This window comes from Miscanthus floridulus, chromosome 15 (assembly GCF_019320115.1).
Source record: "Miscanthus floridulus cultivar M001 chromosome 15, ASM1932011v1, whole genome shotgun sequence".
NCBI lineage: Eukaryota > Viridiplantae > Streptophyta > Magnoliopsida > Poales > Poaceae > Miscanthus > Miscanthus floridulus.
The window spans coordinates 21,750,129-21,820,801 of NC_089594.1; the positions used below are offsets into that span (position 1 = coordinate 21,750,129).

The following is a 70,673-nucleotide window of genomic DNA, read 5'->3' on the forward strand; positions in this document are numbered from 1 at the left end:
GCATGCTGGTATATGTGGGGGACATGCCGAAAACGCGACCTTAGTCCATCAATCTGTAAAACATGAATTGCACCAAATTGTTTGTCTTCTAGGTCGAGTTTCCCTGCAAGCACCGGCATCTATATATGTACGACGACATTGTGTATTATAACATCTTAAGCCCTAGCGTATATGATCCTAGCTTGCATTTTCTTTCCTCTTTCCTTCACTTCCATTTTGTTTTGTACGCTTTCTAGTGCGCACTATGGAAAACACGTTTTTTTTGTGCAGCGACGACACGGACTCGGTTACGATGCAACAACGAAGCCTTTAAATCCCAAACAAGTTGGACATGATGACGGACAATTAATTAATAATAAAGTGAGCTGCACTGAACCTAATCAGCCAAATTACCTGCTAGACGACTCGTTCAAGCCTTTTAAACCTACCGGAGTATTCAGCTCCCTTCTAGTAGTACCAGTATTCGCTAACCCTCATGCGCACGAGCACAGTGAATTAAAATACTTCACTCCGTCCCTGAAGTCAAACCTTTTTATATTTGATTGAATTTATAGAAAAAATATAAATATTTATGATATTAAATAAGCATATTGTTGAAATATAGTTTATAAAATATCTAATGATGCAAATTTGGTGTCATAAACCTTGACTTTTTTCCATTAAGTTTAGTCAAACTTTAAAAGGTTGGACTTTATCACACAACTATATGAATTGATTTATTTAGGGACAAAGAAAGTACTACTAATAGTAATAATATATAATCTACGAGGGCCTAGGTGAAACATGCTATTCAAATAGTACTTCCTCCGTCATCCACAAAAGATGTAATTCTTGAATCAAACATTTAAAGTTTAACAATAGTTATATAAAAAATACCAACATTCGCAACCAGAATCTGAAAATTCTCCCACTGAAGTGTGGTTCTCCGAGCACTTAATATTCATGCAGCTTTTAGCATTTATTCCCAACCAATTCATTGCCTCCGACGACGGACCATTTCCATGTGCCTCACACCAACCTGGTAGTGTTCTTTACTGCTCCAGGACAACTACACCAACCTGGTAGTGATTTACGATACAAAATAAATATCATTAAATGAATTATGAAATATATTTTTATGATAAATCTAGTTAAAAGTATAAATGTTAACACTATTTATTATAAATTTTATTAAAGTTAAACTTGTTTAACTTGTACAAATTCTATAGCTGTATCCTTTTATTGACGGGTGTGATCGAGAAATAATTAGGGGTTGTTTTAGTTTGCTTTGCTTGATTTCTTCGCTTCGCCTTGTCTAGCAAGATTAACTAATTTGTCAGAGCTTAGATAAGCCAAATTGGATCTCTCATGCTAACAAGAGAAATCTTGCTTGCGCGGAAACGAGCGAGACAAGCACACAAAGGCATGTTCTAGATTCTTGCTCAGCCGCGTCGGAAAAAAAAAAGCTCAGTGGCTGGGGCGAGTGCGACTCATCACTCTCTTTTTTACCTAGTCGTCCAACGCTTTTTTTTACGCTCTTTTTTTTTACCCTGCAGAGGCGGAGAGGACCTGGCTGGTTTTGCTCGTGAGTAGTGAACCTTCGCAGCTCGCACCACCGCGCGCATGAGCGGCTGTGGGCCCGGTTGTCCAACGTGGCGGGCCCGGAGTGGCCGAGTGCGTGGGCGAGGGGTCAGGCTCAGCAGCTCTGGGTGGACGTCGCGGGGCCCACACATGAATATATCTATGGTCCCGGGCGAGGGGTCCCGTGCGCTGAAACGAAGACGACAGTAGCTATAGCCACTGTGAACCTACTACCGCCGTGTCGATGACGACGGGAAGAAGTAGATCTGTTGTTGCTGTCAATGGTGTGGACTCCCTATGTCGGCAAAAGAATGTAGTTATGAAACCCGTGCTGGTCAATTTTGCTCGAGTTTGACCAAGTTTATAGTAAATATTATTCATATTTATGTCTCTAAAGAAATTTATTATGAAAATATATTCTATAACTAATCTAATAATACTAATTTTATATTATCAATGTTAATATTTTTTATATAATTTTAATTAAAGTATAAACTGTTTGATTTCTCGAAAAACGAAAACCGTATTCTTTCGTGGACGGAGGGAAATGGACGACGTATGGAATGGATGGAGCTATATCTAGCAGCAGATGGTGGGGCCGGCCGGGCAGTCTCAAGTAGTGCATGCACTGCACACGCACGTCGTCTTTTTTAGAGAAAAAAAAATCGCACGCGTGAGGCTCAGTTTTCGGCTTTCTCGCTCTTCCGGATCGGGACGACGGTCCATGTGTCCATATCACACCTACGCAAAACTCGTTCTACGTGTACGTGGATCCAAATCACTACTGCGCGTGCCCTCCTGCTTGCTCCAAATAATGAACTCTCATCGGTCGCATGCATACTCGCTCTCCGTTCATTCGTTGGTAGTAGGTAGATCATCTTCTTCAGTACGTCCCGAAACAACGGTCTGGTAGTATATAAGACGATGGCGATGTGTGTACTTAATTAGACGCGTACGACACTGCACCTAGCTGCAAGTTGCAGCGGGCGGAGCGTACGTGAGGTGGCGAAACTAACCTTTTAAGGCCAAATATAGGAGATCACACCGGTGCCGGTCCTAGGAGGGCCCTCTGACGATCTTGTCGCAATGGCTCCTCTGGACCATATATAAAATCTTATAATATATAGACGCTAATTTTACTTACAAAATGAAAAGCAAATTCAATAACATATTTTTAATTTAACATGTCTAATAATTATATCAAGGAACAATATAGATTAAGCAATATATTTGTAGATATATGATAATTATCGAGGAACAATGTAGATTAGAAAAACAATATATTCATTTTCTTTTCTCACCCATGACAAATGTTTCTTAGATAACATTCTAAAATTCTAACACCTAAATTAGAAGAAAAATATAACTACATGGGTACAAAGTACTAGAAGTCTAGAATACTATAAAATAATTAATTTGGATTAAAAATAAAAAGGAAAAAATACCTTGGGCCTAAACAACTGATCGGTGATCGCAATTCGTAAGAAGCCAAGAATCAAAATGTCGTCGTTATGGAGCTCTACCTGGTCGCCGTCCTCGTGCGTCGTGTCCGTGTCTCCGGTAGTCTAGCTCTCCGTGGCGGCGTGGCTCGTCAGCTCCGCGTGTGTAAGGCGCACGCCGCGAACTCACGATGCAGCGTGACTCCTTGCCTCCTCTCTACCTGAGGGCCGTGGGGAAAGGAAACTAGCAAAAAAATGCCAATGTTGTCTTTTTGGGTCGCCTGGCCAGTTCTATGTCTCTCTTCTCATTAGTTTGCTAATGCCTAATGAACTGTAGGACCTGGGGGTTTGTATACCTGGGCTTGGGCCCCTCCTCCACTTGGGCCCTCGGCCGTCGCACCTCGTGCCCTACCCTTAGGGCCGGCACTGATCACACCATTTATAGAGATGGTAAAAACGATTAAAACGATTTATCGAGACAAAAAATTATAAGTTCAATTTCAAAATCTGAAAACTTAACATATATTTTTAGACCCTAAACAGTTTCAAAGAAAAGATTGTCAACCATGGAGTTACACAGTTTGCCTTCATCTGAATTCATCTAGAAAAACTGTTAATTGTTTGTACTAGTACTAGATTATAATATATATTTCAACAAGTGGAACTATAATCCGGCCAGCTCCAATCTACTAATTGGATATTATATATACAGTTCATTACTATAATCCTAATATCATTGTTAGTATAAGACTATAATAATCCTATATATAATAAGTGATTCAAACGGACCTAAATCTCAAGGAAGATGGTAATTAAATAAATAAATAGGAAATCTAGTAAAGGAGAAAGAGCCTCTTCGCCTGCTCACCACATGGACCAAGCCTTTCAGTTTGGGCCGTGCGAAAGTAGGCGGGCCTGTAGATTAGTGGCTGTGCGTTGCATATTGCATGGAGATGGTAAAGTACTGGAATTTTGAGCCCACAGATTTTTCGGCTAGAGCCGAATTTCTGCATTTTTCATGCTGTATATATTCTTCCTGTTTGGAAGTCACGAGGAAGGCATAGAATGCTCCCTAATTCGGGCACGTATGAATTTATTCTAAATTAGCTATTGTTAGCTTGGCTAAAAAAATTAGACCACCAATTATTAGTTCTCCTATTTCGATACAATAGAGCCAATTTTAACTAATTTGTAAGTAGCTAGTAGCAATTTGTTCTTGTATCAAACATGCCCTGAACCTTGGAGCCTGAGGCAGTTTCCCACCGCAACGGCGGGTTGACCGGCCGGCCAGGCCAGCCTAGATGCAGGGAACTAAGGCCATGTTTAGATCCATGGAGTTAAACATTAATCCAGAGCTAAAGATTAGCCATTAGAATAAAGGGGCTAAAGTTTAGCCTATAGTGTTGTTGGGATCTAGGGGCTAAAGATTAGTTATATACCCTAACATGACCCATTTACTCCTAATTAATACCCATTCACATGACTAAATGGGGTGGGTGGGGGTAATATTTGTCTTTTGCCTCACGTGACTATTTTTAGCCGTCTTTAGCCAAGGGGCTAATTGAAAGGGGTGGGCTAAAGTTTAGCCCCCCACTTTTAGCCCTCCTGCTTAGATCCACGAGGGGTAAAAGGTGACCAAAAGAGGTGGGCTAAACTTTTGCCCCATGGATAAAACAAGGCCTAAACTACTATAGTAGTTAGTACGGAGTCCCCTCGGGAAAAAAAAAGTTAGTACAGAGTAATAGTAAATCGTAGCTAGCCAGCTAGGTGTAGTTAGGCCCTCTTCAATGTGTCGCTAGAGTAATGCCTAAATAGGAGAGAGAGGATATAAGCACCACTCTCCACGCTGCAGCATGCGGTGCCAGCTCCTAAAAAACTTAGAGCGGCGCAACTACTTGCGCCGATGCCGGCTCCTGAAAAGCTGGTAAAAGTACTGACATGCACCGCTGCTTGCTCCTGAAAAGTTGCTGCTGCCTCTGGGGAGAGAAGAAAAGAGTAAGCAAGTTAATTTTTTTATTCCTATATTGTGGGTCCAGCTACAGGAGGAAGTGATGCCTCACGCTGCGGTTTTACCAGCAAAGCTAGGATTCCTTATGACATGACGTTCCAAGCAGTACTAGTGAAGCTTCACGCTGTGGAAGGCCTTAGGCCGTCCACAATGCGGGAGTGAGGCCAGAAAATTTGTGGACCCAGCTATAGCAAATTAAGCACCAGCCAAGTAAAGCTGCAATGGGTAAGGTAGGTGGAACCGATGCTACGTATTTAAGTGGGACCCACAGCTTCAATAAAATATCATCGTCTTCCACACCATCCGTTTCAGTCGCGTTTTAGAAATTTCCCTAGTCCTCCCGTTCCTCCTGAAGTGGATGAACTTCTACCGTCTATTTATAATTTTTTAAGTTGGAACTGGCGCAAGAACTTTCACCGCTCTCTCTTTTCCTGGCGTCCCTCAGAGTTGGCAGCACCTCTCACAGTGTTAGGAGCGGTGTTCTACTTTTCTCTGTCCTTTCTAGGCAGCACTTAAGCAACACATTGTGGAGGACCTTAATGATGCAATATAATGGCTTGCTAATAAAACAGTTGCGTTATTGGTGAAAGGGTCCATGGATGGAGATGGACTGCTGTATGCCCAAGCTCTCACTTTCAGTTTCAGGTAGACAGGTACTACTAGTTTTTCACCATATTCACTTGGTTTCAGCCAGACTTATTCAACCAGCCAACAGTATTTTTCTCTCACAACAAACCAGTACCAGCCAGCCTAAATCAACCAGCGAACACGCCGTTTCTACCCAACGTACTCATTTTCAGGTGGTTGTGTGCACGCACTTCACAGCGGATTTATTTAGTATTTATTGCTGTCATGTGACAGAATCCGATGGACTATAGGAGTACCTGTCAATTGAGTGCTTTAGCGAAACCTTTCTTTTGTTCGATTTGATTTCTCTTCGCCGTCTAACCAACCAATCAATCCCAATTATCTTGTGGTCTGTACACGGCTCACAATCTGAAAATTTCTTTACAAGCAGCGTGCACTCCAATCCTGTGAGTGTCAATCAAACTCGCAGCAAATCAAAACAAGCAAGCCAGGATAAAAACAAAAGCAACCAAAATTTGTCAACCCAAACATCAATCAGCCTAATCGGCTAGGCTTATTGCCTCGTAAACGATCATAAATTTTTAATCGAAATAGTATTTTTCTATCACACCAAACCAACCAACAATACTTCTTCACGATCCAGCAACGAACCAGCCAGCCAAACGAACACGCTGAAATTCTACGGATTTGATTGAACAGGATCACGGATGTACACAGCTCAACTACAGCTAAAGCGCGGGCGCAGCCAAACCGAAAGCCACACCACAACTACTACCCCTGCCTCTGCCTGCACGCGCGCGCTACAACGGCCCAGATCTCGCCACGCGTCCGTCATCCTCCATCTGGGCCGCCCACTCCGCCGCCCGCCGCCCCGACGCGAGCCGCCGCGCGCCTCCCAGCCCCGGCGCCGCAACCGTCACCTCCTCCTCCGCCTCCTTCCGCCTCGCCCCCGCGTCCGCCAGGGGCGGGAACGGCGGCGGCGGCGGGGACTGGTCGACGCACTCGACGGCGCCGCTGTGCCTGGACCGGCTGCGCCGCATCAGGAGGCCGAGCCCGCCGCAGCACCCGGGGGCCCTGGACCCCCCGCCGCGCGGCGGGCGGCCGAGGCGCGCGCGCTCGCGGTCCGAGAGCACCTTACCGATGCAGGACACCTTGGGAGACCCGGGCTCCGGGACGGCCGCCTTGGGTGCGCGCCCGCCGCCGCCGGTCTTGGCCTTCTTGGGGAACATGGCCGGCGGGTGCTGGTGCCGCCGCACGGACCCGCCCAGCTTGCCCGACAGCCCGATGATGGGCGCCGCCGTCGGCTTCAGGTTGCCCGAGAACCTCTGCGAGGACCCGGAGCCGGCGGCGGCGCCGGGGTGGTTCTTGACGACGGACTTTGGGTTGGTGTTCTCCTTGAGGGAGTCGTCGCGGTCGTACACGCCGTTGATCTCCGACCACGCGATGTCGTCGCCCAGGCGCAGCTGCGTCGACTCCGGCGGGTCGCCGCCGAGGTGGTCCCGCGAGGCGGCCATGGCGGGGACGGGGAGAGGCCGAGAGCGAGGCGCGCACGCGATGGAGGAGCTTGGAGTTTTGCAGCTTGTGCTTGGCTCGGTTTTCCGTTTTCCGACGCGTGGCGTGGTTTTTAAGGAGTTTTTGCATTCTGCACAACTTTTTTTAAAATTCTTTTTCTTGGTTTATTTTATTCGTTCAGTTGGAATATGTTGTGCGTTGACCTGGCGTGTAGCGCGTGCACTTGGACTACCGAGTACCGACATTTTTTTATGCAAAATTGTGGAAAGTGAATAGCCAAGACCAAGTGGATTCTGTTAAAGTTAAAGTCACCGGTAAAACATGTTCTGCAACGTTTTCAGTTTTCAGTGAACGAATAATATTTTTATCTCACAACAAATCAACCTAAGTCAAATTTTAGCGAAATGAACCGGGCGTCTACCTTTGTTGCGATGACAAGACTGATTGGCGTCTACCTTTGTAAGCATGTAACGAAAGTGCTTTTGGCTTCGTAATGACAAAGGTCGAGTCCGGTGTACATGATTTTTGTGGGACGATTTAGAATTGAGTTTTTTTTTTGTGATGTGGGATCTTGAAATCGCCCTCCGGGGAGTAATTATTGCCTCATTTGACTTCTCATGGGTTTTGCGATCGGTGCATACATTTGACAGCTACTCCTAACTTCTTCTAAATTATGTCTCAGAATCCTTCATATATATGATATTTATTTAATATGTATTTTTTACACATTTCACACACATATAAGTTATAATTCTTCCAATTAAAATAATTCAAATGGAGGTAAAAATTCACTAGCAATCCTTAACCTTGCACGTCCCTAATCCTCGCTTTTCTATATTGGAGTCCTTGAACTTGTACAGTGGTGTCACTCGGCTCGGGTCCTCAACTCTCAAATTTTAATATTTGGGTCTCCAAACTTATATGATGGTGTCATCTAGGTCTTTGAACTACACGCCAACATGCAGAAGGCGCTGATGCGACATTGCAAATCGTGAACTGACTGGGACCTAGATGACACTATTATACAAGTTCTGGGATCCTAATATCAAAATTCAAGAGTAGGGGACCCGAGTGATACCACAACATAAGTTCATGGACTCAAATAGCAAAAACCGTGTGCTGTGGAGCCAAATGACACCACCGTGTTGGTTTAGGAACCGCTCGTGAATTATACATTCATTCAAAAGGTTACGCTGTTTAGAGTTTTTAATATTTTGGTTAATCTTACACTAGCGACATGTTTTTTTTAGAAAAAAAAAACTACAATAGAGGTAGTGGTATAAATTAAGCCAATAGCATACCATTTGAGGTTCGTTTTCAGCTGGTTTTGTTCCACTAGCTTAGCTTTCAATGTTGAGCAAAGGATTGGCGTAACAAATCTATGTGAACCGCGATGAATAACACGTGGTCCAACCACCAAAAGTTTGCGAGCATACACATATAGATGAATTTTCTCCGCTAAGGAAAATGGGTGAAGATTGATGACCACGTGTTGATGACAAGAGAGTAGAGACTAGTAGACTACTGGAGAGCCTAGGAGGAGAAGACAAAACATGTGAAGAGAAAACACACACTAGCGCTGTACCAGTGGTCCATGGACTAAGCCTAGGCAAACATGAGTGGAGTAGGATTGTGATCGCTGAAGACGACGAGAGGGACCGTGCACCGTGTTCAGACGGACAGTCGGTCAGTGCAGTGCGAGTTGGTCTTAGCGCTGAACAACCTTGAGATTAACGAAAGGTTGGTTTTTAGAAAAAAAGAAAGAAAGAAAGGAGCTAGTCGAGGACAAGCAAATGGTGAAGCTGCTGCTGTCTGGGTGACTGGATTTTCGTTTGACACTCTACTTATTTGCTTGCACACAGCACGCATGATGCATAAGCTAGTTTATCCTCTAACTTAAGGTTCCTACGCTACTTGACCTACTTCGGCACGGCAGCGAGTAGCCGAGTACCTTTCGCCCCTTTTGAAGATTTTGATTTTGAACAACCACTTTTCAAAGATTTATTTATGTTTACTAAACATTTTGTACTGTACATGCTAGTACTCGTTGGAAAATCATAGCGTAAAATCTTGCATGTTCTGTCAAGGGGAATTATTGGGCATGCATCTTTGCTTTGGACTCGGAACCGGAAAGTTTCTACACTCGATGCTGATACTGATATACACGCCGGCAGCGATGACTGACTCACCCACAGTCATTTTGACGAACGATGCATGCATGACATCCAAAGGTAATTGTGGCGGGCAGATAGAGCATCGGCAAAAGAGACACCACGTGCGCATGCGTTTAAACTGCAAAAAAAAACGCAATTCCACTGCCTTCGGAATAATGGAAAGCAAATGTCGTACGTATGCTTTATCACTACTCCTGTGGCCCCGCAAACATACAATTTTAAGGCCCTATTCGGTATTTTTTAGCTTTTTTTAAACCAGAATAGTGTTTTTCTCTCACAACAAATCAATCGAAACATTTTTTTTGCTTGTTTTTTCAGCGAAGCGAACGGGCCTAAGTTTGATCCCAGTTAAACTGTATTAACTTTGACTAAGTTTATATAAATAGTATCAACATTTATAACTAGGTTGTGTAGCGCTCTATGTGGAGTAGTCAACTGCACGACACTATTTTCATTTTTGACAAATCTCACCCATCTCTCTTATTATTAGTAGTAATAATACTAGTTGCATCGTGACAGTACACCACTATAAGTCCACTACTAATCAGATTTATGTGACTTTTTCTTTAAAAAAAGGAGAGATTTTTGTGACTTGTTATACAAAAAAAACTGACCTACTTTTTGACTTGACTAGTTGACTTGTCACACTCTGTGTCACATCCAGCTTAGCGTTACTCACCTCTCCGCGTGTCGGATCCCCACTCTCATGATTTGAACATTCGGCGACACTGATTTCAGAGAATTTTAAAGAAAAATCGAATGGTTACAAAAAAAAATATCACGTACTACTACTGCCTCCGTGTACGGTAATATCCGGTCGGATCGTCTCACACGTTCTCGGTAGGAACCAAAAGATACAACAATGCCTAGTGCAGTGCCTACTCACGCTATAGTTCCCGTCCTGGCAGTAGTACGTTCGTCTTATGTAATAAAAGCAAAAAATAAATAAATGTTGGAACCGGTGGAGTACAAGTTAAACATGGTTAATGCCGAGGTGGTTTGGTGGCGAGTTTGATTTGATTGAACCAATAATTAAAGGATTAGCTTCTACAGTACGTACGTGCTAGCCTTCTACGAGTAGAGATTGTCCGGAAACTGTAAGCTGCTTCTAGACACTAGACTAGATGTGCATAGCGTAGGCGAGCAACTCCAATAAACTCTCTATATCGTTTCTAAATATTAGGAACAGAGATTTTAATGAAAATTATCCTTCGACAACTTATCTAAATGTTTATCCAAATATAAATATTTTCTATTCCGAATTTTTTGTTAGTCAAAAATAGAAGACAAAAATAGTTCTCTAGAGTGCGGACGAGATATAGAAAGACTGTTGGAAGGTGAAAAGATATAGAAAGCCATTTATATGTAAATGACTCTACAAATGATGATTTAGAGAGTGAAATTTAGAAAACCCAATGCTCTTAGATGCTCTAAGTAAGGCACGTTATAGCCGTATTTGTATTTGGCCATGCATGTTTTATTTATCGATCATTTTTGAGAGGCACGCACGTACTCAGTCACCAATGACGTAGCTTATATTAGCTAGTACTCCGTACTCTTACTGTAGTAATATATCTGAATAAGACACTCTGGCCTTTTTGCATTGACCTCGAGCAAAAATTAAAGCAGAGAGCACTAATACGTGTTGTGAGAGGAAACGCATGCATGTTGACATGCATGCACAAATATCCGACGGCGACTCAAAGAGGAATATAGGCCCTGTTTGGCATGGCTTCAACTTTGGATGAAGCTGCTCCACTCCAGAACTTCAGGTGGAGCCAACTCTAGATGGAGTCGGAGCTCTAGGTGGAGCCAGCTCTAGGTGGAGTCGGAGCTGCAAAAGAGGTGCTCCAAAACTCCACCTCCATTTGCACTACAGCTCCATGGAGTTGGCAGCTCCATGGAGTTTTAGAGTTGGGGTATTTGGCTGAAAAATTGGCTGGAGTTGCTGGAGTTCAGCTCCAGAGCCATGCCAAACACCCCCATAATCTGACGTGAACGATCGTCGACCCGACCCTGTAGTGCTGGGTACGGCGTATGGTTCGATGAGCTCCTGTAGTACTGGGTACGGCGTATGGTTCGATGAGCTTCCACTAGTTTGTATGGTTGATTTGTTGTGAGAGAAAAATACGATATCATGATTAATAAGTTCTGATTAAAACCAACGAACGAACAGGCTGAATACTTCTTACGGACTTTTAGTTGTACTGGATTATTAATTAATTCTTTTTTCAGTTGTATGACACTTGTCATCATTAACTAACTCATCATCCAGAGAATAAATAAGTAAAGAACACGGAGTAGTATGCTACACCGTCTCGCAAAGGGTGGTGTCTGTCACACAATCTTAAATTTAACTAAAAAACTTAAATATCATTAGTTTTATTATTAAATATATTTTTATATTATAAATCTATTTGTTGTTGCACTCTTACAGCCACCACAGCTGCAGCGCCCGGCTATAATAATCTGTCTCACTCTCACGTGATACTGTGTATATAGGCACATCCCGCTACACTTTAGTTGAAACGTACACTCCTTAAATATAAGATATTTTGATTTCAGACAAAACTAAAACATCACCCTTTGTAGGACAGACTTTATTACTTACTCCCTTTGTCCCTAAAATAAATGGATAATGATTATATGGATGAGCAGCTACCCAAAATCCATGTTTTAAAAAAAATATTTAGTTGCTGAAATTGTGTCAAATTTTGCAGTTAAGTGTGAAATCAAAACAATTTGCTTTGTCTAAAAGTAAACTCTCTACTAATAGAAGTATTTCTTGTAAACTCGTCACCGATATTTCGTTTTACTCATCCAAACATTCAAATCTAATTCCGTGCAAATCCTCGCAAAAAAAAAAAAGCATGTGCAAAGGTATTTTTTCCAGTTAAAGTAAAAACAACAAGACTTCTAGGAACAATGTTTGTCCAAAAAAAAAAAACTAAAAACTGAAGAGACTATCCAGTGCTGATGATACCATTGCTAGTTTATACTTTGTTTAAATAAGCCATCCTCGTCACCTCCGCTCATGTGTTGGAGACGAAGCATGGTAATTGGTAGGCCCCCATCAACGACACCATTGACCTGTATCACAATTCAACAGTTGTCTCGTTTGTTTGGGCTTGTTCGACTTATAAGCCATGAATGAAAGTCCTGTTGGCTGATTTAGTGTGAAAGAAAAATATTATTCGTTGGCTGATAAATCATAACTTATAAGCCAAATACAGCCGAGCGAACAAACAAGTGTCGTCAGTAAAAGCTGACGGTACTAACTCAAACGAAGACGAAGGTCGATTCACGTGCAGGTGCAGCTTTTGGCCCATTATTAACAAAAAGGCCAAAAAACAACTTTGTTTTCCCCCTGGGTTGAGACAGCATCACATGCCAGGCCGTATTTGGGCTACCTCATTACTCCCTGCATGGGCTAAGGGCCAGAAAACCTGTGCCTAGGCTGGCATTTTCCAAAGGCTGCCATGCCCAGGCGGCCCGCTAGAGCGACGCATATAGGTTGCTGCCCTTTACCCAAACATTTTGCGGGCCAACACGATAAAAAAATAAATGTAACTTATTTTGGTCCAGTAGCGCGTCGTCGGGTGGGCCTGGACACCCACTAATTTTTAGCATAAAATAATTAAAATTAATATTATCGGATCGAGGAAAACAATTGGGTTGGCATTTTGCGATCACAAGCCATATACAGTAAGGCCTAGCCCGGAGTGCTCGAGCCAGGCCCACCTCAATTATTCACAAAAGGTCGATTTTCTTCCTCATGTACAAAACCAGATTTAAGTCGTCTCTTAATTTGTAAAACTATATATGTTTTTTATACAATGAATGGTTTAGCAGCAGTTTTTTGCCGATGTAACGACATGTCAGCCGCGATGGGTACATCAGACTTGAGACTACGTTGATAGTTCAGAGGTAAATCGGGCTACAAATAAACTATGCTAAAAAATTTATCCAAATATTGTTTTGGAAAATTGAAACAAATAAAAACCATAAATTTTGGTTTAATATTAGAAAATTCGTAGAGATTTTGTTTTAGCTAAAAAAACGAAACTAGTTTTAGTTGTTCTAAAACCATGGTTGATCTTATAATGCATAGCTTGGAGTAATTTGAATATTCTAATGGTTTGTTTTTGTGATTATTTGCTAGTATATACTCTCGTTATCTATTATAATTAACCAACATTAAAGACTCGCACTGTGTTATGTTGAATCCCAAGTGATGATTTCAATGACAACACAAATTTCATTAATATCATGTAACCACTCATACTTGATCATATTTATGCATGCAGAGGGTGCTATATCTTTCTAAGATAGCTCGTGCAGAGGGTATGTTATCTTTCTAAGATAGCTCATTCTTCTGCTTTATCCCTTGTGTTCAATACAACTTGGAATACTCTTAGGCCTTGTTTGGACGCGCATATATTCATCTCAATTCACATGTGTTAAAGTTGATTGAAGTGGAATTAAACTAGGTTCATTCCAATCCACTCTAAGAGAAAATGTGCTACCACGTTACTGTGTTTGTAGTATAAGTAGGTTCATATAATTGATCCCAACACTTAGCTCCACACTATAAGGTAAGATGTGTACATGAGAAAATTATGAATTATTGTAGCATAATATTGTGCATGACCAATTAATAAGTATACAAATCATGTACACCTAGTAAAATTAAAATTGACAAAAAAGTAATTTATTCCTAAATAAAAACATAAAGTGTTTTAATCTTTGGTGGATATGTGATGATGCAACTTGTTTCTTGCGATCCAACTAGCTTAAATTTCCTATTCCTATATTTGGAATAACGTAGTTTTTCAGTTTTCACTCCTTCCCATTCTTATATTTTTTTTTCGTACTCCTCTATTTTGCAATCCTCTATTTCAAATAGACCCTCAAGGTTCGTTAGCTTTGCACAATTTTCTATGTTTTGCTTACATCACATGGTGTGTTGGAAAGAAGGAATGTGGTTTTCTTCATGAAATGGAGGAAATAAAACATCCACTTCAAGCTCTTAGAAAATTTTCCTACATATGAATAGATGGATGAGCAAGTCCATATTCACTAGAATGGAGAAATAAACATGTTCTTACGTTTCTGTGTTCCAAACATTTGTTCGTCCCAAATTTCCATGTTTTCCAATTCTCTATTATGTACCTACATTCATTTTCTATTTTTGTTTTCTTTCTTTCTTCTGTTTTGCATTCCTCCGTTTCATATAGGAACTTTAGCTGCTATCACCATAAAACCTGCTAGCCTGAGACTAATAGAGCATGCTTGCTTGCATGTGGAGAGCCATGTGGTAGAAAGAGATAGAGATCCATGATATTATTTTCTATATTCTCTCCTAGAAAATTCCTATGCTTTATTCTACTTGTCTGCTTTCGATTTCTTTGTTTCAAATCGACGCTTAATTAATCTATCACTCTTCGTCATTCAAGAATGATATATTTTCCTACCTATATTCTCTCCTGGAGCCATAAAAGACGCCGCTCATTTCGCATTGGGAACGAGAACGACTTGCGTCGGTGCCACGAGCGCTAGCGCTTAGCGCTGTATCGGCAGGCGCCAGTTCCTCTCCTCTCGTCTCTGTCGCTGCCACCCATCTTCACCGTTGGAGATGCTCTTATCACCCAACGGCCCTGGACAGGCAGCCAGCCTTCACCCCTGCTCGCTCTGCCTTCTCCCCTTCGCCCCCGCGTACGCTCTCAGTCTCATTCTCTCTCTCCCTCTCGCTGGCTCTTGTTGACGACTGGGCGACCGTCGCCGCCGCCGCCGCTCCACGGCAGGTGCGTGCGTGTGCAGGCCTTCGTCGGGCGGTTCGCCAGCGACGAGCACCCACCACTACCAGGTACGCCCGCCGCCCCTTCTCTTCTCTTCCTGCTGCGCGAATCCGAGCACCCAAACCCTAATCTAAAGCTTTTCGGCAATCTGTAACCGGATCTGAACTGACTGCGAGTGTACACATTGATTGTGTTTTCTAACTTTGCCTTTTTTTGTTTTTGCAAAAATTACCCCTTGTAGGTGCCAAAGAAAAAGGAAGGGGAACAGCAAATCGGTGCGCTGCTGTTCAAATGCTGGGGAGGAAATCAACAGATCAGGGGCCGGCCTGGTAAAATGCTGCGCAGCGAGGGTGACTGACTGACTGACTCCGCCCGCCCGCCAACCCCCGCGTTTCGTGCTTACTGGCATGCTCGCAGCATAAAGGTTCTCCCTTTTTGACTCTTGTTTTTTTTTACCTATAATAAGACTCACACTCACCTGATTCCTGTTGGTTCTGAGGCAGTTTTTTTTAGTTTTTAGTATAATCCGATGCCTGTTGGTGCTAAGAAAAGCTACAAATACATGCAGGAATCTTCTCGGCATTAGCCCCCGTGGCCGTGGCCGGCAGCCCCAGGTTTCAAGACATGGACCATGTGCCGGCTCGAGTTCTTGCCGTGTGCCTCATGGCCTTGCTGCCTGGCTGGGCCAGTGCCCTTGGCTCCATGTCGTCCATTGCGGTATCCTATGGGGAGGACGGCCCGGTGTTCTGTGGCCTTAACTCCGACGGCTCCCACCTCGTTGCCTGCTTCGGCGCGGACGCCTCGGTCCTGTATGGCACCCCGCCCAACATCCCTTTCCTTGGCCTCATGGCGGGGGACGGGTTCATGTGCGGCCTCCTGCTCGACACCAGGCAGCCGTATTGCTGGGGGAGCAACTCCTATGTCAAGAGCGGGGTGCCGCAGCCGATGGTCGAGGGCGCGAGGGGAACTCTGAGCTCAGCGCGGGGGACAGCCACCTCTGCGCGCTGCGAGCTGCGGCTGAAGATGGGGGCCGTGGTTCGAGCGCTGCTGCTACATCGTCGTTGATCGACTGCTGGGGATACAATATGACTGCCACACATGTCGTCGATGAAGCTGTGTCGACAGTTTCAGCCGGTTCGGTGTTCAATTGCGGCTTGTTTGCTCGGAACAGGACGGTGTTCTGCTGGGGCGACGAGGCGGTGAGTGGTGTCGTTGGGCTGGCGGCGAGGGATGTGCGCTTCCAGTCTATAGGCGCAGGTGGTTACCATGTCTGTGGGGTGTTGGAGAATGCACAGGTGTTCTGCTGGGGCAGGAGCTTGGAAATGCAGAAGGTGGCACCATCCAGTGCTATCGGCGATGGTGATGTGAACATAGTGCCGATGGATGCGATGGTCGCTTCCATGCTTATTGTGGCATCAGGAGCCTTGACCACCAGGTGGCTTGCTGGGGCTTCACTCTTCATAACAGCACATCACCACCGAAGGGGCTGAAGATGTATGCGCTTGTGGCTGGGGACTACTTGCCTGCCGAGACTTCGCTGATGCTAAGGTGCTGGGGCAACAGTGGGCCATTGGCATTACCGATGGCCGTACCTCCTGGGATTTGTGTACCTACCGCATGCAGCCAAGGGTACTATGAGTATGTGAACCATGGTGAGGTTGGCAGCATCAAGGTGTGTAAGCCTGCTAACTCTAGACTCTGCTTGCCCTGTAGTACAGATTGCCCAGAAGACTCGTATGAGTCATCTCCTTGCAATGCAAAAGCTGACCTTGTTTGCCAGTTTGACTGCTCGAGGTGTGCCACAGATGAGTGCCTGTCATTCTGCTTATCACAGAAGCAGACCAAGAGCCGCAAGTTGATGGCTTTTCAGATGCGCATCTTTGTAGCAGAGATTGTGTTTGCCGTCATCTTGGTACTCAGCGTGTCAGTAATCTCTTGCCTGTATGTCCGGCACAAGCTTCGACATTGCCAATGCTCGAATAGGGAGCTGAGACTGGCTAAGAGCACAGCCTACTCTTTCCGGAAGGATAACATGAGGATCCAGCCTGATGTGGAGGATTTGAAGATCAGGAGAGCTCAGGAATTCTCCTATGAAGAGTTCGAGCAGGCAACTGGCGACTTCTCAGAGGATTCACAAGTTGGCAAAGGCAGCTTTTCATGTGTATTCAAGGGCATACTGAGAGATGGGACGGTGGTTGCTGTGAAGCGTGCAATAAAAGCATCAGATGTGAAGAAGAGCTCAAAGGAGTTTCACAATGAACTTGACCTCCTATCCAGGCTCAACCATGCACATTTGCTGAACCTGCTTGGTTATTGCGAGGATGGCAGTGAGAGGCTCTTGGTTTATGAGTTCATGGCTCATGGATCCCTGTACCAGCATCTGCATGGCAAGGATCCAAACTTGAAAAAGGGACTGAACTGGGCAAGGCGGGTCACCATTGCTGTCCAGGCTGCTAGGGGAATTGAGTACTTGCATGGCTATGCTTGCCCTCCTGTAATTCATCGGGACATCAAGTCGTCAAACATATTGATTGATGAGGATCACAATGCGCGTGTTGCTGACTTTGGTCTATCTATATTGGGTCCTGCAGATAGCGGTACCCCACTGTCCGAGCTGCCAGCAGGGACTCTTGGCTACCTTGATCCTGAGTACTACCGTCTCCATTACTTGACTACAAAATCTGATGTCTACAGCTTTGGGGTTGTTCTCCTGGAGATACTAAGTGGCAGAAAAGCGATCGACATGCAGTTCGAGGAAGGGAACATTGTTGAATGGGCAGTACCACTGATTAAAGCAGGGGACATTTTTGCCATCCTTGATCCAGCCTTATCACCTCCCTCAGACCTTGAGGCCCTCAAGAAGATTGCTTCTGTGGCATGTAAGTGTGTCAGAATGCGGGGGAAAGACCGGCCTTCCATGGATAAGGTGACAACAGCTCTAGAGCATGCCCTTGCACTGCTGATGGGCAGTCCCTGCATTGAGCAGCCCATTCTGCCGACTGAGGTTGTTCTTGGAAGCAGCCGCATGCATAAGGTATCACAGATGTCCTCTAACCACTCTTGCTCAGAGAACGAGCTTGCTGACGGGGAGGACCAGCGGATTGAGTACAGGGCACCTTCCTGGATAACTTTTCCTAGCGTGACCTCATCACAGAGGAGGAAATCATCTGCATCCGAAGCTGACATCGTTGGCCGAAGGACCACAGATGGTAGGAATGTCGGGAGCAGCATAGGTGATGGACTGCGGTCACTGGAGGAAGAAATCGCTCCGGCTTCACCACAAGAAAACCTGTACTTGCAGCACAACTTCTGAGGAAATTTCAGGAGATGCAGAAACCAGAGCAGTGACTCATTGCTGAGCAGCATTTTAAGTTCGGACTTCATGCCCTGTTGCTAAATCCAAATGCATTACAGTGTTTATACGTCCTATCTAGCAGGCCGTCTAAAAACAGAGAGAGCTAATTAGTACTGGAAGAATTTTTTTAGCATCCAGAAGCATTTCTTTGTAGATTCATATGGTCCCTTTCTTTTCCTGGTACAATTTATCTTCTGATGGCTGCAGTTGATGGATGATCTTGTATCCTTAGCTTGCAAAACTGTGTAGTTTCCTTAATCCTTCAGATCATCTCTTTGGTTCGCGATGCTGTTTCTGCATGCTAAATGGCAATAGCTTTGGGAACCAACTGCACGTCTGTGTCACCATGTTCAACATTCTTTCACTTATGTTCCTGTGGAAGGTTTCTTCTGTTGCTTTATTTGTGATTCGCAGTAACAGGTTGGCTGCCCATTCTTCTCTTCAGAGACAGGTAGAAGTGATTCTCAGAGGTCTACCTCAGCAATGGCTACTTTCATGTTCCATGACCTCTTTAGGATGCTGTTTTCAACACAATGGAAGACAGGTTGTTGCTAACCAATTAATGTTGCTTGGACCTAACAATATTGCCATTATATCTGATGTCTGATGCCAATGCTTCTTTCAGAAGTCATCTTTGTAAGACCGTACGTACTGAGGCCTTGTTTAGATGATGGTTGGGAATCAGTATTTGGTACTGTAGCATTTTCGTTTGTATTTGACAATTATTGTTCAATCATGGTCTAACTAGGCTCAAAAGATTCGTCTCGTAATTTACAATTAAATTGTGTAATTAGTTATTTTTTTATCTACATTTAATACTCTATGCATGTGTCTAAAGATTTGATGTGATGGAGAGAGAGTAAAAAAACTTGGAATCTAAACAAGGCCTGAATGAATTTATTTGCTCCTGGGACAGAAAAGATACCATCAATAATGTCTCAGGCTTTCATCTTTCCATATTTAATCCCTCGCGATCAGTATTGGCCTTCGCCTGGGACAAGAGCGGTGTTGCAAATGTCATAATGCTAGCTCTACTAACTCAATAATGTCTATTTTGTGACTGTATATGGCATTTTTCTTTTGTAAAAAAAAATGTTTCCCCTTTAAAAACTATATATGATGCAGGTTACACGTGGGCAACCCACAACATGAATGTATAAGAACTAGCAGTTGCCTTTTATTGTTGAACATAGGCGAGTTCGGATCTATTAACTCAAGTACTACTGACAAAAGAGCTGGCTAACTATTAGCTAAGGGATGTTCGGATCCAAATATATAGTTAATAGGTGATTGTATTGGTGGATTGTTCATAATGCCCTTTTATCGTGGAATGGCAAAATAGTTTTTTGCCCATCTATTAGCTATTATCTGGATTTAGACATCTGATGAGACAACCATTAGCTGGGCTATTAGAAGTCCTGTTTGAATCCATTACATATAGTTTTAGTAACAAACTATTAGAGCTACTGCATAGCACTATGAGATCTCCCTCATCCCAATTCTCGGCCCAATTCTTTGTGCGTGACTATGTTCTTGCATATGCATATACATAGTTCTAGTCAGGATTATCAATCCCATTTTGGTACTGGCGGGGATGACAATTATATCTTTGTTCTACCAGACAAAACAGAATGTAATATCGACCAAAATACCGGCTATTCCAATGATTCCAGTAAGTAGTTCTGGCTATGCCGGTACAAGACTCTTAGGGCCTGATTGGTTGTTTTTATGTCCTAGCCTGGATCATATCAGCTCAACCAAGCTCTATTGAGCTAGGCTAGGCGCATGAAATGGCTCACTGTTTGGTTGCCTGTATCTTATTAGCTTGGCTGAGAGGTGATGATAGATATGTGCGGTTTGCCTTAGTGCGGTCTTCAACGATGACTTTGACTGTTAGTTTATCATGTATTATATCTTTTATGGAAAAACATGATCGTTATTAATTACTACTATTTCTAAATACAAATCCAATGTAACCAAACTTTGTAGTACGACTTTTCATATGACTAGTTTGAATTTTAAAATACTTGCACGCCTTATATTTTGGTATAGAGTGAGTACATGGTTACAACTTACTAGGTACTCTAACTTGACATCAAATTTGTCCTTGATGAAAAATTCACAATGTGATTATTTAACATAATTATGATGTCTGCTACCACCCATTTTTTTTTAACTTAATACCCAGTTTTATGTGGAGAAAAAAAATCTTATTAAGTGGTGGATTGGACCAACTAAAATAATTTAGGGAGTAAATTGAACAAAAAATAGTTTTGGGTTATTTGTACACATGGCAAATTTGAGGAGTAATCAAAAAAATTTCCAAACCAAAAAGCAATCTTATTTAGGGATGGATTTGACCAACTGGTATAGTTGGAGGGAGTAAGTTGAACTAAAATTAGTTTAGAGCCATTTGTGTTGCACACACCAAAGTTTTTCCCCTAAAAGCTACAACCCCTCCTAGGGTCTCCTCCCCACTGCCACCTTGGTCCCTCTCCTCTCTCCCTCCTGGCGACCTTGCTAGCGGACAGAGGAGTGGGGACCTACTCATTCGTAGTTGTAGTTTCTTGTAGGATCTTGTTGGTGGCATCGACGAGGCATTGAAATAAGATCTCTCCAATGTCGGTGCAGGTCAGTGAGAGTATGTCCGGTCTGTTGATTTTGTATGATCTTAGCTTGTATGTTCATCAAGGGAAATAGTTGGTTGGCTTTTGATGTAATGATTTTGACCTCTTCTTTCAATTTGTTCTGTGCAAGGTCTAGTTCCTACAGCACAATGTTCTGATGGTGAAGTAAGCCTGCATTATGTGGGTAATAGATCTCATTACTAGCGGTGAGTAGCTTTTCAGTCTTTAAAACCTTGTATGGAGAGAGTATTTCAGCCTGTTCGGCAGGCCGTAAACGATCGTGGATTATTTACTGCTGACTGGTTTGGTGTGAGAGAAAAATACTACTCCAGCTTATAATCCACGATCGTATACGAGCAAGCGAACATGCTGAATTTGTAGGTGAGCTCCGGTGGGTGTCGAACACCGGAAAGAAAAAACAATCAGTTTGATCTTAAATGAACACTTATTTTTCAGATGTGGTTTTGGCCAAATTGTTATTCTTTAGTACTGACTATTATTTTCCATGATAAATATCTGATATGGTGCATTTTTTTAGTGTCTTTATTCATAAAATAAACAAAAAAAATTTGAGCCTTATTTATGCAGAAATTTGGACTTTTCTTACCGTAGTTACCATTTTTTTAAACCACTGTAGTTACCATTTAAAAGTGCATTCCCACGCCTTACCTGATTAAACGAGATAGGATCCGTGGCCTACGAAATAAACAGACAAGCAAAGCTCTGCCGTCCAGACTCGGGTGCGTCTGATGTCCTTGATAGGCGCAGGCGCAGTAGATTTACATGGACCAGGTCCGTATACCCAGAAACTTCCCCAACTCCCGCAATTGGATGCCACTATTTCGAAAGTTTAGATGATTTTTGTAAAAAGCTTCCATTTTGTGGCTGTTGATTTCTTGGTAAATAAGAAGAAAAAAACGGCAACCGATTATTCAAGTTGAACGTCACACCCATCTTCATAAAAAAACGCAGAACAATCCTATAAAGATTACACCTGGTTCAGCGCAAACAATATAGGAAGAACTAGATAGAAGAATTAGAATAGGGGGTAGAAATTTTATGGAAAACTTTTTACTATCTTACTCCTGGCGCTGATCATGTCATTTTGAATGTCGAGATTCCAAAAGAGTTTTTACATGTTGCAAATGACCTATATGTAAACTTCAGTTTCTACTAGCAAACTAACCACCTTTTATACATGCAAAAATTATGTACACATCGAACCTTATATCTATTGTTTAAATTAAAAGGATTAAAACCAAAATCTTGGCTAAAAGAACTGAATATGAAATTTAGGTTAAGTTTTCTTCTCCATGCTCCAGGGAAAGAAAAAAAGGAAGCGCAACATACCAGAACTGTCCTATGGACCCAGAGTACCCACCTCACCCTCACTTTGGTTGGGTTGTTTGTCATAGCCAGTATCCTCACCTCACCCAGAACCCACCAATCACAGCCCACCTTTGTATTCTCTCCCAGACGTACCCCCTACAAAACCACCACCAAAATCTCTCACAACCCTTGAGGCCTTGACACAAGACACGCACAAAGGTGGGCCATCACAAGAACACACACACACAAGGCAACACGGTCTCAATTCTCCACACCACACGACCACCAGCTCAGCTCTCACTAAACCCCATCCACTCTTTTATCATCGTCTCCTTCCCTCCCTCCCTCCCTCTCCATTCTCAGCTCAGCTGCGTCCTCCCGCCATCCATGGCAAATGCTTCTCTGCAATCCTTTCTTCTCCCGCAGCACCATTCTTTCGCCAGCACCGGTGGCAGCCATGACGGCTCCCCTTCTGCCCTGCTCAAGCTCTCCACCAACACCGGAGGCAGCATTTCCTTCAGGCTCCACCCCAACACCTCCCGCTCGGTGACCACAACCTCGACCACCAACTCGTCAGCTCCAACTCCGGTGGCCCCGGCAGCATCAGCAGCAGAAGAAGACTCGTCACCAGCCCCCTCCCTCGACCTCCTCGGCCGCCATCTCGTGGCGGGGGACTACCGCCAGGCTGACGAGACCACCCGGGCGCTCATCATCGACCTTGCCGGAGAGTCTGCGAGGCGCCGAGGGTACGTCTTCTTCTCCGAGGTCCAGTTCATCTCCACCGAGGACCTTCGCGCCATTGACGAGCTCTGGAAAGAGCACAGCAATGGCAAGTTCGGCTACAGCGTGCAGCGGCGGCTCTGGGAGAAATCGCAGCGCGACTTCACCCGCTTCTTCATCAGGGTCGGCTGGATGAAGAAGCTGGACACAGAGGTAGAGCAGTACAACTACAGGGCCTTCCCTGATGAGTTCATCTGGGAGATGAAGGATGACACACCTGAGGGTCACCTGCCGCTCACCAATGCCCTCAGGGGCACACAGCTCCTGGGGAACATCTTTACCCACCCGGCCTTCCAGGAGGACAACCAGGAAGACGAAGCTGCAGCAGAGGAGAGTGCCACCACTGGTCAAAGCAAAGATGATAACAAAGGGAGGGAGAGACCAAAGTTCATGAAAGATTTCAAGCCTAATTATTCCTTTTGATTGAGGCTGGCAAAAAAGGCATCGGAGTTTGTGATGCAGAGATGCTGGCATGGTGTAATTGATTTAAAAGATCATGTATCTGTAGTTATGTTTGGGCTACTTTGTCTTAAAACATGCATGAAAGATTGTGCAATATATTACAAATATATAATTGGTTCAGGTTTTTGGTCTGCACATGATGCTTGAGAAAAGGAGAAATAGGCTGCTGACGACAGCCACAAATATTAATTATGAGGAAAGCATGGATGCAATGCATCTCTAATCTCTTAACACATTCTGATGGTATCTATATAGACCAACGCACTGCTGAATCGGTTGCATGCATTTTCATTCAGCATGCAACATCCTACCAAGTACCAAGCAAAGATTTCCAGGTACTCCATTTCCTCTGCATCCATGACGCTTCTCAAAAATAGGAGCAGATCTTTTTGCAGGTACTCCATTTCATTTTGCATCCATGATCCTTCCCAAAAATAGGAGCAGAGTTCTTTTTGAGGCAACCCACAACCAGTACATAAAAAGGTTGTTCATCATGGGAGTGATGGAGAACCATCGGTTTTCAGCTTATCACCTCCACTTGTTTCCTGTCAAGTGAACACGACTGACGTGAGCAAACCTACTTTGTCCACATCTTGGCACTAGGCAATTAAATGAGCCTAGAGCATGATAGAAAGTTTTTCCGAGAAAACTACCCCTCTTCTGTCTTATGAGTGTCACATTCCCTTTCCCTTCTCAAGCGCATGGACAGAGCCTTCGAGTATGCTGATGTGAACCATCACATGTGAGCCGCTCATCCATCTGCATGTATAAGCATGCTCCTGGATTCTGAAATAGAAACCAGAAGAAAGGCAGTCAGTTCCACTTCCACATTTTAAATGTGACCATTTTATGTTTACTAGCAAAACATCAAAGTAGAAAGCACAAACATATAACTGAAAAAAATCTAGTCAATAGACTCTACCAGCATCCCTCGTGTAGCATTGAGCTTAACTTTGGCAATTCCTAATGTTGCTAAATCAGGCATTTAACTGGGGACCAATGCATCGATACCATAAGCAACAAATACGGTTTTCATTATTTAAATTAAAATAGATGAGGCATAAAAGTTAAATTCTTGAATCTAATTTTGCACATACTCTGAGTCTTTGATTGTGGGAAAAAACCAATAAATGACAACAAAACATAAGATTCCTTTCGAAAGGTATCTAACAAAAAGATGAAGAAAGAGGAGAACACAGTTTAGGTGGCTTTAAGGATTGGTGTTGCTGCTATAGTTTTTTTTTCTTCTTTTTTTTTCCAAAAGTAGCCTGATAAATTTCTCCTCAATCCACCGAATCCTCTCATTTATCACCACCCACTGTTTTTTTTGAGCGAAAAATACAGCAGGGGAGGCCCCCACTGTGAGATTTTATTGAAGGAACTGTAACACAGAAATCTTCTTGTTTTTGGCAAAAGAGAAAAGTCTTGGAAACTCGGGGATGGATCTACTGTTCTCTTCTGGTCAGACCTATGGAATGATCACCACCCACTGTCATGTGTGTGAAGTTCTAGATCTTGCATCCAAATCCCATTTGGTATGACACCAGCTAGATATTTGTGGTGCTGTCTCAACTTTGTTAGTGCCAAAGCAGCGACATCATAATATCTAAGATAATAAGTTTGATCATTTAAAGTATGTTAAAATCAAAGCTAAAGTTGAGTAGCCGTCTCAAATTTGTTAGTGCCATAGCAGAGACATCATAATATCTAAGATAATAAATTTGATCATTTAAAGTATGTTAAAATCAAAGCTGATCCAATGAGGCAGAGAAAACCATGGGTTTGTGGGATCATTCGTGTTTGTTTCGGATTAAAATCCGACTGTCGGTTGGCCTGCCACAGGGAGTTTGGCGGATGGTGGGCAAAATCACGCTGCAGGAGATCAGAGCACAGTTCATTTTCTGCAGTGGGCGAACCGATGATCAGCGACCGCGGCTGTGTAAATGCAGCTCGGTTCTCGAGAGAACAGAAACAAACAAGCACAAAGTAGCAATTGTGGCTTGGATAGCTGGCCAAACAATGAATTTTGTCAGGCCCAAAACGTATATGTAATGATACTCTTCAGATGGGCTTAGGTCGCAAGGATCACGTTGTGAAGTTAAATAGTTTGGAAGCCAAGTTCTCTCTTTAATTAAGAATATGTCTATTGCAATTTAGGAAGGTAGGATCGTATCAAAAAGACCCCCTCAATAGTTGACTTAAGGGCCAAGTTATCTTTATACATATAAAATGAAGGGGGTATATCATGGCTCAAGTTCATTAAGGAGAAGCAAAGGACTACCCCCTTCACCTCTTAGCTCTCCAGATCCCTTGTGCTGCCTGTGTGCCAGCTTCCCATGGCCACTGCACACTCCCCTTATCCCTCCTAAATTACTAGCCATAAGCTGATAAGCACATTTTGTTGGTCAAGTGTTGAGTATTTTCAGAAATTGGACTAAGCGCAGCACAGTGAATGTCAGTTTCAAGTAGTTCATAAACCACATAACCAGAAGAGACACAAGATATCCATCCAATATGACCTGAGTATGGAAACATCCATTTTCTAGATATAAAACCTATAACAGTCTGCATGTGGTCAAACAGCTAAATGTGAAAAATGAGATAGACAGTACTCCAAGATTGTTTTATTTTAAAGTAAGTAAAATTATCATTCATACCAAGCTGGTTGGAGCTTCATCAACAACTTCAGCAGGTTGATCTGGTCCAAGGCTGGGAAAGCAGCCAGTCTTGCATCTCATATATTTCTGCAAACTGGTTCGAATAATTCAGCTCAAGTAAGTGTTATCCTGAATGGATGGATGAACAGAAGAACACATACAGAGAAACAAAAACATTGCTCCAGTTTGTATTATCCAATCTCAAGAAAGTTTCCTTGGGAATTTAGATGATGATCTAACATGGACGAATTTTTTGGCCATCAAGTGAGAATTTGATGATGAATCTATTTTCACATCAAAAACAAAATCTAGATCTAGCAAGCTCCCAAACTAACATGAACACTAATTAACATGCACAAATTCCTATCATGAAAGACCTACTAACAAAATGATCACGGGTACATAGGATCCAGATCAGGTCCACTCCACAACAATTTTCCCAACAATTTATAGCAATAATATTACTGACAGCGCTCATGATGTCATGCAGGTTTAATAGAAGTTACATTTGCTTTACATTTGAGCATGGTATATATACCCTTCAGTTTTCAGCTTGGGTCTTATAAACTATATGAATTATCTCATGCTAGCAACTATGGAATAATCTACACAGACTGTACAGAAAACAGGCAAACCATACTAACACAGCGGTGATTTCTTAGCATTCATCACTTTGTGGACTACAGGCACAAGAAACCCATCTCTTCCCAGCAATTTTTTTGAGGGGGGTAAAATTTTCCTCACATTTTCTTTGTTTAAACAAGTAACTGATAATAGTTGATGACTTGATATCAAACTTGGCTCTGGCATGATTATCTATACATTTCCAATAGGGCTGGCTGATTGTGACATCACATCCAAATGGAGGATAGCTGGAAATGAAAATTAGTTGTTTTTTCTAGGATAAGAAAACCTCACGGGTACCCAAAATGACTATGTACTCAGACTCAGACATTCTGTCAGGGAACCGAAAATTCTGCACCCATGCAATGGAGCACCCAAAAAATACTTCATGGTGTTGGGACTACAGCAAACACAACTGATGTGCCAAAGATCCGAATTTGAAATTGTTATGTGCTTGTGATGAGGTTGAATTCAGATGGCATCACCTCTGGGACAGTATCTTGTGTAATTCTCTAGTCTTACCCTACCCTTTCAGGTATAAAGCTTAAGTGGACCCTAGTAAAAATGATACTCAACAATAAATATACACCCAGCCTAACTATTGTTAGGGCAGAGCTACACTAAGCACACCCCTTGCCTCCCCATTTTGCTCCAGATTCCAATTCAGTCTATATGGGGTGTTCCTTTTCCAGAGACCTAAAAATCTGTCTTACTCTCACCCAATAGCATAGCCAAAACCTAGGACAAGTAACATATGCACCTGCAGCAGAATCCATGCACGAGGACATAAAAAAAATAGGATATCAATGCAAATTGTGTGTTGGTGCTGACAGATTGATAGCAGTTGAAAATTGAAAAAAAAAAGAGATGTAAATAGCAAAAGACATTTATCAAGTTTGTAGGTAACAGCTTCCATTATACTACTGATGGTCCCATCCAGATGCAATCTACTTGGCTATTCAATTGATAAGTTAGGTTCTGCGAAGTAATCTCTCAGTGAACATTTACTTCAAGCTCACCCCTGATGGAACTTTGCTACATGACTGGTCGTCTAAACAGAATTGCTATAGCGTGGCATGTCATTTGTAATTTGAGGATAATCAAATGAACTGTAAAGATGGATGTAATTTGAAGATACACAATTGGACTTACATCTCACATTTGTTCAGCACAGAGAGCCTGCTTGGAACACATGATTGTCCTCTTACTTTGCAAACCAAGCTGCAGGATTCCCCGGGCCTAAATTCCATTTGGGATTTCATAAAGCAGTTCCTAGGTGCACATTCACTTTAGAGAAATAAGGTGCTTAAAGTGGAAAGGCCTTACCTTCCTACTACAACGTTAATGCCCAACAACTTTGATACAGAACTAGATTCAGTTGATCCTGCAGAATGTTTACATTCCATGATCATTTCCAACCAGACGATTCAAAAAAAATGCATCATAAGCATTAGGAATAGACAGAAGGTAGAGCTGCTACCATTGACTCTGTCCAGATTTCAGTCAAGACAAGATAATAGGGCAATATCTTTTGGCTATCAAAATTCTCAAATAAGTCAATAGATAAATCATAAATGCCATCGCGTGCCCCAGCCACAATTCCAGGCCATAGCATATGCTACATATCTCTAGTAATTCTAATGCTGCTAGCAGTGAATATTTGAAAACATGATAATTCCAGTCTACAAGTAATGACCTGAGAACATGTTACAATTGATAAGTTGTAATATAGCCAAGAAATATGGTTCATAGTTTGTCATACCTGATAAATTTTGGTGCACTGAAAAACAGTGATGGAAGTCACTGGCATAGGCATTTTCATGAACCTGGTAAATTGAAAGAGCAACTTAGTTAGTTTGAACTTCTTTGGACAAGCAATTGTTGCAACTAACGTTAAAAGATACGAGACTGAAAAAACTCTGTTTTAGTTTAAACAAGAAAGATATGCCATGGATTCAAAAAAAAAAGATATGCCATAAAGTAGAAAAATTATTGTACTGGCACTCTAAGGGGGGAAGGAAAGGCAGTACCACACTTGCAGAGCTATGGCGGCATCTTCCCATGCAGAAATCGAAAACATTTGTGTATGTTCCTGGAGAAAATTAACGGTAGACTTCATTTGCCATATTCCAAATTCACCTTAGCAATTAATAACTTCAAGCATCTTACCAGCAGTAACTGGCTTAGCTACCTTCAGCTTCAGCACATCTTCTTTCTTGATCTGTCAAAAAGGTCGAGTAAAATATTTATGAAACAATTCGTTTTTGTCTTCCAGAGCTGGTACAACTTATTAGGATTTACCTTAGAAGGATTCAAACAGCAAGAAACACAATATTCATATGAACTGCAGCACTGTAAATCAAGTTTGCAGCCCCTGGATTATGTCACGAAGACTTATGTCAGGCTTTGCAGGGTAACCAGTTTTGTTGGAGTTTTGCATATAATATGGTAAAATGAAAATAGTTAACTCACTGGCAGGAAAAGCGGTCCCCTGTTGTTGGGCAGCAGTGAGACCATGGATTGATTGAAAGTGCAGAGCATACATAACCTGCGAAGGGTAGTGTTTTATCAGTGAGAGATAGTTGTCAGATAGTGCAGCATTTGTTGGAAAAATTATCTTAGCATGCAAGACAAAGGCGCAGGAGTATTACCATTATCATCAGAGATCAGATGCCGCCCCTGAACAGTGCTTCTGCACACAATTGGTTCAATAAAGCCAATGTCCTTCCTGCACAATATTTAAAGTTCTTTCCTTAGCTTTACTGAAATATAAACTTTAAAATTGCTCTCATATTCAGAATGACAAGAATATCCAAATACTAGACTGAAGCAATTCACTGATAACCATGCTGCCTTACGCAATGAAAACTTTGTCCAGGTCATAGAAACAAGGTTAAAGCGCAGTTTGATTCAATGATTCCAGAACTAGTAACTTGTAGCTAGCTAACTGCTCACCACCTTTACATTGAAACATTTCTATTCGTCCCTACCCTTTTCATGTACCTCTCTTTCTTCTTTACTTGCCTAATGATCCACACTGCTTCCTTCCACAATTCCATCTCTCCTAAGCTCCCTCACCCTTCCCTCATCTAATCCTACATTCCTTCTGCTAGCGATTTGTGACAGTGAACTCAAAATCAAACAGCCCATTGATAAAACTGAACATTGTCAAAGATTGGGCTATTTTCATGATAATCAAAGAGGTAAATGCCACTGATATTTCACAATATATTGCCTTTTCCCCAATCAGTAATCGAATTTAACAGAGGAAACAAAAATAAAGGAATGGTAGGAAACAGAGGAAAGGGATAGGAATAGAGTGTGAAAACAGAGGATTGGAAAAACGCTGAGGTGTTTGGAACGCAGGAATCCATAACATAGGAATAAAAACATGAGAGTGATAAACTAATATCAGCATCTCTAGTAATAGTGGATCAACTTATTGTATTTTATAATTAACTGGTGTCATTTAATAGCGTGCAGCTGTTACCTATGTGCCTCCAAGGCTCCAACCCCGTATGCATTGTTGTAAAAAAAACCATATGCATTTAATTCTCTCTATCCATTCACCGTACATATGCAGCTCGTCTATTCATCAATAGTTAACAAGCAGCGAGAGGCATTGAACAGCCGTAGGAAAGTTTCCAATGAGCTCAGAGCTCATTTTCTGATTCCTCCAAAAGTACAGGTGCAGCTGCTGTTCCTTTGGAAAATTTCCTACGGTTTCCCTTGTTCCAAACGATGAGAGAGAAGATATTTCCTCTGGAATGAGTTTCCTGTACCATTCCTACACTTTTCCTACAATCCAAACGAGGCCTAATGTTCAAAATTAGCTTGGCATTCACCTTCCCCCCTCACAGTATTCATCAATACTAGAATTAAGCATTGGGTCCCAGCCCGTGACCAAGTGGATCCTGACTGGTGCAACTACTCGCCTTTATCTACAAGGAACTTCCAACTGCTGAGAGTTACATCGACTGCGTGCGACGAGCACGGGCAAAGATTCGGGGCCCTGACAACGGCAGGAAGGAGGGTGTGGATCTCACCGGATACCGGAGACGGGGGTAGGGAAGCAGGCGCAGGCCGCGACGGCGACGGCGGCGAGGCGGAGGATCCGGCCGAGGGGAGGGCGCGGACTGGCCATCCCGGCAGCGAAATCGGTGAGACGCAGAAGCAACAAATTGGGCCTTTTTTTTAACAAAACTTTCTCAGCCGCTCTGCTTTCTTGCCACGGTGGCAGAGCCGTTTCGCTTCTCTCTCTCTCTCTCTCTCTCTCTCTCTTGGGTGAACGGTGATGAGCTAGACACTCCCCACCAATTTAGGGGTGTTTGATCTCACTTCCTAAAATTTAATGGACTAAAATGTTTTAGTTATTTTTTAGCATCTTATGACTAGTGGGGTTAAAGTGTTTTAGTCATTTTTTAGTTAGTTTGTTTGAAACTGTAGTCTCTAATAAAGTGACTAAAGTTTAGTCACTAGACTTGAGGTGAGATCAAACAACCCGCCATTGATTCTCGACAAAATAAAAGTGTATTTAGTTTCATATGGAATGCAAAATACAAAATACAAAATGTCAACTTTTTTGGAATGATGAAATGCAAAATGCCACAATTTTTAATGGTGTGTTTAGTTCCATCCAAAATGCAGAATGCCAACACTCTCAACCCAAAATTTTGCCTGTTTTTTAGCCTCCAGGTTACCAAATCCAAAATACCAAAACACTTTTTGGGTACAATTTCACTATGGTGTTTAGTTTCATTTTATAAAATGATGAGCCAAAACATCAATTTTTTTTAGTAAAAAGGGGAACTAAACAGGCCCTTATAATGGAAACGTGTAAAACTAAAGTATAAGTCAAGCTTATCTTAAAGTATTAATGATCTTTGAGAATGGCTTATACTTTGACATATCTAAAGTATTTTTTAATAAGACGCGTGTTCAACGTTTTGTCCAATGTCGACGGCCAAACAAATAAAATAATAAATACGGGGAAGTACGTAGAAACTGTTAAGGTTTATATTTATCGACTAGACTAGATGGCTGAGGCTTTATTAAGTTTTTCTTGAGCTTTCTTAAATGGATAGAGCATATTTTTCAACTTTTAAATTACATGTCAGTCGGATTTCAACCCTAAACTACGAAGTCAAGTAATAGACACCCTTCTCATCGGTTTAAATCGAACCAATTCGGTTCAAGTTAATCTCATAGGTTAAACTAGAAAAATATGAATCTAGTATCTTCTTTTAAATATTCGAGTACTAGAACTTTGGTTTAGATCATTCTTCATCCAAGATAATTCTAAAATACATAAAAAAAAATCTGAGTTTTTGAAATCATTAATCGTAAACCCGCATTTCTAAGTCCCAAATGATTTCAAATAAAAAAAAGTCTTCAAAACTAATGTTGGCATTCAATTAACAAGATCCAAATAGGGGCCTAGATGCTTTTGATCTCTCGCTTTTTTGGGTAATTGGTGACAACATATACCAAGGAGTTAAAAGAATATGGGTTTCAAGCCAATTCCATACACAAGGTATATTGTGGACATGAACATGAGTTTTGTAGCACTTATCCATAGCATGAGACACATGAATTAGAGAGGATAAGTGCTTCAAAACTAAACTTGTAGACTCTCCCTATATATGTGCTAAAGGTTTTGGGTATAACTCTTGCACATATGTATGGATATGGGTTTGGGAGAGCTTTTACTAGTAAATCAGACATGGTATGCAGACATGTCTTTGAAGCGCGCATATAGTGTAAAACATCCTTAGTACCCACCATCCTATAGATACCACTTGAAATACTTAGAACAAGATATTAGAGCCAAAGGAATTTAAACTTCTATCTTAGTTCTCATCACATCAAGCAAGCATATTCTAGCAAAGCATCACACAAGTAACATTTTATCGTGTACTACATATGTGCATCACACTCAGAATTTAGCATTGAACATTAACCATTCATACACTACTTTCAAACTTTCAGTAGTATACAAAGTCGTGTATTACATAACACATACTATAAAGATTTTAAATATGCCCCTACCAACAGCCTTCGCAAAATTGACACTCCCAAGTCCCAACATGAACCTCGCATTATTGTCACTCTCAACATTGTATCCTTGATTTCCTTGCTATCTCATCCATTTGAATTCCTTCTATATGTTTTAGCCATCTGAAAAGACAATTGTACCCCTGGTTTCAGTTGAGCACAAATAAATGAAGCAAAGAGGCAGGTACCTGCCCACAGCTCAGCAAAACTTACTAGAACACTGGTAAAACACTAGTTCTGTATATGCTGAATACACTCAAGAAAAGTCCAGTGTAAGTAGGAGAGATGAATATGCTTTCTGCAAATCAGTACTCATGCAAAACAAAGACAGTCTGCAGACATCTCAAGTAAAGACAGCGGTGGATCCATATACTGATAAAGAGCACATAATCTAAATGGAAGAATGGCAATAGATACTTCCAGATCCCAAAGCTAGAATATTGGATATAAAAGTAGATATTAGCACATTGCTGCAGTTTATTGGACCTTCAAAAAAAATCAACCAACCAAAGATGGAGTGTTGCAGTCGAACTAAATAAATAGCACCAACTATATGCATTCCTGATGTACAAATGTCCTTATATCCATTTAGCATCTAATTAAAAAGGTTGGTCATAATCAACTTTCTGTACAGACTTGTATGACTGAAGAAGTTTACATGACAGTGCCAAATGGTATAGGATTACTAGCTTTCTTAGAATACTACTGATAGGCAGAAACCTGTGCTGAAACAAACTTGCCTGCTGTGATCCAATGAGGTACCTAAACATATGACACCATTTCCGAACCCCAACAAAAAAAGGTGAAGTGTCAACACAGACACTACAGTGCACTGGACTTTCAAAGAACCACACAAAGATTGAATAAGCGCAGCTGCAAAAACAGCCTAATTCTATATGTTGCTGAAATTACAAGAATTAAAATCTTAAAAAAAATTGCTACTTCGCATGTTGATTGATAGAAAATAAGCCCAACATAGGCCATGAAAAGATCATTTTGGGTGAGGATGTAATAAATATCAGAAAGAATGCCCTTCTCAGAGAATGTAATAAATAAAATGATTTGTAAAAGATTAATGGTATTTATTACAGGATTAATGGCGTTTTTCCAAGTAAGAGAAAAGGAAAGCTCTGTAAAACTGTGACCCATCGCTTCGCATTGGTCTGAAGCACACATAATGTTCACTAAGTATCTGCACAAATAATGATTTTCAGGTATGCACAAAGCTCTTAATAATGGCAGTGCTTCTAGAGTCAAATTTACAGTGTACAAAAACCTTTGTACTGCTGCTGAATGGTAGGTATTCCAGCAGCTGCACCAACCAAATACGACAGTGCCCCCTACAATTGTAAAAGTTAGCATCACACTATGCATAATAGTTAATTCAGAAGATTACAAAACTTAGAATTACCCAGATAAGTTATGCTGAGGAAATGCTTGGAGCACAAGAGTTCACTTCTTTTACAGGAAATGCTTGAGAACCATATGACAAAATGCCTTTGCACATAAAGGCTAGCTAGCTATTGCTTGCAGCAAAATCATGAATCTGTAAGATCTCTAGTAGCTAACTAGCCAAGCTTTCAACATCGTTTTAAACACACTGAATTGCTCTCATATTCAGAATGACAAGAATATCCAAATACTAGACTGAAGCAATTCACTGATAGCCATGCTGCCTTACGCAATGAAAACTTTGTCCAGGTCATAGAAACAAGGTTAAAGCGCAGTTTGATTCAATGATTCCAGAACTAGTAACTTGTAGCTAGCTAACTGCTCACCACCTTTACATTGAAACATTTCTATTCGTCCCTACCCTTTTCATGTACCTCTCTTTCTTCTTTACTTGCCTAATGATCCACACTGCTTCCTTCCACAATTCCATCTCTCCTAAGCTCCCTCACCCTTCCCTCATCTAATCCTACATTCCTTCTGCTAGCGATTTGTGACAGTGAACTCAAAATCAAACAGCCCATTGATAAAACTGAACATTGTCAAAGATTATTGGGCTATTTTCATGATAATCAAAGAGGTAAATGCCACTGATATTTCACAATATATTGCCTTTTCCCCAATCAGTAATCGAATTTAACAGAGGAATAAAAAATAAAGGAATGGTAGGAAACAGAGGAAAGGGATAGGAATAGAGTGTGAAAATAGAGGATTAGAAAAACGCAGGAAAGAAGTAGAAAGAGGTGTTTGGAACGCAGGAATAAAAACATGAGAGTGATAAACTAATATCAGCATCTCTAGTAATAGTGGATCAACTTATTGTATTTTATAATTAACTGGTGTCATTTAATAGCGTGCAGCTGTTACCTATGTGCCTCCAAGGCTCCAACCCCGTATGCATTGTTGTAAAAAAAACCATATGCATTTAAGTCTCTCTATCCATTCACCGTACATATGCAGCTCGTCTATTCATCAATAGTTAACAAGCAGCGAGAGGCATTGAACAGCCGTAGGAAAGTTTCCAATGAGCTCAGAGCTCATTTTCTGATTCCTCCAAAAGTACAGGTGCAGCTGCTGTTCCTTTGGAAAATTTCCTACGGTTTCCCTTGTTCCAAACGATGAGAGAGAAGATATTTCCTCTGGAATGAGTTTCCTGTGCCATTCCTACACTTTTCCTACAATCCAAACGAGGCCTTAATGTTCAAAATTAGCTTGGCATTCACCTTCCCCCCTCACAGTATTCATCAATACTAGAATTAAGCATTGGGTCCCAGCCCGTGACCAAGTGGATCCTGACTGGTGCAACTACTCGCCTTTATCTACAAGGAACTTCCAACTGCTGAGAGTTACATCGACTGCGTGCGACGAGCACGGGCAAAGATTCGGGGCCCTGACAACGGCAGGAAGGAGGGTGTGGATCTCACCGGATACCGGAGACGGGGGTAGGGAAGCAGGCGCAGGCCGCGACGGCGACGGCGGCGAGGCCGAGGATCCGGCCGAGGGGAGGGCGTGGACTGGCCATCCCGGCAGCGAAATCGGTGTGACGCAGAAGCAACAAATTGGGCCTTTTTTTTAACAAAACTTTCTCAGCCGCTCTGCTTTCTTGCCACGGTGGCAGAGCCGTTTCGCTTCTCTCTCTCTCTTTTGGGTGAACGGTGATGAGCTAGACACTCCCCACCAATTTAGGGGTGTTTGATCTCACTTCCTAAAATTTAATGGACTAAAATGTTTTAGTTATTTTTTAGCATCTTATGACTAGTGGGGTTAAAGTGTTTTAGTCATTTTTTAGTTAGTTTGTTTGAAACTGTAGTCTCTAATAAAGTGACTAAAGTTTAGTCACTAGACTTGAGGTGAGATCAAACAACCCGCCATTGATTCTCGACAAAATAAAAGTGTATTTAGTTTCATATGGAATGCAAAATACAAAATGTCAACTTTTTTGGAATGATGAAATGCAAAATGCCACAATTTTTAATGGTGTGTTTAGTTCCATCCAAAATGCAGAATGCCAACACTCTCAACCCAAAATTTTGCCTGTTTTTTAGCCTCCAGGTTACCAAATCCAAAATACCAAAACACTTTTTGGGTACAATTTCACTATGGTGTTTAGTTTCATTTTATAAAATGATGAGCCAAAACATCAATTTTTTTTAGTAAAAAGGGGAACTAAACAGGCCCTTATAATGGAAACGTGTAAAACTAAAGTATAAGTCAAGCTTATCTTAAAGTATTAATGATCTTTGAGAATGGCTTATACTTTGACATATCTAAAGTATTTTTTAATAAGACGCGTGTTCAACGTTTTGTCCAATGTCGACGGCCAAACAAATAAAATAATAAATACGGGGAAGTACGTAGAAACTGTTAAGGTTTATATTTATCGACTAGACTAGATGGCTGAGGCTTTATTAAGTTTTTCGTGAGCTTTCTTAAATGGATAGAGCATATTTTTCAACTTTTAAATTACATGTCAGTCGGATTTCAACCCTAAACTACGAAGTCAAGTAATAGACACCCTTCTCATCGGTTTAAATCGAACCAATTCGGTTCAAGTTAATCTCATAGGTTAAACTAGAAAAATATGAATCTAGTATCTTCTTTTAAATATTCGAGTACCAGAACTTTGGTTTAGATCATTCTTCATCCAAGATAATTCTAAAATACATAAAAAAATATGAGTTTTTGAAATCATTAATCGTAAACCCGCATTTCTAAGTCCCAAATGATTTCAAATAAAAAAAGTCTTCAAAACTAATGTTGGCATTCAATTAACAAGATCCAAATAGGGGCCTAGATGCTTTTGATCTCTCGCTTTTTTGGGTAATTGGTGACAACATATACCAAGGAGTTAAAAGAATATGGGTTTCAAGCCAATTCCATACACAAGGTATATTGTGGACATGAACATGAGTTTTGTAGCACTTATCCATAGCATGAGACACATGAATTAGAGAGGATAAGTGCTTCAAAACTAAACTTGTAGACTCTCCCACTCTCCCTATATATGTGCTAAAGGTTTTGGGTATAACTCTTGCACATATGTATGGATATGGGTTTGGGAGAGCTTTTACTAGTAAATCAGACATGGTATGCAGACATGTCTTTGAAGCGCGCATATAGTGTAAAACATCCTTAGTACCAAATACTTAGAACAAGATATTAGAGCCAAAGGAATTTAAACTTCTATCTTAGTTCTCATCACATCAAGCAAGCATATTCTAGCAAAGCATCACACAAGTAACATTTTATCGTGTACTACATATGTGCATCACACTCAGAATTTAGCATTGAACATTAACCATTCATACACTACTTTCAAACTTTCAGTAGTATACAAAGTCGTGTATTACATAACACATACTATAAAGATTTTAAATATGCCCCTACCAACAGCCTTCGCAAAATTGACACTCCCAAGTCCCAACATGAACCTCGCATTATTGTCACTCTCAACATTGTATCCTTGATTTCCTTGCTATCTCATCCATTTGAATTCCTTCTATATGTTTTAGCCATCTGAAAAGACAATTGTACCCCTGGTTTCAGTTGAGCACAAATAAATGAAGCAAAGAGGCAGGTACCTGCCCACAGCTCAGCAAAACTTACTAGAACACTGGTAAAACACTAGTTCTGTATATGCTGAATACACTCAAGAAAAGTCCAGTGTAAGTAGGAGAGATGAATATGCTTTCTGCAAATCAGTACTCATGCAAAACAAAGACAGTCTGCAGACATCTCAAGTAAAGACAGTGGTGGATCCATATACTGATAAAGAGAAGAATCCAGAACACTAGTTTGAGCATTCAGTACGTACAGGCTGACAGGGGAAAGAAATATGATGCCCCCAATGCACAGCGCTGCAGGAATTGGTTACCAAGTATGATCTGCAAGCCAACCTTCCTTTTGGCCCTCCACTTCCATGCTGATCCACAAGTTCAGGCTGACCCTGTGGCTATGGTGAGGTGGTGATGAGGAGGGCAACAGAGACACATAATCTAAATGGACGAATGGAGTTCTCAGCAAACTTGGTTGAAAAGATAATGCATCAGATAATGTGTTGTTTACACATAATCTAAATGGAAGAATGGCAATAGATACTTCCAGATCCCAAAGCTAGAATATTGGATATAAAAGTAGATATTAGCACATTGCTGCAGTTTATTGGACCTTAAAAAAAAATCAACCAACCAAAGATGGAGTGTTGCAGTCGAACTAAATAAATAGCACCAACTATATGCATTCCTGATGTACAAATGTCCTTATATCCATTTAGCATCTAATTAAAAAGGTTGGTCATAATCAACTTTCTGTACAGACTTGTATGACTGAAGAAGTTTACATGACAGTGCCAAATGGTATAGGATTACTAGCTTTCTTAGAATACTACTGATAGGCAGAAACCTGTGCTGAAACAAACTTGCCTGCTGTGATCCAATGAGGTACCTAAACATATGACACCATTTCCGAACCCCAACAAAAAAAGGTGAAGTGTCAACACAGACACTACAGTGCACTGGACTTTCAAAGAACCACACAAAGATTGAATAAGCGCAGCTGCAAAAACAGCCTAATTCTATATGTTGCTGAAATTACAAGAATTACAATCTTAAAAAAAATTGCTACTTCGTATGTTGATTGATAGAAAATAAGCCCAACATAGGCCATGAAAAGATCATTTTGGGTGAGGATGTAATAAATATCAGAAAGAATGCCCTTCTCAGAGAATGTAATAAATAAAATGATTTGTAAAAGATTAATGGTATTTATTACAGGATTAATGGCGTTTTTCCAAGTAAGAGAAAAGGAAAGCTCTGTAAAACTGTGACCCATCGCTTCGCATTGGTCTGAAGCACACATAATGTTCACTAAGTATCTGCACAAATAATGATTTTCAGGTATGCACAAAGCTCTTAATAATGGCAGTGCTTCTAGAGTCAAATTTACAGTGTACAAAAACCTTTGTACTGCTGCTGAATGGTAGGTATTCCAGCAGCTGCACCAACCAAATACGACAGTGCCCCCTACAATTGTAAAAGTTAGCATCACACTATGCAAAGATTATGTTATCACCAATGTGAAGTTGTAATCCTTCCCACGGCTCAACTTCGAACCGATTTACGATGCGATATGGCTCCCGACCCCTCCTCTCCCTCCCCCACCGTCTCGCCTCCCACCAGCCCCGCGCCGGAGTTCATCCCGAATCCGGCGGCCACCAAAACGGCCCCCGCGCCTCCTATCCATCCCAAGACGGTGGGTTCTTCCTCCCCTGTTCCCTCCCAGGAGGAGCTGCTGGTTCTGGGCGGACGCTCCAAGCAGGAGCGTTGGTGCTCTGTTTCGCCGAGCTCCTCCGCCAGTCCTAGCGGCTCGCCGCCATCCTTCCGTGACGTCGTGGTCTCTTCCTCGCGGGCTTCTTGTGCGGCGTCTTCGGCAGCGGGCGGTGGAAAGGCTGCCGTGGTGGTGGCAGGCGCTCCTCTCTCGACGACTTCTGCGGCGGCCATGGTTCCTGCGACCTCCTGAGTTCCTAGGATAACGCTTCTCCGGCGGGATCACCCTGGGCAGTGGGGTGCGGTCTTCTCGACCGGCGCTACGCGTCCAAACTCGCAGGGATGGCAGAAGGCGCTGTCACGTGGCGCACGGCGGCGGATTAGGCGTGTAGCCCGTCCTCCGCGCCGTTCAATCCCGGCGGACCTGGTTGGCCGTTGCTTCAACTGCTTCTCGACTTCGCATACGGCGTCTCATTGTCGCCAGAGGACTCGCTGTTTCCGTTGCCAATCCCAGGGCCACCGTTCCTATGTGTGTCCTGCGGTGATCCGCGGCGGGAACGCTTCTGCTCGTCCTGCTTCTGCCCGCATCTCTGTTTGGCGACGGATATCTCCGGCCAATGAGGCTACCGGCGCTGTTCCCCTACAACGGCCTTCTACGACGGGGGCTGCTGGTGGCGCTGGTATATTGCAGAACGCTTCTAGTCCACCTACTCCTGCCCGCATCCCCGTGTGGCGACGGATTTCTCCGGCCCATGAAGCCACCAGTACTGCCACCCCGCAACGGTCTTCTCCGGCGGGCGCTGCTGGTGGTGATGGTTCAACGCAGGGCCCTTTGGAGGAGCAGGCCCAAGATCAAGGTACGCGGGCAGGGCAGCAGCGTCGTCGTCGACGCCCGCGGTTCCGGCGTCGCCCTGTGCAGGAGTCCGACCGCGACCAGGCTGATGATCCATTGCCGGACATGGCTTCATCGCAGACGGCCTGTGAAGCTTTAAAGCCTCCTCCGTGCATCATTGATTGGACCGAGCAGGTGGCAAGGGCTGAGGAGGACCTGGCAAATGCAGTTACGGTGTCTGTGATCGGCAATGAACCATTGGCTGTAGTGGAGGAGGTTGCTGCGGTGATCGCGGAAAGAAATGATGTTGTTGCCAGCTCCTTGGTGCTTCGTCAAGCTTCCTCCTCAAGTTACTTACTGATCCTTCCTGACATAGCTTTGGTCGAGCGTCTGGTTGGGCTGCGGCAACCGATCAGTTCTTCCGGCTTCAATTTTCGCCTTCTGTGCAAGCGATGGAGCCGTCTGGCTGGTGCCCAAGGTCGAGTTCTACCGTTTCTGCTTCATATTGAGCTGTGTGGCATTCCAAATCATGTTTGGGAAACATCTACGGTGGATCGTTTCTTGAGTCCCCACGCTTGGGTTCAGCAGTTGCATCCTGACACCCTAGGGCTCGTGGATCTTTCGTGTTTTCGGTGTTTGGCCTGGTGTTCAGACCCGTCTGCTCTTCCCTTGTCAAAGGAATTATGGGTGGTTGAGCCTCCAATGGCTGTCATCGAGGATCCTCCGGTCAAGAGGGTTTTATCTTACCCTGTCAACATACGGTATTCAGTCGCTCTCCAACCTGAGGCGCCGAATCCTCCTCCTTCTGATGGGGGGGATGATGATGATGGTGACTGTGCTAGACGGCGACGTCGTGTTCGTTCCCCATCGCAACCGCCCTCAGGACCGGCTGGTGGGGAGCTTTCCAGTCATGGCGGCGGTTCTCAGCGGCGATCGGTCCAGGGGCAGGGGATGCAATCGGTTCTTGGGAAGTCGCACGCATCTCATCCTCTGACGGCGTGCTCTCTGCTGTTGGCCGAGGCCTTAGGGTCCGTGGCGGCCTTGTAGGAGCGGAACGTTGGCCGCCCGGGTCTCGTGGTGGCGATGCGGGGTCCCGAGGACGTCCCAGCATCCGATGAGGTGGCGCAGCTAATGCCGCGGGTTCAGATACCGATGCTATCGAGCGTGTTCTTGGGGAGCCCTTGATCTCCTCAAGGGCCTCTCCTACTTGTATGCTGTGTGAAGAGAACTCTAGGTCATCGGTTGTTTCTGGCCCAGCAGAAGTGGCACCCACGGGGATGGAAATGGGCCCCCGTTGTGTGTTTCTGGATTCCCCGGTCCTGGGCTGTAACTCTATTATGGATCACATTGGTCTTGGTGAGGCTACGGTAGGGAGCTTCCCCGGCCAGCTGACTGTGCCGTGCTCGAATCCGCCGGTCGGCAAGGCGACGGATGAAGCTCCCACTCCGGCCTCGCCACGCTCGCCCCAACGCTCCCCTACGCCCGTCATCCCGAAATTCAATCCGCCGTCGCTGGATTTCCCCCTCTCAATATCTGAAGCAAGGCCTGTTACGCCACTGGTTGGGGAGCGCCTGTCGACGGCTGCTCCATCAGACCCTGCCCCGCCGCCTGCTCAACCTCTACATGCTGGGGGGGCGTAGGTCCGAGTTTACTCCAGGCGGCGGCGCCGTGTTAGGTCCCCTGCCCCAGCCTCCCCGGCCGTTGTGGATGCTCCTTCCCTGGGTTCAGGGGCAAAGTCCCGGCTCCAGAATCTCGACAAGGTGTGCAAGCCGGTGGACAGGCTCGTCCCTCTGCCTGTAATCCAGAAGCGACGAAAAAAGGCCGCTCCTTCGGGGTCTCTACCGCGGCGCAGCAGGCGGGTCGCTGGTGCCGCTCCATGCTCGCCGGGACCGGTGCTTTCAGTGACTCAAATGAGGGTGATGCGGCAGCTTGGCTTTGAAGAAAGGGAGATCATTCAGCCAGAAGCTCAAGACATTTATAGTAAGCTCTTCGGGCCATTACTCTCTGATTCCCACGTCTGTGCTTTAGCTGCTATTTTTGGCTGGGAAGTGGGAACGGGTGAGCAGGTGCGGGCTGCAGATGTCCTTACAATGTTGTAAGGTTAGACTCTTTGTTATGGTCGTCTTATTTCTTTGCTCAAATGAATCCTTCTACCATTCTAGTTTGGAATGTCCGAGGTCTTAACAACAGGGATCGTCGGAATTCTGTCAGAGATGTTGTTATATCCAGTAATGCTGACATCATCTGTTTACAAGAAACCAAGGTCGCTAACATGTCCCAACATCTTCTCCTTTCAGTCTGTGGCTCTGCGTATGATAATTTCATCGCGCTCCCGGCCAATGGGACTAGAGGAGGGGTTCTGATTGCTTGGAAGGGGTGTTCTTGCTAGGCAATTGCATCAAGAATTGACACTTATTCAGCTTCTGTTCTGTTTACGGAGCAAGAGGGTCGCAATTGGTGGTTCACTGGCGTCTATGGGCCACAAGGGGATGATGAGAAAGTGTTGTTCTTGCAAGAATTAAGGAATATCAGGGCTCTTTGCAATGGTCCTTGGATCTTAGGCGGAGATTTCAATTTGATTTATCAGGCTGCTGACAAGAATAATGCAAATTTAGATAGAGCTATGATGGGAAGATTCAGGCGTTTTCTAGATGACAATGATCTCAAGGAGATTCCGCTCTTGGGTCGTAAATATACTTGGTCCAATGAGAGGAGATCGCCTACTTTGGTGAGGCTGGATCGGGCTTTTTGTTGTGGTGATTGGGAAAATATTTTTCCTGATGCTGTACTCCAAAGCACAGCAGCCGGGGTTTCAGACCACTGCCCACTTATCCTTGGTTTGAAGGTGTGTACATCTAGCAAGCGAAGATTCCATTTTGAAAGCTTCTGGACCAAATTGCCTGGCTTTCTTGATGCTGTTAAACAGAATTGGGAGGCTGCAGTGCAGTCTACTTGTGCTGTGGAGTGCATCTTCCTTAAATTGCAGCGGCTCAGTAAGGGGCTGCAAAAATGGGGACAACGGAAAGTAGGGAATATTAAAGCCCAATTAGAATTGGCCAAGGAAATACTTCACCGTTTGGAAATTGAAAGAGATTCAAGGGCACTCTCTGATCGTGAGGAATGGCTCAGAAAGAAACTCAAACTTCATTGTCTCAGTCTGGCTTCCCTTGAGCAAACCATTGCACGGCTACGTTCTAGATTTCTTTATCTCCGGGAAGGTGACGCCAATACTGCTTTCTTCCACCAACAAGCTAGATACAGGAAGAAGAAGAACTTCATCTCAAAATTGCAAGTTGGTAATCAGGTGGTTGTCACACAAGATGAGAAACAGAAAGCAGTGGATGATTTCTATGAGAGCATTCTTGGAACAGCTGAAGAAAGAGATTACACTCTTGATCTAGATATTTTGAACATTCAACATCATAATTTATCTGAGCTGGATGCTTCTTTCTCTGAGGAGGAAGTGTGGGCTACCATAAAGGATATGCCCTTGGATAAGGCCCCAGGGCCGGATGGATTCACAGGAAGGTTTTATAAATCCTACTAGAGCATTATTAAAGGTGATGTGATGAGGGCATTGGAGGCCATCCAGCAAGGCCATGTCTTCAAATTTCGGCTCTTGAACACAGCCTTTATAACCCTGCTACCAAAGAAAGTGGATGCAGTGGAAGTGAAGGATTTTCGACCTATAAGCCTGATTCATAGCTTTGCCAAGTTGGTGACGAAGATCTTGGCTAATCGGCTAGCCCCTATGCTGCCTTCCTTGATCTCTGCAAATCAGAGCGCTTTTGTGAGAGGAAGGAAAATCCATGACAATTTCATGCTGGTCCAACAGATGGTTAAAACCCTGCATAAGAAGAAAGAGGCGCATATCCTCCTTAAACTGGACATCTCCAAGGCTTTTGATTCTGTGTCTTGGTCGTTTCTCTTGGAGGTCATGTGCAAGGTGGGGTTTGGTCAGCGATGGCGGGACCTCATTTGTCTGATCCCGTCCACTTCTTCGACACAAGTCTTGGTTAATGGAGAGCCTGGGGACTCTATTTTCCATCACCGTGGGCTCAGACAGGGTGACCCGCTGTCACCAATGTTGTTTATTCTAGTTATGGATGTCCTAAATTCTTTGGTCAATCACGCTACTTCGATGGGTTTGTTGCAGCCTCTGGCCATTCAGCAAGCAAGGCATCGGGTCTCCTTTTATGCTGACGACGCGGTAATTTTCCTGAGACCATATAATTTGGATCTGATCACCATCAAGCACCTCCTAGATCTGTTTGGACATGCTTCTGGGCTTAGAACTAATCTAGCTAAGAGCTCAGTTTCCCCTATTCACTGTACTAATGAGGAATTGGCTCTCACGGCAGACATCCTCTCATGTTCTATAAAGTTTTTTCCCTACATGTATCTTGGCCTCCCGCTCTCAATTGGAAAACCAACTAAAGAGGTGCTGTTACCTTTAGTGGATAAAGTGGCAGATTATCTCCCTGGATGGAAGGCTTCTCTTATGAACAGAGCTGGGCGGCTAGTCATGGTGAAGGTTGTGCTGACTATTGTCCCAATATACCTTTTAACTGCCCTGGACCTTCCAAAATATGTGATTAAGGCTATTGACAAAAAACGGCGAGGCTTCCTTTGGAAGGGTCACCAGCAGGCCAATGGTGGCAATTGCCTAGTAGCTTGGGAAAAGGTGCAAAGACCACTTGAGTATGGAGGTCTTGGGATTCATAATCTTGAACTTCTGGGATGTGCACTGAAGATTCGGTGGTTGTGGGCGCAAAAGACAGATGCTGAAAGGCCATGGGCCGGCCTTCCTATCTCTGTTCCTCATAAAGCCGAGGCTCTCTTCAATGTTGCAGTCGATGCCATAGTAGGAAATGGAGAGGAGATATTGTTCTGGAAAGATAGATGGCTGGGGGGGCATACCTTGGCTGAAATAGCTCCTAACCTGTTCAAGGCAGTCCCAAATCGAACAGCCAAGAGAAGGACGGTGGCACAAGCCTTGCATCATAATAGTTGGGTTCAGGATATTAAAGGAGCACGTACAGTTGTGGTCATGCTTGAGTACCTTCGTATTTGGGACATTGTGGATGGATTTATTTTGCATCCGGAGATTCCAGATCAATATAGATGGAAATTAACTTAGGATGGTTCCTACACCAGTAAATCAGCTTATGCAGCCTTCTTTGAGGGAACCATCAAGTTTGGGTCTTGGAGAAGGATCTGGAAAACTTGGGCTCCTCCGCGCTGCAAATTCTTCATCTGGTTGGTATTTCACAACCGGGTCTGGACAGCCGATAGACTTGCAAGGAGGAATCTGCCCCATCCTGAGGCTTGCCCATTATGTGATCAAGAGGATGAAACAATAAACCATTTGCTAGTGGGCTGTGTTTTTGCCCGGCAAGTTTGGGCCCTGGTTTTGCATCAGTTGGGAATGCTACAGTTGGCACCACAGCCTACTGTGATTCGTTTCTCAGGGTGGTGGAAGAGAACAACTGTGGCTGTCCCTAAGGATTTGCGTAAAGGCCTCAACTCCTTGATAATTTTGGTGGCTTGGGAGATTTGGAAGCATCGCAATTCTTGTGTCTTTGATAATAAGAGGCCAAGTGTTCAGGAAGTCCTTAGGGCTATTAGCTCGGAGGGTGGGCTCTGGTGCTCGGCCGGGGCCTCCAAACTCCAGGAGCTGGTTTTCAGGTTGTTGCCTTCTGGAGCTTAATGCTTGGAGAAGTTTGGTCGTCCTTTTTTTTCCTTTTTGTGTGGCGAGTCAGTAACCTAGTTCTGGGGAGTGGGGTGTGTGTGTTGGGTCACTTGGACCTTTGTAATTCTTTCTCTACCTTAATGAAATGACGCGCAGTTCTCCTGCGCTGTTCGAGAAAAAAAAACACTATGCATAATAGTTAATTCAGAAGATTACAAAACTTAGAATTACCCAGATAAGTTATGCTGAGGAAATGCTTGGAGCACAAGAGTTCACTTCTTTTACAGGAAATGCTTGAGAACCATATGACAAAATGCCTTTGCACATAAAGGCTAGCTAGCTATTGCTTGCAGCAAAATCATGAATCTGTAAGATCTCTAGTAGCTAACTAGCCAAGCTTTCAACATCGTTTTAAACACACTGAATTTATGGTTGACACCCGTGATACTTTTACTGTACAAACACTTCTGTTTACTGCACGGCGCATTGTATCTATTGATGGCAATATTTAAGTTACAATTTTTCCAGGACATGAAAATAAGAATTGTTTTAGGGGGAAAGACTAAAGCTGTTTTTTTGGGTAACTTTCTTTTAGATCATGGGACAGAAACATCCAGGACATCGAGAGATGCTTCGGCCTTATTCTTCATGTATTTAAGAAATCATAATTGGACTATTTATGCCAAAAAGACTTAGGACACACTCAAGGAATGGGTAACTATCCATGTTGATTCTCTATGATATAAGCTAACAAAGCCCAGACATTATCTATCAGTTTCAAAATACATCAATCTTCGAACAGTTCAAAGAAAGTTTAGTGTATATCATCATCACATATGTTATTGTCATTAAAGAGCAAAGCTTTATCTAGAAACACAATGGACAGGGTATGTCGGTATGATCAGAGCATCACAGGTGTTCAATGGAGAAAATTTTACAATGGTATAAATACTCAGTGATAATTGAAGATGGTACGAAATTACAGATGTCAGACCATTTCATTGAGCACCCAAAAATAAAGCAACTTCCCTATGAGGGAGAAACTATTCATGACTACTATGAAGGAGAAACAATTCATGACTAAGGAATAAGCAAGTAAATTCAGTTAAGTAGCTTATGAGGCTACAGTATTTATACCTGACAATGTAGTGCCAACTCAGGAGGTTCTGGGGTTACAAAGACGCTGCCGTCATAATTGTCCTTGGCAACACGGTTGTTCTTTGGAGGACGGAGGTATGTCTTCTTGCCATCTAGCAGCTGTTGCCAATGGTGGTACAGTGAAAGAAACTTCTGTCTGCTGAGCGTCTCACAATTTTGCCGGCCAAAATAACGAGGGGGGTTTTGTGGATCACTCGAGTACATAGAAAGAACTTGAGGATCACTCATGAACAGAGAACCCCATCCATTTCTTGTTTGAAATTCGTCCGGCTTTTCATCATCAGAGTCCTTAGGATCCTAGTGAGTTACAATCATCAGGTAATTCATATTTTCCAAATGGAAGCAGGGAGAACCCAATGACATAATCCCAATCCCAATTAAATATAATCCACCTATTTTGTTCTTGTCAAATGACGGCCACATAATCTAAAAAAATACTTTCCAGAAGATATGCACATCACGTCATGCTCTCTGGCATCACGTCATGGTGGCCTCGATTCAGTTCTTTTATCCATCGGTCTACTCTGCTATTTTACAATTTTACGGACGTGCGGCTGCTTTGGATGCTTTCGATTGGAACACAGCAATTGGGCGGGAGGTGGACAGCCTTGCTCTCGCCGGCGATGATCGAGCTTGGATCCACTCTGTCGCTAACTGCCCAACTCCATTGGCGCTTGGGGTCAGGGCCTTGAAGCAGCTCCTCCACATCCAGTACGAGCTGCTCCGCGCCCACATCTCATATGCTGCCGGAGCAGAGGAGCAACCAGGCTGGGGCGGACGCCGACGGGGAGCAGGTAAGCAGGGGGCGAGCTGCCGAGCAGGGCAGGCTGTCGTGCGGCCGTGCGGGGAGAAGGTGAACGGGCCGTGCGGCCGAGTGTAGAAGGCGAGAGGCCCGCTAGCGAGTGGGCCGTGGAACTGGAAACCGACGGCAGAAGGGAGGTCACACATATAAATCCCAAATCTGTATTAGTCTAGAAAAAGGAAAAAGAATCGGGAAGGTAAAATTATTCGGATCGTTCGATCGGTGAGAGGACGGAATCGCAGGTGTTGCCGGATGACTCTCTCCCATAGCTTTATATTATGGCTCATCAACTTAACTTCACGATAGTTATTATAACTCTAGATGTCACCCTTGTTCTTGTAGATTGGTACCAAAGTGCTTCGTCGCCACTTCTCAGGCATCTTGTTCGATCGAAAGATATTATTGAATATCTTGGTTAGCCATACTATAGCTAAATCCACAAGGCATCTCCACACCTTGATTGGGATACCATCCGGGCCCATCACTTTGCTCCCTTTCATCCTTTTCAACGCTTCTCTTACCTCTGATTCTTGAATCCTCCGCTCAAAGCGTCTATTGGTGTCATCAAACGAGTCATCCAATTGAATGGAGGAGTTCTCGTTCTCCCCATTGAACAACTTGTTGAAATACTCTTGCCATCTTTGTCTAATCTCACCCTCCTTCACCAAGAGTTGCTTCCTCTCATCCTTAATGCACTTGAGTTGAATGAAGTCCCTCGTCTTCCTATCACGAGTCCTAACCATCCTATAGATGTCCTTTTCTCCTTCCTTCGTATCTAGACGTTTGTACAAATCTTCATAAGCCCGTCCATTTGCCTCCGCCACCGCTCGTTTTGCAGCCTTCTTTGTCACCTTATACTTCTCTATGTTATCTGCACACCGGTCCTGGAACAAGCGCTTATAGCCTTCCTTCTTCTCCTTAATTGCCTTCTGAACATCCTCATTCCACCACCAAGTGTCTTTCATAGCGCATCCACTTCCTTTGGTCACTCCCAGCACCTCTGCAGCAACCTTCCGAATGCATGTCGCTATCTTCTCCCACATATTGTTGGCGTCACCTTCGTCCTTCCACGGGTCCTCTTCAATAACTCTTGCCTTGAAGACCTTTGATGCCTCCCCTTCTAATTTTCACTACTTTGTCCTTGCAATCTTGGCTTGTTTAGCCCTACGAGTTTGCACCAGAAAGCGGAAGTCAGCCACCACTAGCTTGTGCTGAGACACCACACATTCCCCAGGTATCACCTTACAATCCACGCAAGCACGTTTATCTCCCCTTCTTGTAAGGACAAAGTCAATCTGACTGCAGGAAAAAGCCACTACTAAAGGTCACTAAGTGGGACTCTCGCTTTTGGAAGAAAGTGTTTGCTACCATCATATCAAAAGTTGTAGCAAAGTCTAGGACATCCTCTCCCTCCTGGTTCCTTCTTCCGTAACCAAAACCTCCATGTGCCGCCTCGAAACCTGTACTAGATGCTCCTACATGGCCATTAAGGTCTCCTCCAATGAAGAGCTTCTCGCTACTAGGTACAGCCCTGACTAAGCCATCTAAATCCTCCCAGAATTGCCTCTTAGCACACGCATCAAGGCCTACTTGGGGAGCATACGCACTAATAACGTTTAAGACTATATCACTAATAACGAGTTTAACTAAGATAATCCTATCTCCTTGTCTTTTCACCTCCACCACACCACCCTAGAGGCTCTTATCGATCAAAACTCCCACTCCATTTCTATTCGAAGTTGTCCCTATGTACCATAGCTCGAAGCCTGTATTGTCCACCTCCTTCGCCTTTTGACCCTTTCATTTGGTCTCTTGAACGCACAAGATATTTACATACCTCCTAACTATTGTGTCAACTAGCTGTTGATGTTTGACCACCGATAGCCTACCACGGGGGTACCCAGGGCAGTATGTTCGGGCTTCAGCATATGCAGAACTCGACGGTTAACGCAAGAGACAGTCGATTTATCCTGGTTCAGGCCCTTGATCGTGGATCGAGTAATAGCCCTACGTCCAGTCAGTGTTAGCCTTCGCGTTGGATTGATCGTAAAATGTTGTACAATTGTTGTCTTGAACTCCCGATCTAAGGAGCCCTGCCCTCCTTTATATAGTCAGGAGACCAGAGTCCTAGTCGGTTTACAATGAGAGTTTCTAGTAGGATTACAGAGTAATACTACTACTAAGATTACAGGAGAAGAATCCTAATTAGACTAGGTCTTCTCTCTTCCTTGTGGGGTATCCCGTGGGTCTCGCACCGACAAGCCCCCGAGCACTTCATGGTTGAGTTATGGAAGCCTCGTCTTGTTCCTTCAAGTCTCGTCGAGTAGGAACAAGCGTCGTCCGAGTGCTTTCTTGAATGAAACCGTGTAGCGCTTCATGAGATCTTTGCGTGGTGTGTACCTTTTTGAAGAAAAAAGTACTCCCATTTGTATGTAGCCCCCGAGCCTCTTGCTGTTTGGCACAAGGAGCTTTGAGGGTCTTTTATTGAAATCTCTCTGACTCTTCATCGAAAGGTTCCCGAGCATATACCCGTTTTCTTTGTTGAGAAGAGTTTAGACTTAGCTATGTCCGGGTTCTTTTTGTCGAAAAGAGTTCGGATATAGCTATGTCCGGGTTCTTCTTATCTTGTGGCCTTGAAGTCGTCTGTCCTGAAGAAGTCTTTCGAGTGATGTGCGCTTTTTTTTAAAAGTGCACTCATTGAGTGTAGCCCCCGAGCCTCTTACTATTTGGAACAAAAAGTTGGAGGGTCATGAATCTGAGTTGTCCGAAAAAAACTATATACCTTTCCTTTTGCAGCCCCCGAGCGTATATCCGGGTTGTTTTGTTCAGGAAGAAATCGGATGAAGAATCTTGGCGTATTCTCTGGTAGTCTGCTGTTTATCAGATGTAGTTGTGTGGTGGTTGAGTGTAAATGCCTTTTGTTCATGGGTTGTACTGTGTTGGTATATTCTTCCGAATATGCTCGTCTTCGAGTATTGTTCCCTCTCGCATGAGTCTTCCATTATTGAGTCCTGTCTTTTCACTGTGTCCTTTGTTAGGCTTATTTCATTGGTACTCCTAGTCCATGTGCACCGCTCCTTTGATCTATAAATACCCTCCCGGAGTGATTGTTTTCATCCATTGAACATTCTGTTGAAACCTTCGTGGTCATGAACATGGTAGTTTGTGAAGTAGAGCAGCCCTCAGGCGTGTTTTGTAGTTCCTGTGAGTCTTGTCGTAGCTGGAGGAAGTCTTGTGATAGGGATTAGAGGTAGGCTAATCCCGCAGCAGCATTGTACCAGGATGTACGTGGCGGTAGTTGGAGGAAGTCTTGTGATGTGGGCTTCGTTCCTTCATCTGGCAGTTCTGGGCTGATCCTCATCGCCTGTCCTGAGACTGTCCGGTGCAGATCAATACCATATCTAGCATCACATCGGTCTTGGGTAGACAGATGCTTGCCGGCCTTCTCTGCTCCATGTTGTCCTACCGTGCTGCTGATTTCTGCCTTGGATGCACTGTGTCCGTCCTTTAAAGAAAACAGTGTAGCTGATGGCGGTTTGTCCTTTTGAGTAGCAATTTAGGACACGTAGTCGTTCCAGAGCCTAGCCATGTCCAGGTTCCTCTTTGCTACTTTGCTTTTCGTGGTACCGAGTTCGTTGGGTCTTGTAAGATTTGTAATCTTCTATTTTTGAAGTTGCTTGTAATAGAGAGAGTCTTGTCTTCTGAGTTGTCATTTATTCTTCTGCTGTGGTCCTGGTTGTTCATCAGATTCCCTAGTTTTTTCAGTAAGAACCGAGTTCTTATGTTCTTTGTGAGGTATCCCTTCTTTTCTTCATGGCTGACGGGTTCTTTTTTGCAGCAATCTGATAACTCCGTCGTAGTGCTGGATGGATAAGTCTAAAATCTGCCCATTGAATTGTACCGTTGTGTGGATTTGTGCCCTCCGTCATTTTAGCTGTGTCAGTAAATGGATCGTTGCATTCTCACACGATGCTTTAACGGGACTGGTGGGCCGTTGTTATCGCTGTAAAATCTATTTAAAGACCCTTCACCTTCTTTTTCTTTATTGCCCTTCTCTTGCCTTGAAAACCCTAGCTCTTAGAAATCCGCCATCGCCATTGCCGCCGCCATCTTAGCGCCGCCGTCCAAACTTTCTCTTCCCCTAGTTGCTTTTTTGCCTCCGCTAGTACATGGGTAAGAAGAAAAGCGTGAGCAAGTCCCAGTTTGACTTTGTGGACGAGGAATCATCACTTTCTTTGATCGAGAACCAAGAGTTTGTGGCCATGAGGGCTGCTCAGAAGGTTTGGCCAGCTCCGACAATAACCGAAGAGCAGCTTCGCGAGCTTGTCAGCGACGGCTTGATCCAGAGCAAGGACTTTGCTGAATGGAGAGCTCCAGGTGAGCATCGGGTCCCTGCTCCCGGTCCTGGTGAGATCGTCCTCTTTGTCTCCTTTGTCCATGCTGGACTCTGCCTTCCCGCTTCTACCTTCCTTCATCGATTCCTTAATTATTTTGAGGTTACTTTGAACCATCTTACCCCCAATGCTGTCCTCCATCTTTTTGTCTTTGTTCATCTTTGCGAAACCTTTCTTGGAATTCCTCCTTCTCTTTCCCTCTTCCGTTTCTTCTTTCGTCTGAAACCACAACCCCGCCGTGATGACACTTCTATTCTTGGTGGGTGCGGGATTCAGTTCCGTCAGGGTCTCAAAATTAAATTTTTTGATTATGACTTAGTTGACTCTGTGAAGGATTGGCGTTCCAAGTGGTTTTATTCTGCCAACATGATTCCTCCTCTTTCCGTTCATTCTTCTTCTGGTCCCATGGTTAACGATTGATGGGAAAAGAAACTCTTGACGGATTATGAGAACCAGGCGATCAAGCCGCTTGTTGAGAGGATAAGTACTCTGAAATAGCAAGGTTTGACCGGCCTTGGTATTATTTCCAATTTTCTTCGCCGTCGAGTCCAACCTCTTAAGGAGCGAGAAAACTTTAGTTTTGAGTACTCTAGGGCAGAGGATCCTTCTCGTATGGTCCCTGCCCTTGAGTTGACCGACGAGGAGGTACTCGAGCGTCTTCAAAAGATGCTGAAAGGGGTGAACGTCGTTCCTTACGCTGTTGTTGAGTATTGCGCTAAGAATCCTCCTCCTGCTGTGAGTTGTTTTTCTTTATTCGAGTACGTTTTGAATTTCCTTTGTGGTCTCCACCTTTGTTTAATCTTTCTCATCTGGTTGTTTTACTCTTCTTTGTAGGAATTGGGGCGCAACTTTGTTGACCCAATCCCCCTTGATGTCCTCCCTGCTGTGGTGAATACTAGGGAGGATCCTGCTGGGGCTTCTATAATTAGTAAGTTCCAAATCACCACATCGTTTCCTGGAGTTTCTTCCGGAGTTGTTGATGTATATGAAGAATATGTTCCTCATCCAGTCCCTTGAGGTCCTCGTAGTGTCCTGAAGAGAGTGCGAACGGATGGCTCTTCATCTGGTCTGCCTGCTTCCAAGAAGTCTCGCAAACCAAGTACTCGTCCAGGTACTCCAGTTGTAGCTAGCATGCTCTTAGGTGAGCATATTAATACTCTCTGTCCCTTTGTTTTCTTGTTTTTATCTTGAACCGAGTACTTTTGTTTTTTTTTCAGCGGGTGCCCTGGTGGCCTTGGTCGAGACCGAGGAGGAAGAGGATGATGAAGTACCCCTTATCATGCGGCGGTGAGTTGTTTTCATATTCTCCTGCCGTTGAATTTCTCCTCTTTGCTTTGACTTTAGTCTTGATCTTTTTGTAGTAATCGGACGTCGCGTATGGGTTCTTCTGAGGCTCCTACGTCGGTTTCTTCGGTCGCTCTGGTGTTGAGTTCTTCGGTAGCTCTGGTACTGAGTTCTTTCGGAGCTCCGGTGTCGAGTTCTTCCGGGGCTCCGGTACCGGCTATACCGCTGCTGCCGCCAAGTGGCGGTGACATTTTTGCCGCCGTGGTTCCCCCTACGAGGTCCTCTTTTTGTTTTGCAAAGAAGAAGATAGCTGGGTGAGTGGATTCTGGTTTCGTCTCTTTGCTTCTATTTTCTTTTTCTCTTGTTCTCATTGGCGAGTTCTTTTATCAACTTTCAGGCCTTCGTCTTCTCTCATCCCCCCATCGACTTCTTCTTAGCCCTCCGTTGTGCCACCGAGTATTGAGCCTCAGGACTCGCAACACACTGTTGGTGAAGTGGTTGTGGGGGCGACAAGGCTTTTTGGCGGTGATGCCGCTGCTGACTTGGTTGCCTCGGAGGTGACCGTGGCCATTGCGGTGGGTCCTTCTGAAGGATTGGCCTCAGCTTCCTGGGAGATTGCTCTGGTCATGCCTTCTTCGCCTTGGCCGGCTTCTCCTTCTCCTTCTCTTGCCTCCGGTGGTCCGCCTTTTGCCGATGATGTGGTGTAGCAGTTTGATGCTACACATCGGCTATCGGAGTTAACTGCTGCCTGGGGAAGCTTATCGTCCCTTGCGACTTCTTTTGGAGAAAAGCTCCAGGTAAGTTTTTTCGCCGTTCCTTCTTTGGATGTTCGCTTTTCTTCTGTCCTTATGCTTTATTTTTCTCTGTCTCTTTCTGCTCAGTCCTTTTCTCATGATCATACCAGCTTCTTTTTCTTGTTCGAAAATGAGAAAAAGTTATCTTCCAAAGTGAGCGCCCTGAAAGCTGATCTTGACCTCCTCCGGACCGAGATGGAGGCTGAGCGTCAAACGCATCAGGATGAGGAAAAATCTCTTCGTGCTCGGGTTGTTGAGACCGAGAAGTAGAGGGATGCCGCTTTTCAGGATGCTCAAAAGAACTCAGAGGCCATGAAGAACTTGGAGGCCATGAAGAAGGAGTGCAATGGTATTGAGGGTTCTTTTTATTTCTTTCTGCATTCAAATTCTCCTTTCTGCTGACTTGTTGTTTGCTGTCTTGTCCAGCTCTTCGGGTTGAAAAGTAGAAGCTCTCGGATGGCGTTGAAGAAATGAAGACTCTTGTTCGTACAAGTTGCAACAAGGCTGAGGAGGTAATTACTCATGCTGAGGAGGAACTCGCGCTTGCTAAGTTGATTAGGCGTGGAGCTGATAGAGATCTTGTGCAGACCCAAAAAACTATTGAAGACTTGTCTGGCAAGTTGGCAATGGCTACTGAAAACTGGAAGGCTTTGTGGAAATCCTTTCGTTCAGTAGCCGACGTTCTTTGAACTCCAGCGGATGATGGGCAATCTTGGGCTCAGTTGATTCCTCGAATTCTGACTCGTTTCTAAGTGTTTGTGAAGAGGTGCGCTCAACTGTGTACCAAGAATGTCCTGGCCTAGGTCCGGGTTCTTTCTCCAGCGGCTCCTTTGTCCAAGATAGCAGAGGAAGCTAATAGTCAAGAATACATTGATGCCGTTGAGAGGATGGAGCCTGAGGTTAAAGACTTAGCTAGTAGAATAGTAGATAATCTTAATATTGTTCTCTCTCCTCCTGATGATGAGGCTTGATGTATTTGATCTTTACGTCCGTGCCTTGTAATATGACATTATGCTTCTTTTGAATGAAGATTTTTGTTGATGTCTTCTCTGCTAGGCTTCCTTGTTTATTCCTTGGATGATTTGTCCAATTGGTCAGAGTTACTTTACTTACCGAGTACTTTGTCTTGCTTTCGTCTTCGCCTTGTAAACAACTCTATGCGCTATTTTGACAAACTTTCTTGATTTGTCGAGTACTTTTCTGTCCCATGTAAACAACTCATTATATATATAGATCTTTGTGCTGACAACCTTTCTTGATCTGTTGAGTGTTTCTTCTGTGCCATGTAAACAACTCGTTATATGTAGGTCCTTGTGTTCTTGGGTATTTCTAGTGTAGCCCCCGAGCCTCTTGCTATTTGGGACAAGTAGCTGGAGGGTCTTGTCTTAAAATTGCTCTGGTCTATGCCCAGGCTTAGTTTCAGTCGTTTTTCTTTTTTGTTTCGGGTGTTAGCTTGTTAGCTACCCTTATCGGCGGGCTCAAGCGTCTTTTCAGCTATTTTGCTCTCGGTCGGGATGCTCAGGCGTCTTTTCAGCCATTTTGCATTTTATTTTGGGTGTTAGCTTGTTAGCTACCCTCATCGGCGAGCTCAAGCGTCTTTTCAGCTATTTTGCTCTCGGTCGGGATGCTCAGGCGTCTTTTCAGCCATTTTGCATTTTATTTCGGGTGTTAGCTTGTTAGCTACCCTCATCGGTGGGCTCAAGCGTCTTTTCAGCTATTTTGCTCTTGGCCAGGATGCTTAGGCGTCTTTTCAGCCATTTTGCATTTTATTTCGGGCGTTAGCTTGTTAGCTACCCTCATCGGCGGGCTCAAGCATCTTTTCAGCTATTTTGCTCTTGGCCGGGATGCTCAGGCGTCTTTTCAGCCATTTTGCATTTTATTTTAGGTGTTAGCTTGTTAGCTACCCTCATCGGCGGGCTCAAGCGTCTTTTCAGCTATTTTGCCCTCGGCCAGGATGCTCAGGCGTCTTTTCAGCCATTTTGCATTTAAGAAACAACTCGGAGGGAGCCATGAGACATATGTTTGTCGAGAGATAATCATCTTTATTGATCATGACTATTGATGTGTTACAATGATACATAGCGCTATCTTTGTTGATCATGAACATTAATCTCTTGTGTCTTGTAAACATATTTTCCCTTGAGTTGTTTTTATGCGTAGAATCTTCGTAGCTGACTGATGTGCCATGTATTGTTGACTTCTTTTCTGCCTTCAGTTATGAGCTTGTATGTGCCTGGTCCGATGACTTTTGTGACTATAAAAGGACCTTCCTATGGACTGAGTAGTTTGTGGTGTCCGTCGTTTTTTTTGTATTCTTCTTAGTACTAGGTCTCCGACTTGTAATGATCGAGACTGGGTATTCTTGTTGTAGTGGCGCCTTAGTCCTTGGAGGTATCTTGCTGATTGCAGGGTAGCGTTTATTCTGACTTCTTCTATACTGTCGAGTTCTAATCTTCGGGTGTGTTCTCCTTCTCCTTCGTCACATTGCTCTATCCTTGTTGACGTCCAGATCAAGTCTGCGGGTAGTACGGCTTCTGATTCGTACACCAGGAAGAAAGGTGAGTATCCGGTGGCTCTGCTTATTTGAGTCCGTAGCCCCCATACAACCTTGGGTAATTCTTCAGTCCATTTTGACCCATAGTCTACCAGTTCTTCATACAGTCTTGGTTTTAATCCGGCTAGTATGAGTCTATTAGCCCTTTCTACCTGTCCGTTGGCTTCTGGATGTGCGACTGATGCGTAATCTATGCTGAAGCCAAAATCCTGTGCCCAACTTTTGAATTCTGTAGCTGTGAAGGGAGAACCCAAATTTATGATGATTCGATTGGGCATGCCGAAGCGATGCATAATGTCTTGGATGAACTCGACTGCTTTGGTTGCGCTATATTTTGCGAGTGGTTTGTACTCGATCCACTTGGTGAACTTGTCAATTTGTCGGGTACCATAAAACGGGGTACCCCGAGCGTACACCAAAAGGGTCACTTAAATCCCATCAACAACAAAGCTAGAGGGTAAGCCATGGGCTCATCACCAGCCATGTCCGAGCCCACCAGGCTCTCCACCTCGCCTTGGGCCTCGCACGGGAGGTCTCGGTGCCCTGACGCAATCTCCGCCTCGCGCGAGGCCTCTCGCGAGGGGTCTCGGCAAGGAGCCCAATCTCCGTCTCACCCGAGGCCCCGTGCGAACAGCCTCGAATAAGACAGCTATTCTCCATATCGCTCGAGGCTGGCTTGTCAACAACCCGTCGCTCCCGCCTCGACCAGTCTTCCTGATAGCATGTCGCGTCCTATTAATGCGTCAACCACTCCCGCAATCTCAGCTGGACGACGGCCCAACACTACGGAGTGGCTGATGGGACAAGAAGTCGCATCAGCGCCATACCAGCTGAGACGGGGCACGACGGGGATTATCGGCCACTGTATCCTGGCGCTGTACCCACGATCAGCGCTCGCACCGCACTGTGCCCCGCAATCCCTCCCCGAAGACAACGCGGCATGGGAAGTCTGGCTCGGGTCATCATCGCCTCCGAATTAGTGTACCAGATCGACCACTCCCTCCAGGCCTCAGCACTCTATGCCAGGGTCTCGGCTATCTCGGGATTCGCGTCCACCGAGACCCCCCGCCGTGGTTCAGCCTTGGCGCCAACCGAGCCTCAGCCTCGCGCACAGTCGATCCACGCAATTCCCGCCCCGAAGACAACGCGGCATGGGAAGTCTCGACGGCCAAGGGAACCTCGGCCGCATCTGACCCACGGGCCTCGCCATCACGGGGCGGAGGCGCTGCCTCCCCTTCCTATATTAGGGCCGCCTCGGCAGCCCCTCCTTGAGTGGCTGGCTCCTTTGGGTCGGCCCTCGCCGATGCCACGCCACGATGCAGGGCGGCTTGCGCCTCCACCACCCAGTGGGCGGTGGAGCCGGGGTTAACCTTGAGCGCTTTAAGGGGCGCCAAGGTAGGCACCTCCGTAGGCCGCTTCCAGCTAAGGACAAGACGATCACGGGGTCAGTACAAGACAAAAGAACGAACGGAAGGCACTGTGACCCCACCAGAAATACACCTACCTCGAGCGGGGCGGTAACCGCTTCGCCACGGCGACCCTCGTCCGCAAAGGCAGTGGCGGCGGCAGAGGCATTGCCTCCATGTCCATCGGCACCGGTTGGTCCTCAACGGACCCCGGCGCCCCCTCGGTCCTCTGCGGGGGCAGTTGCATCGCCTCCGCCACCACTTGTTCCACCACCACCGCCGAGCCCACCGGGCTGACGGCGCGTTTGCCCAACGCCCGCGCCTCGGGCGTGTCGGCCTCGGCCCCAGAGCGGGCAATTGCCGACCCCAGGACCGCTCCTCCTCCTCCTCCCAGGAGTGCCGGGCTGCTTGCTAACGCCCCGGGCACCACCTCCACTACGTCAGGGAGATGGTCCAGGGGACCTCGCCCTCGTCATCCCTGTCCGAGGCCTCCGTCGATAGCGACGGCGACGGGGATTCCTCCAACGGGAGACCATCCTTCCTTTGTTGATGGCGGCGCTTGTCCAGCTCCTCGCGCGCGAGGATCTTCTTCGTGCGCTTCGCCGCCTTGGCGTCTTTCCGTTTTTTCTGCGCATCGGCGTGCGCCCGGTTGATCGCCCACCGCCTCACGTCCTCGGGAACGGGCGGCGGAGAGGAGCGCACGTCCCTCATCCCCTGTAGGAACAGCGAACGCGCATAAGGGAACAAGAGATAAGGAGAAACGGAGGAGGCTCGGGGGCTACAGCGGCGCACGACTTACCAGCAAGAGGAACCCCCACGACGGTCGCATCGCGATGGGGGTCAAGTTGCCGCCCCTCAGCTTCACCTCTACCGTCTCCCCCACCCGACAAAGAATTTCCTTGTCGGAAAGGGTGGAGGAGGACATCCGGATGCCCTCATTGGGCTCACCCGGCCTCATCTCGAACAGACGCCGCTACCGAGCCATCAGCGGCAGCACCCTCCGACGGTGGAAGGCAGCCACGACCACAGTCGCGGTAAGGCCATGGCCCCGTAGCCTCTCCAGCCCCTCTAGAAGCGGCTGCAGCTTGGGCTAATCCTCCCTCGAGACGCCGTACTTCCAGCTCTCTAGGTAGCTCCCCACAATCCGCCCAGTGTAGGGAGGAAGTCCTCCGTCGTCGTTGCGAAGGTAGAACCAGCTCGTGTACCATCAGCGATTGGATGACGCGAGCTGGGCCAGGATGTAGAGGTGCTAGCAGTCCTGGTGCACTTGGAGAGTGCAGCCGCTGGCCCTCGTCGCTTTCCTTGTGCCCGACATGCCTGTCGGCTTAGTGGTGTGCCCCGCCCAGAAGAGATGGAGCCACAACTCCCAATGGGGAGCAATCCCCAAGTACCCCTCGCAGACGGCAACGAAGATGGCCGCCTATGCGATGGAGTTGGGGTTGAAGTTGTGGAGCTCCACGCCATAGTAGTGCGGGAGCGCCCGCATGAACCGATCTGCCGGGACACCGAGGCCGCACTCGTGAAAAGAGACGAAGCTCACGACATAACCATCGTGAGGCCTCAGCTCCGGCTGCCCGACGGAGCAATCCACTCCAGCCTATTGGGGTCCATCACCAGACGAAGGGTCCGCCGTCGATGAGTGACTGAAGCATCTCCTCGGTGACGTCCGATGGATCCTAGGGGTCCGCCTCGATGACAACGATGTCGCCGGCCATGGATGCGGTGGAGGGATCGAATGCAGCGGTGAGTTTCTCTCTCTCTCTCTCTCTCTCTCGCTCTTTCTCGCTTTCTCCTTGGCTCGCTCTTCTCCCTTCTTCTTCCCGGCACCCACTGCTCTAGCGATGGCTTGATGGAGGTAGAGCTAATGCAGGCAAGGTAAGGTGGGGAGGGGCGAGACTCTTTGAGTATTTATGCAGGGTGAGGGCGAAACGAACGGGCGATGAAATCGGGGAAGTTTCCTCTCGATCCGGCGCGGTTAACCACGATCCGATTTTACCGCCCACACGCCCACTTCTTTCTCATTAATTGTGGGAACAGTTACGTCCCATCCACCACATCGTGCTCGGCCACTATGGCAGCAAGCATCGTTTCGCCTCCCCCAGGGAACCGCCTCAAAAGGCGCGCCACCCGTTGTCGAGCCGATGGGGAAGATATTCCCTCCGCCCTATTCCTTTCAGATGAAGGAACCGGGCTCTGAGCCTATTACGGTCCAGGGGTTCGAAGGCTGGGCCCCTAGGGGTTTCGACAGTCGCCCTAGGACAACAGAGTTAGGGACGACCGCGGGCGAGCCTATACGGGGCTAAGGCCCAAGCAAGCGAAACGCTTGGGACGCCCTAAGTCGTGTCCGAGACCGGCGGGGAGGTCTCCGAATGGGATCCCACCGTAGGGAGGCACCGAGCCACCGAGGCCCAGCGAACGGCCTCGGCACCCACTAGAGAAACCCTCTGGTACTTTTGGAGCGCGTCTCTAGACCGCTAGCCGTCCCCTAGCGAATGGGGCACGGGCCTCCACTCGGACTTACCCGATAACAGCTCATCGGAAGTGTCAACGCTCGTGCCCACCGAGGGTAGCCTGGCACAGTCCACCCCTCCTTCTGAGTGAAAAGGAAGCGTGAGGGTCATGCAAAAAAGGCAGGGGAACCCCCGATAGACCTCTTGCCCCATGCAGAGGCTAGGGGGCTCTTCCTGTAACCTTGCCGAGACCTAGCGACCCCGGTTTGCACTCGAGGGGGCTCGGCAAAACAACCCCTCCTTCCAAGCGAAAAGGAAGCATGAGGGTCATACAAAAAGCCAGGGGAGCTCCTGACGGCCCTCTCGCTCCATGCAGAGGCTAGGGAGCCCTTCCTGCAACCTCACCGTGACCCCGCGACCAAGGCTCGCGCCCAAAGGGGCCTCGGCAAACAAACCCTCACGCGCGAGGGGCATATAAAAAGCCAGGGGAGCTCCTGACGGCCCTCTCGCTCCGTGCAGAGGCTAGGGGGCTTTTCCTGCAACCTTGCCGAGACCCAGCGGCTCCAGCTCGCACCCGAATGGGCTCGGCAAACAAACCCTCCGTCCGAACGAAAAAGATATGTGAGGGTCGAACAAAAAAGCCAGGGACCCCTGACCACCCTCTTGCTCCAGGCGGAGGCTCGAGGGCTCCTCCTGCACCCAAGACAAAGAGAAACGACCTAAACCTGCGCTAGAAGTTTCGTTACAAATATGATAAAGGGCACCGAGCCCGTTACGGTCCAGGGGTTCGAAGGCTGGGCCCCCTGAGGTTTCGACAGCCGCCCTAGGGAAATAGGGTCAGGGACGACTAGGGGCGAGCCCACGAATGGCTGAGGCCCGAGCAAACGACCACTCGGGGCGTCCTAAGTCGTGTCCGAGACCGGCAGAGAGGTCTCCGAATGGGATCCTACCGTAGGGAGGCACCGAGCCACTGAGGCCCAGTGAATGGCCTCGGCACCCACTAGAGAAACCCTCTGGTACTCTTGGAGTGCGTCTCTGGACTGCTAGCCGTCCCTTAGCGAACGGGGCATGGGCCTCCACTCGGACTTACCCGATAACAGTTCATCGGAAGTGCCAACGCTCGTACCCACCGAGGGTAGCCTGGCACATTCCACCCCTCCTTCCGAGTGAAAAGGAAGCGTGAGGGTCGTGCAAAAAGCCAGGGGAACCCCTGACGAACCTCTTGCTCCATGCAGAGGCTAGGGGGCTCTTCCTGCAACCTTACCGAGACCCCGCGACCCGAACTCGCACTTGTGGGCTCAGCAAATACGATAAAAACTCCTCACTCAAAAAACGAAAAAAGCCCCTGGAGGAGTGATTCCACTCCTCTAGGGCCTCGGGGGCTACACCCGGCGGGTGCGCTCGCGCGCACCCACCGAAACCTCAAGAAGCAAAACACAATCCCTATGGGAGCGGCTGCAAGCCAAGTCTCGACAAACCCTCAGGGAGAGTGCACCCACTCCCCCTAAGGCTCGGGGGCTACTGTCGGGTACCTTAAAACGGGGTACCCCGAGCGTACACCAAAAGGGTCACTTAAATCCCATCAACAACAAAGCTAGAGGGTAAGCCATGGGCTCATCACCAGCCACGTCCGAGCCCACCAGGCTCTCCACCTCGCCTCAGGCCTCGCACGGGAGGTCTCGGCGCCCTGACGCAATCTCCGCCTTGCGCGAGGCCTCTTGCGAGGGGTCTCGGCAAGGAGCCCAATCTCCGTCTCGCCCGAGGCCTCGTGCGAACAGCCTCGAATAAGACATCTATTCTCCGTATCGCTCGAGGTCGGCTTGTCAACAACCCGTCGCTCTCGCCTCGACCAGTCTTCCCGACAGCATGTCGCGTCCTATTAATGCATCAACCACTCCCGCAATCTCAGCTGGACGATGGCCCAACACTACGGAGTGGCTAACGGGACAAGAAGTCGCATCAGCGCCATACCGGCTGAGACGGGGCACGACGGGGATTACCGGCCACTGTATCCTGGCGCTGTGCCCACGATCAGCGCTCGCACCGCACTGTGCCCCGCAATTCCCGCCCCGAAGACAACGCGGCATGGGAAGTCTAGCTCGGATCATCATCGCCTTCGAATTAGTGTACCAGATCGACCGCTCCCTCCAGGCCTCAGCACTCTACGCCAGGGTCTCGGCTATCTCGGGATTCGCGTCCGCCGAGACCCCCCACCGTGGTTTAGCCTCGGCGCCAACCAGGCCTCGGCCTCGCGCACAGTCGATCCACAGCGACCCACACACTGACCACCGCACCCGTTCCGAGGCAGTCCAGGAGCTCCCATGATGCGCAGGATCTGATGTGACCAACGTGTCGCCCCAGCGCTCCAAGGACGGACCGCTCCGACGACCACACCACCACAGGAACAGGCTACAGGGCTTGGACACGCTGCCTCTGTTTGCACGACACCATATAGTTAGCACATGTACTGTCCTTGTCCTCCCTTCAACTATAAAAAGGAAAGGACTTGGGCCATCTAGGGGGGAGACAGGTTCTCACGAAGAACAACACCCTGTAACACGCACACTTCCCTGCCGCTTGAGAGCAACGTCTCAAGCGGCCCACATCACTCCCCGCCGAGACCTGGGATTAGCTCCCTCTCTCACCTAGCTTGTAACCCCCTACTACAAGCACTTCGGTGCAAGGAATACAAGATCAATCTCCTAGACTGGACGTAGGGCTCGAATTGCTCGAACCAGTATAAACCTTGTGTCTCTTTGCATCACTATACGGAATCGGGAACACGTAGAACAAATTCACTAGTTGGTTAAGGACTCCCCCGGTCCAAAACACCGACACAATTGCTACGAAGATGTACTCGAAACCGCCTTTTGCTTTCTTGAGAGGTCCTACTTGATCCAGCCCCCAGCAGGAGAATGGCCAAGCAGGTGGTATGCAAATGAGGTTGTGGGCTGGCACATGAGCCTGTCTTGCGAACATTTGACAACTTTTGCATCTTCTGACGAGTTCTTCTGCGTCTTTCAAAACGGTTGGCCAGTAGAAACCAGTACGAAATGCTTTGCCGACTAGTGTTCTTGAGGCGACGTGATTTCCACAGCAATCTGAGTGTATTTCGTCTAGGATTTGTTTGCCTTCTTCAAATGAGACGTATTTTAGGAGTACTCCTGATGATGCGGCTCTTTTGTATAGCTTGTCTCCTACCAGAACGTAATTCTTGCTTCTGCTAACGACTCGAGTGGCTTCCTGTTTTTCCGCTGGCAACTTATTCTCTTTGATGTAATCAATAAAAACCTGGGTCCATGAAGTGGTGATTACCAAGATCTGGGTACCTTTTGCTGAGATTTGAGGGGTTATTTCTCCGGGTTGTTTGATAGAGGGGGCTGATAACTCCTCTATGAAAACACCGGGTGCGCGCTAGCTGTCGATGTTTGACCACCGATAGCCTACCACGGGGGTACCTGAGACAGTATGTTCGGGCTTCAGCGTATGCAGAACTCGACGGCTAACGCAAGAGACAGTCAATTTATCCTGGTTCAGGCCCTCGATCGTGGATCGAGTAACAGCCCTACGTCCAGTCGGTGTTAGCCTTCGCGTTGGATTGATCGTAAAATGTTGTACAATTGTTGTCTTGAACTCCCGATCTAAGGAGCCCTGTCCACCTTTATATAGTCAGGAGACCAGAGTCCTAGTCGGTTTACAATGAGAGTTCTTAGTAGGATTACAGAGTAATACTACTACTAAGATTATAGGAGAAGAATCATAATTAGACTATGTCTTCTCTCTTCCTTATGGGGTATCCCGTGGGTCCCGCACCGACACTAGCTCTCTTAACTTACCCGTGAGGGATCCAACATTTCAGCTACCTAAACGGATCTTGGTTGATTCGACTAGCTTCCTTACCCTTCTGCCTTTTCTATCTATTTTTTCTGTCTGCCTTCTTTTTTTTCGCCGGTATTAAATTACAGAGTTCGTTTTTTTGTGAACAAAAATTACAGAGTTCGTTTAGAGCCTGTAAAGGACTGTTTCTGGATTCTATTCGTATTCTTTTACCAGGCCCAGGCGGCATGCTAGAGCGAGCAGCCCACATGGCACAAGCACGGCCCATCCGCTGGAGCCAGCGGCCCAAAGCTGAAGCGAAGAGCTGAGATGGGATTCCGACTCTGACTGTCCGACAGCGGCATCTATGTGGCGTATGTTTTTTTCCTTCCCTTTCTTATACACTATATTTCTTTCTCTTCTATACTATGGAGTACGGCACCTACTTATCAAATTAGATAGGACTTAAACAAATATAGGAAATTTCTATATATGCTTAGAAAATATTATCAATATTCATATATTCATCTATATCTACACCTATCTATACCTAATAATAAAGAAGTAAAATTTTTAATAATAAAAGGTAAAATTTCTACCACCGTTTTGTTTCCGCCGTTTTTCTTTATTGTGCCTTTTTTATGTTTGCGTACCGTCACGGTCTCCGGCTCCGTCTTGGATATGTGCAAAAGGATATTAGAGTGAGAAAGAAAATAGAAATGAATACAGAGTTCAGGTGTAAGATACAAGAGAGAAGAAAAAGGAGGAAGGGCCTTAATAGTTTTTAAATAGATTAGGGTTCTCGATGTAAAATGTTAAAGATCTTGCAAAATTCACAAAAAATCATAGAGAAATCAGAAAAATACCAAATCAGTTTTGTTAGTTTTATAAAAATGTGATCTATCCATATGTGTTATGAATCTTGTTAGGTTATGCTTTGCCAACCGAGCCTCAGCCTCGCGCACAGTCGATCCACAGTGACCCGCACACTGACCACCGTACCCGTTCCGAGGCAGCCCAGGAGCTCCCATGACGCATAGGATCTGATGTGACCAACGCGTCGCCCCAGCGCTCCAAGGACGGACCGCTCCGACGACCACACCGCCACAGGAACAGGCTACAGGGCTCGGACACGCCGCCTCTATTTGCATGACGCCGTATAGTTAGCACATGTACTATCCTTGTCCTCCCTTCAACTATAAAAAGGAAAGGACTTGGGCCATCTAGGGGGAGACAGGTTCTCACGAAGAACAACACCCTGTAACACGCACACTTCCCTGCCGCTTGAGAGCAACGTCTCAAGCGGCCCACATCACTCCCCGCCGAGACCTGGGACTAGCTCCCTCTCTCACCTAGCTTGTAACCCCCTACTACAAGCACTTCGGTGCAAGGAATACAAGATCAATCTCCCAGACTGGACGTAGGGCTCGAATTGCCCGAACCAGTATAAACCTTGTGTCTCTTTGCATCACCATCCAGAATCGGGAACACGCAGAACAAATTCACTAGTCGGTTAAGGACCCCCCCCGGTCCAAAACACCGACAGTTGGCGCACCAGGTAGGGGCCTCTGCGTGTCAATTTCGTCATCCCAACAAGTTCCGGATGGCAGACCCCGTACGACCACTGCGTCTCGGCACGGTGGTCTGGTTTGGGAGCCTGGAGTTCATGTTTCTAGGGCACGAGTACGACATGGTACTTCTCACACCCGGAGCCCCGCCTACCGACGACGACATCACGCACCGGCAGCCTAGGCACAGGCGGCGCCCGGGTAGCCGTTCTCACCGCGCTCACCAGGCACAACGCGAGCAGGATCACCCCGATGCCACGCAAACCCAGGGCGATTCACCGCTCTCCGATGGTATCCCACGACCAGCTGTTGGCGCAAGGCCCCTGATTGGGGACCTGTCTAGCCTGAGCCTGGATAAGGGAAAGACACCGGTGGCACCCAGCGATGCCCCGACATCAGCTCCGCTCCACCACTCTCTGAGGAGCCAACTCCGGTGGAGCAGAGCCTGGTGACGGCGCCTTCTCCATACCCCTTCGGGTTGAGAAATGCCGCCGCCTCTTATGCTTACGCCTACGCTTCCACTCACGCGGATCTCTCGGAGCGCCGCCAGCGCTTTGCTTTCAACTTCGACACCGCCACATCGACCCACACCCACACCGACTCCTCAGAGGAGGACGAGGCGTGGGCCGGAGCGGATTTCTCCGACCTCCACGACCATGAAACCATGCGTCGCTTCTTGGCAGCAAGCGACTATTGCTTTGGCTACTCCGATTCTGACAATGAAGGTACTTACGATCCCTCACGTGAGTGCTTCCACGTCAGACTTGGGATGCCAAGCACGGGCGACGAGGACGAGGGGGCAGGCAACCGCACTCCGCTTCATCAGGGAACAAGCGACGCCACGCCTTCGCGCATTATCCCACCGGCAGCACGGGGCGAGAACCTTGCCCTCGGACAACTTCGACGTCTGGACCTGGAGCAGCTCCGCGAGCTTTAGGCCAAGGTTGAGCAAGATCAGCTCCTTCTGCAACAGCTCCGAAACACACTCGAGCAGGAGCAGCAAGGTCACGCTGACGGCGGAGGAGCCCAACAACGGGCTCGCGACGTGCACCACCGCATCAACGATGATGAAGGGGACAATCATCCCCCAATCTTCAATTGTGCTAGCCAGAATGTCGCGTATGCGGTGATGCTAGCGCGCGCGATGCCCGAGCCCTCCACCACGGAAGGGCGGCGGGTTCGCGGCGAGCTCCAAGATCTCCTCGAGACCGCCACGGTGCAGCAGGCTGAGAGTTCCGCCTCCCGGTGGCGCGGTGCCATCTCGGACCTCCCCTCAACACCGCATCGGCAGGATAGGTAGGGAGGCCTCGGTTCATCCCGAGCCTGCTCGGGCGCCGACCATCAACAGGGTCCCCCTGGTCCACGACCGCCTCAACAACCGACACGAGGCCTAGGGCGACCATGAGGTGATCGGCCGGCGACGGCGCCACGACGGTGAGGGGCCCGCTCGAGGCTACCATCCGCATCGAGGCGGTCGATATGACAGTGAGGAAGATCGCAGTCCTTCTCCTGAACCACCTGGCCCTCGAGTCTTCAGTAGAGCCATCCGCAATGCTCAGTTTCTAGCCCGGTTTCGCCAGCCAGCCAACCTCACCAAGTATAGCGGCAAGACCAACCCCGAGCTCTGGCTTGCCGATTACCGCCTGGCTTGTTAGCTAGGCGGCACAGACGATGACCGGCTCATCATCCGCAACCTCCCCTTGCTCTTATCAGACTCAGCACGAGCCTGGCTCGAGCACCTTCCTCCCTCTCAGATCCATGACTGGCACGACTTGGTTCGGATCTTCGTTGGGAATTTCTAGGGCACATACGTGCGCCCTGGAAACTCCTAGGACCTTAAGAGTTGTCGCCAGAAACCAGACGAGTCTCTCCGAGACTTCATCCGGTGCTTCTCTAAACAGTGCACCGAGTTGCCCAGCATCGGCGACTCAGAGATCATCCAGGCTTTTCTCTCAAGCACCACCTGTCGAGACTTGGTCCGAGAATTAGGCCGGAACGTGCCGGGCTCGACCGCCGCGCTCCTCGACATTGCCACCAATTTCGCCTCAGGCGAGGAGGCTGTAGGGGCCATCTTCCCCACGGACGACGCCAAGGGGAAGCAGAGGGATGAGGCCCCCGAGGCTTCGGTTCGCCGCCTCCCCAAAAGAAAGAAGAAGGATCGCCAGGGGAAGCGGGCCGTCCTCGAGGCCGATATGGTCGCGGCCACAGAACGCAAGAATCCCTGAGGCCCCAGGGGCCCTAGGCCTTTCGACGACATGCTTAAGAAACCCTGCCCTTACCACCAAGGCCTGGTAAAGCACGCCCTCGAGGATTTCTCCATGCTGTGGCGTTACTATGCTAGGCTCGGGCTCCCCGACGACGACGCCAAGCAGAAGGGCGCCGGTGACCGGGATGATGACAAGGACGATGGGTTCCCCGAGGTACACAACGCCTTCATGATCTTCGGCGGACCCTCGGCGTGCCTTACGGCACGACAGCGAAAGAGGGAATGCCGAGAGGTCTTCTCGGTCAAGGTGACCACTCCTCGGTACCTCAACTGGTCTTGGGAGGCGATCACCTTTGATCGAGATGACCACCCCGACCATGTTCTAAATCCTGGGCAGTACCCACTTGTTGTCGACCCGATCATCGGCAACACCCGACTCACCAAGGTGTTGATGGACGGAGGCAGCGGCCTCAATATCCTCTACGCCAACACCCTGGAGCTCTTGGAGATCGATCGGTCGAGGCTCCAAGGCGATGCCGCACCTTTCCACGGCATCGTGCCAAGGAAACACACATGACCCCTCGGGCGCATTGACCTTCCCGTCTGCTTCGGCACCCCCTCCAACTACCGCAAGGAGGTCCTTACCTTCGAGGTGGTCGGGTTCAGGGGAACCTACCACACCATCCTAGGGCGGCCGTGCTACGCCAAGTTCATGGTAGTCCCCAACTATACCTACCTCAAGCTCAAGATGTCAGGCCCCAGCGGTATCATCACGATTGAGTCCACGTACGAACATGCATACAACTGCGACATCAAGTGCATCGAGTACGCCGAGGCTCTTGCGGAGGCCAAGACCCTCATCGTCAATCTCGACCAACTCAGCGGCGAGGCGCCTGACTCCAAGCGTCGTGCAGGGGCGTTCGAGCCCGCGGAGGCCATCCAGCTCGTCCCAGTCAACCCCGCCTGCCCCGACGACCGGGCGCTGAGGATCAGCGCCACCCTTGACATCAAATAGGAGGCCGTGCTCGTCGACTCCCTCCGTGCGAATGCCGACATGTTCGCATGGAGTCCCTCGGACATGCCGGGCATACCGAGGGAGGTCGTCGAGCATGCCTTGGACATTCGGGCCGGCTCTAGACCGGTGAAGCAATGCCTGCGCCGATTCGACAAGGAAAAGCATAGGGCCATCGGCGATGAGGTGCAGAAACTCTTGGCGGCCGGGTTCGTCAAGGAAGTGTCCCACCCAGAGTGGTTGGCTAAACCCCGTGTTAGTTAGGAAGAAAAATGGGAAATGGAGGATGTGTGTGGACTACACCGGTTTGAATAAAGTCTGTCCAAAAGTTCCCTTCCCATTACCCTGAATCGATCAGATCGTTGACTCCACTGCGGGGTGCGAGACCCTATCCTTCCTTGATGCGTATTCCGGTTACCATCAAATCAAGATGAAAGAGTCCGACCAGCTTGTGACTTCCTTCATCACCCCATTCGGCATGTACTGCTATGTGACTATGCCTTTTGGCCTCAGAAACGTGGGGGCCACGTACCAGTGGTGCATGACCTAGGTCTTTGGCAACCACATTGGGCGAACCGTCGAGGCCTATGTGGACGACATCGTGGTCAAGTCTAGAAAGGCCGAAGATCTCATCAACGACTTGAAGATAGCCTTCAAATGCCTTAGAGAGAAGGGCATCAAGCTCAATCCCGAGAAGTGTGTGTTCGGGGTCCCCTGAGGCATGCTCTTGGGATTCATAGTCTCGGAGCGCAGCATCGAAGCCAACCCAGAGAAGGTCTCAGCCATAACCAGCATGGGACCAATCAGAGACCTCAAGGGAGTACAGAGGGTCATGGGATGCCTTGTGGCCCTAAGCCGCTTCATCTCGCGCCTCGGCGAAAAAGGCTTGCCTCTGTATCGCCTCCTGAGAAAATCCGAGCGCTTTTTCTGGACCCCTGAGGCCAAAGAAGCCCTCGCCAAGCTTAAAGCATAGCTCAATAATTCTCCCGTCCTGGTACCCCCAGCCAGGGATGAGGCCCTCTTAC

General features: G+C 46.2%; 5 protein-coding genes and 1 pseudogene across 5 annotated transcripts; 4 read left to right on the plus strand and 2 right to left on the minus strand.

Annotated features, from left to right (window-relative positions):
* Positions 1-6,260: 6,260 nt before the first annotated feature.
* LOC136509153 (uncharacterized) lies at positions 6,261-7,207 on the minus strand. The gene has a single exon (XM_066503980.1). It carries the CDS (start codon positions 7,107-7,109, stop codon positions 6,396-6,398), a length of 714 nt encoding a protein of 237 aa, XP_066360077.1. The 5' UTR covers positions 7,110-7,207; the 3' UTR covers positions 6,261-6,395.
* A 7,735-nt stretch (positions 7,208-14,942) lies between these two features.
* Positions 14,943-18,692, plus strand: LOC136508304 (putative receptor protein kinase CRINKLY4; annotated as a pseudogene).
* Positions 18,693-22,372: 3,680 nt separating this feature from the next.
* On the plus strand, positions 22,373-23,767 carry LOC136508157 (tetrapyrrole-binding protein, chloroplastic-like). Its single transcript, XM_066502784.1, has one exon. The coding sequence runs from the start codon at positions 22,778-22,780 to the stop codon at positions 23,591-23,593; it is 816 nt and encodes a 271-aa protein (XP_066358881.1). The 5' UTR covers positions 22,373-22,777; the 3' UTR covers positions 23,594-23,767.
* On the minus strand, positions 23,694-31,160 carry LOC136508156 (uncharacterized). Its single transcript, XM_066502783.1, has 12 exons — positions 30,960-31,160; positions 29,565-29,641; positions 29,386-29,461; positions 29,215-29,287; positions 29,083-29,134; positions 28,944-29,005; positions 28,676-28,739; positions 28,240-28,297; positions 28,066-28,152; positions 26,290-26,383; positions 24,286-24,418; positions 23,694-24,177 (listed from the first exon to the last, which is right to left on the minus strand). Exons 1-11 carry the CDS (start codon positions 31,055-31,057, stop codon positions 24,326-24,328), a joined length of 834 nt encoding a protein of 277 aa, XP_066358880.1. The 5' UTR covers positions 31,058-31,160; the 3' UTR covers positions 23,694-24,177; positions 24,286-24,325.
* An 8,383-nt stretch (positions 31,161-39,543) lies between these two features.
* LOC136507184 (uncharacterized) lies at positions 39,544-41,559 on the plus strand. The gene is made up of 2 exons (XM_066501982.1): positions 39,544-39,915; positions 40,195-41,559. Exons 1-2 carry the CDS (start codon positions 39,544-39,546, stop codon positions 41,557-41,559), a joined length of 1,737 nt encoding a protein of 578 aa, XP_066358079.1.
* An 872-nt stretch (positions 41,560-42,431) lies between these two features.
* LOC136507185 (uncharacterized) lies at positions 42,432-44,059 on the plus strand. The gene is made up of 3 exons (XM_066501983.1): positions 42,432-42,570; positions 42,675-42,775; positions 43,100-44,059. The coding sequence occupies exons 1-3, from the start codon at positions 42,432-42,434 to the stop codon at positions 44,057-44,059; spliced, it is 1,200 nt and encodes a 399-aa protein (XP_066358080.1).
* The last annotated feature ends 26,614 nt before the right edge of the window (positions 44,060-70,673 follow it).

Bases quoted from the DNA above. Each gene is read 5' to 3' on its own strand.
- LOC136509153 (XM_066503980.1), bottom strand. From the start codon at position 7,109: ATGGCCGCCTCGCGGGACCACCTCGGCGGCGACCCGCCGGAGTCGACG.
- LOC136507185 (XM_066501983.1), top strand. From the start codon at position 42,432: ATGCGGCAGCTTGGCTTTGAAGAAAGGGAGATCATTCAGCCAGAAGCT. The intron at 42,571-42,674 runs GTGAGCAGGTGC...CTACCATTCTAG, and splicing joins TGGCTGGGAAGTGGGAACGG to TTTGGAATGTCCGAGGTCTT. The intron at 42,776-43,099 runs GTCGCTAACATG...TTGATTTATCAG, and splicing joins TCTGTTTACAAGAAACCAAG to GCTGCTGACAAGAATAATGC.
- LOC136508157 (XM_066502784.1), top strand. From the start codon at position 22,778: ATGGCAAATGCTTCTCTGCAATCCTTTCTTCTCCCGCAGCACCATTCT.
- LOC136507184 (XM_066501982.1), top strand. From the start codon at position 39,544: ATGGCTCCCGACCCCTCCTCTCCCTCCCCCACCGTCTCGCCTCCCACC. The intron at 39,916-40,194 runs GTTCCTGCGACC...TGCCAATCCCAG, and splicing joins CGACTTCTGCGGCGGCCATG to GGCCACCGTTCCTATGTGTG.
- LOC136508156 (XM_066502783.1), bottom strand. From the start codon at position 31,057: ATGGCCAGTCCGCGCCCTCCCCTCGGCCGGATCCTCCGCCTCGCCGCC. The intron at 28,740-28,943 runs GTACTGCCTTTC...TCAATTTACCAG, and splicing joins GCCATAGCTCTGCAAGTGTG to GTTCATGAAAATGCCTATGC. The intron at 26,384-28,065 runs GTAAGTCCAATT...TATTCGAACCAG, and splicing joins GTGCTGAACAAATGTGAGAT to TTTGCAGAAATATATGAGAT.